The sequence below is a fragment of the Papaver somniferum genome, chromosome 11 (assembly GCF_003573695.1).
Source record: "Papaver somniferum cultivar HN1 chromosome 11, ASM357369v1, whole genome shotgun sequence".
Classification (NCBI taxonomy): domain Eukaryota; kingdom Viridiplantae; phylum Streptophyta; class Magnoliopsida; order Ranunculales; family Papaveraceae; genus Papaver; species Papaver somniferum.
In genome coordinates this window covers 76,336,624-76,408,712 of record NC_039368.1, presented here as the reverse complement: position 1 = coordinate 76,408,712, position 72,089 = coordinate 76,336,624, and the positions used below count along the sequence as shown (strand labels likewise).

Genomic DNA, 72,089 nt, shown 5'->3' with positions numbered 1-72,089 from the left:
GAATTATGGTGGTGTTTGAGATCCAAAGAAGATGATCGAGATGAACAAATAAGAAGAAGAAATGGAAGATGGTAGAGAGAAATGAGTTGTTGCTGTTGATTTCTGAAGAATGGGTTGCAGTCAGATGTGAATTGATGAGATATGGTGGTGGTGTCTGAGCTGAATTGAAGCCGTGTTCAACAAAAACATGGGTTTTGCTTATGTTACTCATCTAGACTCATGGGTTTGGGAAATTGGACTTGAATTTGGAAAGTGAAGATGGAAGATTTGAGAACGACAAGGACTTGGAAAGAAAACTTAGAAAGGGAAAGGGATTCTATTCCTAAGAGGATTGCAAGAAAATTGAAGCCTATAAATAGAGAAGTTATATACTTTTCTATACACTTTTACACTTCTACACCTTTTTACACACACAACACTTGTGTTTTTGCTTGCTTTTTCAAAATTCTTCTTTTAATTATTTGTGTGAACTTCAAAAATTCTCCTTCTAATTATTTGTGTGAATTTCGAAAAAATGAGTAGATAATTTTCTTATTGATTGGGGATGAATTCCTAGTTCTTAACATGTTTTGAGTTTTGTTTTTAAATCTACTTTGAAGTTTTTCACATGATTATCGTTTGTTTTTACTAATAGGAATGTTTATGCGTTCATGGTTGATTGCTAGATTGTTTAGGTGGCCAACTAAATTGATCTAAAGCTAATGAAAGTTAGGGGATAAGTAATCGTTTCTTGACTATTTACACAAGTTCAAACACGAGACCTTGCGGAGGGATTCTGTGGAGCAATTCTGTGTGAAAGCAACATTAGCAAGTAGACCTTGAGCTAAGAGTCTAACTACTAATATCAACCTAATAAATTCATAAATCTTAATGCGTTTAACTAAATTACATCTTGTGAGCTAATACTAGGTGGTTTGGTGAATAGTTACCGGTAGTCTAGAACTTCCGTATTCGGTGATACTAGGGATTTAGGGGTTTAGCACTGAGCTAGCTTCTTTACTACGGTTGGTGATAATCTGTGACTAATAAAAAGTGGAAAAGAACATAATTTGAATCATTGTTTTGCAACGAAAAAGGATTCCTTGATCTAATCTCTCTTATTGATTTCCTTTATCTTTTAATTGCTTTGTTTATTTTCTTTTGCTTTATAAAATCTAAAACCAAAACCCCCATTTTTGTGACATTATAAGAAAACTAAAACCTCTTGCTCCTCATGGGAACGAACTTGACCACGCTATATTACTTGTTAATTATGTAGTAAAATATTAATTAATTTGTTGTGGTTACGACACGCATCACTCATGCATACTGATAATCAGAAGGAGAAGCAGCAAAAATGTTTCCAACAGAGATCTGCCTTCAGATCCTGTTAATGTTACCGATGAAATCAACATTTGTATGTAACTGTGTTTGCAAGACTTGGTTTTTCTTAATTTCTGATCCTAGTTTTGTTAAATCACATCTTAATCTTACTATCCAAACAAACAAATCTAGTCTCATTCTTAGAGGTATCGACGAAAGTAGGAGTAGAAACCGTAGCATAATTTACTCCGTAAACCATAATTCATTATTGTCTACAGATGAAGAATTTGTTCAATATGCAGTAGCAATGGATTACCCAATCAAATCCTTATACCATTCAGTTGAATTAAAGGGTTGTTGTGATGGTTTAGTTTGCCTATGGTTGGGTTGCCATGAATTTAATTATAAGAGTTCTTTTTGTCTTTGGAACCCAACTACCAAAGAGTACAATGAATTACCTCAATCACCAAATGCAAACCCTTATCATAATTATTTCAGCATGATTGGTTTGGGTTATGATTCTAAGAGTGAGGATTACAATCTTGTAACGGGGAATAATAGGGCAGCCGAAGTCTATTCGTTAAAATTTAATTCGTGGAGAAGTATTGAGAATGCGCCTTATGTTTCCCAGAGTCGAGTAGTCGGAATACTTGTTAATGGAGATATTCATTGGTTAGCTCAACCGCAGGATTATTCCCAAGTTTTAGTTTCTTTAGGTATTGGTGACCAGATTTTCAAAGAAATTCAACTACCAAATGAATATTCGGTTAGTAATATTTTTATGATACTGGGGGTGTTGGAAGGGTGCCTTTGTGTTCTTCTTAATGTTATTAATGTTCATTCTGAAGTATGAATAATGCAGGATTATGGAGTTAGAGAATCTTGGATTGAACGCTATATAATTAACGATGAGAGAATTATGTTATCTCATCTAATGTGGTCTTTTAAGAGCGGTGAGTTATTATTTGGAACTTATTCTTCCGATGAAATAGCTATAATATACGATCCTATAAATGAAAGTGTTAAGGAACTAAACATGCCTAGTTTAGTGCAATTTGACCAAGAAGGGCGTTATTACGAAATCTTAGTTTCACTTGGGTCTGGTACTTATGTTGGGGGAGAAGAGGAAGGTAAGAGCGTGAAAGAAAAAGAAAAAGAATAAAATACCTGGTAGAGCATGAGAATTTGTCAGCAGCCCTTGCAATTTACTTTTCTCATGGCGTTTCATATAATTTGAGATTCGTCAGACTTTCTTCACTCTGTTGTAACCCTTGAAGGATTCTTTCATCATCTTCCATCTTTATTCCAGCACAACAATTCCAATTCAAGCGTGGAGCTAATTTAGGTATGATTTTTCTCTTCTTTTTTTGACTGAAGGAGTTCATCTGACCGTGTTTACACATTTACTTTGTCGACGGTATTCAAATGATTCTTCATAATGAAATTCAAGATATGGGTATGAAGCTGAATGCTGCTTTTCAGTGTGAAAAATAATGAAAACGCAATGGAGATCATCCATGGTATGGTGGGAACTCGTTGTAACTTGGAGAACTAAGTTAATCAATGTTTTTTGCAATTTTTTGAACTCTAGCTTGAGCTGATCATACTCTTTGATAATGAATGTTATTTTTGTTAATGTGCACACAGTTTTTAACGGGTGCATATTCTGCACCTTCTCATTAGTTACTCATATAGAAACATGAAAACGTGTACCCGAAGTTTTTAGGTGGTAGAGAATTTGGAATCCATAGACCTTAGTGTATGCGGTTGTGTACATGTTTTAGAAAAATGCCGAGACTTAAAGACTGAAACAGTTTAATTGCAAGTAAGCCTTGACCAGATTTTTTTGGAAGGAGAGGGGTTAAGGAGACCCCAACCAACAAGAAAAAAGGAAAAAAGACAACGAAAAAGGAAAAAACATCAACACAGCTCCGCAAAGGATCTCATAACACTACCAACTGCTTAGCAGTTCCTAGAATAAACTTTGCCTTCGACATCTTCCTTGACAATCTTCTTCAAATCCTCAGAAAAAGAAATATGGATGATCTCAAAAAACTCTCCAGTAGGGTGGTAGCTTGCCAGCAGATTTGCTGCTCTGTGAGCTTCATGAAATGTATGGACTTGTTAATGGTGGTTTTTAGCTTAAGGTTAAAATCGTAAAACCTTAGTCAGACAGTGACGTCACACTTGAGTAATAATTTCGCCACTAGCACATTTATTGAACCATTCAACATGTCTGCGTAAAATTACCGGGGTACCTTTTTTATGTATATGCCATGCTCCACGGCAGAGCCCTCGGTACTGACTGGCATCATCTCTACACATGCCATCCGCGCATCCTAGTCAACCGTGCCAATGTCATGCTATGCCAGCCACGTCTCCGCGCCAAAGGCATGCCAACCATGGCAGCCGCACCACCGTGCCAATGGCATGCTATGCCAGCCACATCTTCGCGCCAAAGGCATGCCAACCATGCCAGCCAAATCTCCGCGCCAAAGACATACCAACCATGTCGGCCGCACCACCGTGCCAATGGCATGCCATGCCAGCCACATCTCCGCGCCAAAGTCATACCAACCATGCCAGCCGCACCACCGTGCCAATGGCATGCCATGCCAGCCACATCTCCGCGCCAAAGCCATGCCGGCCATGCATCCATGCCGCTGGCTGCCAAACGAAGGGTTGCAACAATCAACGACCACCCTTCCTTCTGAGATGCAAATATAAACCGTCCAAGTTCGCCACCAAACGCGTGGAAACTTTTGGCCCAATGCCAAGCCCTAATTTTGGCCGCGCCTAAACTATGCCAAAACCCTAATTTTGGCCACGCCTAAAACAATGCCAAAATCCTAGCTTGGTCGCACCTAAACCATGCCGGCCATGCATCCATGCCGCTGGCTGCCAAACGAAGGGTTACAACAATCAACAGTCGCCCTTCCTTCTGAGATGCAAATCTCAGCCGTCCAAGTGCGCCACCAAACGCGTCGAAACTCTTGACCCAATGCCAAGCCCTAATTTTTGCCGCGCCTGAAACCATGCCAAAATCCTAGCTTGGCCGCGCCTAAACCATGCCAAAGTCATGACGGCCATGCATCCATGCCGCTGGCTGCCAAACGAAGGGTTGCAACAATCAACGGTCACCCTTCTTTCTGAGATGCAAATCTCAGCCGTCCAAGTTCGCCACCAAATGCGTGGCAACTTTTGGCCCAATGCCAAGCCCTAATTTTGGCCGCGCCTAAAACCATGCAAAAATCCTAGCTTGACTGCGCCTAAACCATGAAAAACCATGCCGTCCACACCTCCATGCCGCTGGCTTCCAGACGGAAGGTTGCAACAATCAACGGCTATCCTGCCTCCTGAGATGCAGATTTTAGCCGTACAAACTTGCCACCAAACGACTTGTGAAAATCTCTTGGTTACGGTGCCAACTCTTGGCCACGGTGCCAAAGCCCTAATTTGGGCATGACAATTTCATGTCAGCCACGCCTCCATGCCGCTGGCTACGAAACGGAAGGTTGCGACAATCAACGACTATCCTTCCTCCTGGGATGCAGATCTTAGCCGTACAAACTTGCCACCAAACTACTTGTGGCAATCTCTTGGATATGGTGCCAACTCTTAGCCACGATGCCAAAGCCCTAATCTGGCCACGCCAAAGCCATGCCGTCCATGCCTCCATACCATTGGCTTCCAAACGAAAGGTTGCAACAATCAACGACTATCCTTCCTTCTAAGATGCAAATCTCAGCCGTACAAGCTCGCCACTAAACAAAACGACTTGTGGCAACCTTTGGCTACGCTGCCAAACTCTTTGGCCATGGTGCACACTTATCTACGCCAATTCTATGGGTCACAACACCAAACCCTAATTAGCCATGCCAAGAACATGCGCAACCCATGCCAGCACCGTGGCCACGCCACTGGCTACCAACGGAAGGTAACCACAATCAACGGCTAACCTTCCTCTCAAGATGCAACATCTCGACCGTCGAAGGTCACCACCGAGCCGGTGGTGGACCCGGAGGAGTGTGAAAATTAAGCGCAATAAAAACACGGGTCTACAGTAATACCGCAAGTGCACGGTCGTCAGTTGTAGCTCGTGCAAGTACGGGTCGATCCACAGAGACTGGGTGTGTTTTGGAGTTCTCTAGCTATTTTGGGTTTCTAAATTGCTGTTGGGCTTTGAATGGTCAATGGGTTTTGATAACAATAGGCTTTTGATTAAGCCTTTGCTTTCAAAGTAAAAGTAAGATGGGATTGACCTTTGGGCTTTGGAATGAACTGAGCCTTGGGCTCAGTTGGCTGGATACTGAAATGATCTGGGCTTGGTAGTATTTTGATGTGAACTGGGACTTTGGGCCTTTGAGGGACTGAACTTCAAATGTAGCAGTGAACCGAGCTTGGCTTTTAAATGAGTCCACAGTGAACTGGACTGGGCTCTTAATGATCAATGCACTTAGGCCACAGTGAGCTTTAATGGACAAATGGGGAGCAAAACAGAGAAACTAGAAGAGCAAAAGATAGCAAAAGAAAGAGAATAAAAGAGAACACAGATAGAGATGAGGAACAGGGAAGAATAGGGAACAATAACTAAGAGATTAACAATGGCAGTGCAACAAACTAACAATGATCATGGGAAAGAAGCAAAAAGAAAGACCAAGGCAGTGAAGTAAATGTGAAAATGACAGAACAATGAGACTAAACAAGCAGAGAACAATGAAAGTAAACCAAGGCCTAAGCCAAGGGCAGGGGAGATGGTGAAGGTGAAATGGTGAAGGTGAGCCTAGGCATACTACTAGAGTGGGAAGAGAACTAGTTTGCTCACAGTCACTAGTGAGCACTAGTTTCTCCCCAGTGCTCAATCAACACAATGCTCTAAAGGCTTTAGCCTAACATTCACACAAAACATGTATCACATGACAGGTACATTAACATTACATGGAACACAAACATCAACAGGAACATGCACTAGGAAAATTGAAGAAACTAAACATCACAGTGAACAACAAGATAGACGGCAACAGAACAATACATGAACATTTAAACATTAATAGCACACATTAACAGGAGCAGAGAACAAAATGGAGAAACTCAGAACAGAACTTAATATGAACAGCAAAAAAAAGTGAACATTTAATAGAACTACGTTCTGGACGCCGGCTATTCCAGGCATATTCTCTCACACACACCCTCCAGTTCTATTTATACCCAAAACATCAAATTAGGGTTATCACCCATTTTCCCAAAATCCCAAAATAAAACAGTACAATTAGGTTTACTGTTTTTCTAATGTCATGGGTCTAATTGAGCCCATTTCCCTACTCTAATCCTCTCCTGGTACGGTCCCAACATGAATTAGGGTTTCTAGAGAAACCCCCAAATTACAGAGAAATTAGGGTTAGTGATACTCACCCAAATCGAGGAAATTTCTTCCATGTAGTCTCGACCCATGCTTCCTCTGACCTTCCTGCTCTTCTCGGCTGCTTCAATTTCTGTCTCTAACCTCACCTATTTCATCAACTTCTAAACTAGGGTTTTCGGGTTGAGAAGTTGATGTAATAGATGGCTAGAGAAGAAGGGGACGTGATGGTGGTATTTGCTACGGTCGGGGAAGAAGTGATGGTGGTGGAGAAGGCGAGGTAGTGACAGTTTGCAGAGACAGGGCATGGAGGTGGTGGTGGTTCTGCAACTGATTTTGGGAGAAGGGGAAGAAGCTCGACTATTTTGGGAGAAAGGAAGTGTTTGTTTGGGTATAGGGTATCGGGTTCTACGGTGTGAAGCGCGGACATCAAGTGGTGATGTTTTGTGAGATGGGCCGTGGGATGTGAAAATGATGGATTGATCGGATGGCTCCAAGTGAAGAGACTGGTAGCGACCGTCGGATGCCTATATATAACGAAGTTAACGGCGAAGATCGAGGTTAGGTGCTGTAGTGTTTAGCGGAAGTATCGATATTTGATGCACATGCATAGGAGCGACCGTAGGATTCAAATGCAATCTAATCTGAAGGCTTGGAATTTAAGCACTATGGTGTTTGACAAGAACCTCGGATTTTTATCCACTCTACTGAAGAGACCATTGGATTTCGATGTAATCCCATCTAACGGCTGAGAATGGAGGCGGGTATGGATATAGAAAATGGGTTTGGGTAAGGGTTTTGGGCCTTGGGTATGCCAAGCCCATATCTTCTTTAAGGACAATTCTTCCTTCTTGAGCCCATTCCTAGCTTTTTGGACGTGCGCTCCATTCTTTGCGTCTTCCTTGCGTCATTTCTTCCGGCTTTTCACTACTTTTCTGCTCTTTTCCGCTCTGCTATTCATCCAAACTTTATTTATTACCTAAAAATGCAAAATTAAGTAAGAAAAATATTTATTCTTGAAAACAATGAAAATACAGAATATGGGATAAAATGTAGAATTACTGCACAAAAGATGAGTTAAATGCCAACAAAAAGGATAAATATATACATTATTTGGCACTCATCAAATACCCCCAAACCTGAATTTTACTTGTCCTCAAGTAAAACAAAACTAAGGAAATCCTACCTATACCACTGTCGCTGGTCTCTCGAATGCATTTAGCGTATGCACTAAGACTTTTAAACCACTAAGTGTCCCTAGTGGACGAGTTGAAGTCTCGTGAAGGTTTGCTTAGAACGTACCTACAAAGTTCTAGGTCAAAATATAAGCTCAGATTCCATCAAATGTGACATGTGCAAGTCAGTTAAGCTCACAGCAAAATGGAGATGTCAATCTAGCTATCGAAGGCACAATCCTAGCACTGATAACAAATAAAGACATGTGATAAGAGTGTAAAGTGTATCTACACATGTGTAAAGAAATATCGGATGTTATGACTACTAATCACCAAGAGATAGTTTCTCAGGCTAAGAACCAAGGTCGAAATCTAGCTAGCTGTCCGGACTTTACGAGAATTGTGAATGAGTTGGAGGTATTTCACAATTACTCGCGTTGTACATCAATGGCATGCACCCTTCCTTGCTTATTACAATAAAACACAAAAGATGACTCTTTACATGACTCTTATTTACATTGACTACTCTCTTTTTATTTTTGGAACAAGAGATGATGGAATTGATAAATACTTGATTTTTTTGTATTTTTCTGATATATATATATATATATATATATTTATTTATTTTTTTTTATTTTTATTTTTTTTAAGAAGAACTTGAAATTGATTTTTACATATGGTAGCTCTTTTGATACATAACAAAAAGAAACAAAAAATTACATGACACTTTGCAAGAGGTAGCCCTTTTTGATGCACCCAGTTAAATTCGATGGTTGTTTTTCTTAATGTAACCTCCACCTTCTATCCCAACCAACCAAAGAACAAGCTAGTCAAGTTTCGTTCAGTATTCTAAAGTGATTGGCAATCGTAACTTCCTATCAAACACCTTGAAGATCGAGGCCATACATGTATTGGTAGATCGTGCGCGTGCAAATTTCTTATCACTATGTGAATTGTGCTAGAATCAGGGTGCCTAAATATCTAGACTAAGACTCCTAATAATTACATATTTGCACAAGAGTCAACATTTCAAGGTAAATGAGCTCCATTTTTTTATGATTTTTTAATTTTTTTAATTTTTTATTTTTTTCAAAAAGAAGGAGTTCTTGTTTTCAATTATGGCATATTATCAAAGTATCTACTTTTCACCCCCAAACCTAAACTAAACATTGTCCTCAATGTTTCAAAATATGAACAAAATTATAATACAACATATGAAGAGGATCATGTTGAGTAGAGAAAAAGGAAAGAGAATACCCGATTTCGGCGAAAGCAATATTAGAACTCTGTTATTCAAGGCAAGAATCCAACATATGTCAGCCGATAGCATATTGGATTAGCAAAATATATACAAAAGGAACAAAAGGGTTTTTAAGAAATTTTATCTACCGGATTATATACAAAAATTCACCATACACTAACAATCTAAAGAGTTGAGGATCAACCCAAAAGACAAAGTGTAGAGGTTTCAACAGCTTCACACAATAATAATGTGATAGGCATGCAAGTGAAGCTGTGAAACAAAATGAGCTACCCCCAAACCTGGATTTTACAGAAGATATAATTTTGAAAACAAAATCGCGCAGTTTTGGGGGTTCATCATGTACAAGGTCTAGCTCGAAATGAACTTTGCTAGGGACGGGCAAACATGCTAATTCCAACTGTGGTTCCTCAAATGTATTATACTTAGAAGCGAAATAGTCCAAAAGGACTTGGGAAGCATACAGTTCCAATCCTAGATTAGGAATTTTCAGAAAAATCGGTTTGACAATATGGGTACAAACCAAATCTAGGTTGGGTGGAAGGCCATCAGATTGTGACTTAGGTAGAAGAATAGGCATATCATTATCAATCAAATCAAAATCTCCTAACTCATCTACACATGTCACATCATGCTCACAATCATCAATCAAATTGGCAAGATCACAATCAGAATCATCAACATCATCAACAGATTTATTCTCGTGTATCGGCACATCAGGGGAAACATCACATGGAATACTAGAAGAAATATCATGCATTAAGGTCGGGGCAGAGAAGCCTAATGTATTTGAACCCAAAGGTTCCATAACATTTTCAGTATAGACATGTTCTTCTAACATAACATCATAATCATCATCATCATCATGATAGGGATTTTGCAATCTAGGATAATTTTCAATCCTAAGGTCGGAGCTATTACAAGAATAAAACTCTAATTCATGGGGGTGACTCATATCATGTGGTGTTGTTCCTGTTTCCCTAACGGATTCCCATTGATGGGTTTTCTCTGCAATCTCGGCTAAAAATTCCATGCATCATCCACAGATTTATCAATAAACTCACCATTACACATAGACTCAACCATGGTTCGAGATTTAAAGTCTAGTCCCTCATAGAGGATGACGACAAGTCTCCACTTCTCAAATCCATGGTGCGGACATTCGCTCAACAAATCATTAAAACGTTCAAAATAGTGAAAAACAGTTTCCTCATCCAATTGGACAAAACAATTGATACTTTGACGAATAGCGATGGTCCTATGATGTGGAAAGAATTTTTTGAAAAATAGATCTGTGAGTTGGTCCCAAGTGTTGATTGATTGTGGTCTCAAACCGTAAAACCATGTTTTGGCCCTTTCCTTTAAAGAAAATGTAAACAAACGCAATTTCAGAGAGTCTTCGGACATATGATCAGGTTGCATAGTCCGACAAATTTGTTCGAACTCTCTTACATGAGTATAGGGGTTCTCAGAATCGAACCCTCGAAATATAGGAAGTATTTGTATCATGCTTGCATTTATTTTAAAAGGGTTATTGGTTTGAGGTAAGACAATACATGATGATGGAATTTTTATTGTGGGATACATGTATTCATGGAGAGCATTAGGTTGGCCCATTTTGAAAAGACACAAAGCCCGCTATTTGGTTTTAATGGGTTTTCAAAAATTTGGTTTTTTATGGGAAAATTTTGGTTTTGATGGGATATATTTGAAAAAGAAAATTTGGTTTAAAAATGGGAGCAAAGTAGAAATTTGGTTTTAAAATTGGGAGCAAAAGAAAATTTTGGTTTTTTTTTTTTTTTTAAAATTTTGGGAGCAAGTTTGGTTTTAATGGGATAAAGAGGAAAAAATTTGGTTGTAAAAATGGGAGCAAGTAAAATTTGGTTTTTGAATGGGAGAAAAGTAAATTTTTTTTTTTTTATTTTTAAGAACAATAAAATGAAGAAAATAAAATTTGGTTTTTGAAATGGGAGCACGCCCACTGTTGGTTTTGTGTTTGCTGTGGCTCAGCTGGTTTGAAAACGTTTGGTGAAACTGAGTCCAAAATCTCGGCCTAGAATTTGGGTACTCGGCCCACTAACGAGTTAACCTAGCGTGATCGGTTACAAGCTCAGCTGGGTTTAAACCCAGAATACAAGATACAAGTCCAATTTAAACAAGCCCACAAAAATTAAATACACAAGCCCACAAATTAAACAAACAAGCCCACAAATAAATTATTACAAACCCAACAGAAAATAAGAGAAGCCCAAAAATTGGCTTTAATATTACAAGCCCACAATTAAAAAATTGGAAGCCCACAATTCGGGTTCTCTTAAATGGGTTACCTTTTAAGCACAGCCCAGCTGCTCTGATATTGTTGCAAAAACCCAGTTGGGCTTTGGTTCTTTTCCTTGGTGGCGTCCCAGCAGAGGAAAAACAGGTTCAGAACAGCAGGTCCAACAACAAATGAAGTGAAGCAGATGCAGATGCAAATGCTATGCAGTGAAATGCAAAAATAGCTAATAAAACAACAAGAAAAACACAACACCAATCCCCGGCAGCGGCGCCAAAAACTTGGTGGGCCCGGAGGAGTGTATAAAAATGAAGCGAAGAAACGCGGGCCTACAGTAATACCGCAAGTGCACGGTCGTCGGTTGTAGCTCGTGCAAGTACGGGTCGATCCACAGAGACTGGGTGTGTTTTGTAGTGTTTAGCTATTTTGGGCTCTAAATGGCTATTGTTGGGCTTTGAATGGTCAATGGGCTTTGAGTACTAATGGGTTTTGATAACAATAGGCTTTTGATTAAGCCTTTGCTTTCAAAGTAAAAGTAAGATGGGCTTGACCTTTGGGCTTTGGAATGAACTGAGCCTTGGGCTCAGTTGGCTGGATACTGAAATGATCTGGGCTTGGTAGTATTTTGATGTGAACTGGGCCTTTGAGGGACTGAACTTCAAATGTAGCAGTGAACCGAGCTTGGCTTTTGAATGAGTCCACAGTGAACTGGACTGGGCTCTTAATGATCAATGCACTTAGGCCACAGTGAGCTTTAATGGACAAATGGGGAGCAAAACAGAGAAACTAGAAGAGCAAAAGATAGCAAAAGAAAGAGAATAAAAGAGAACACAGATAGAGATGAGGAACAAGGAAGAATAGGGAACAATAACTAAGAGATTAACAATGGCAGTGCAACAAACTAACAATGATCATGGGAAAGAAGCAAAAAGAAAGACCAAGGCAGTGAAGTAAATGTGACAATGACAGAACAATGAGACTAAACAAGCAGAGAACAATGAAAGTAAACCAAGGCCTAAGCCAAGGGCAGGGGAGATGGTGAAGGTGAAATGGTGAAGGTGAGCCTAGGCATACTACTAGAGTGGGAAGAGAACTAGTTTTCTCACAGTTACTAGTTTCTCCCCAGTGCTCAATCAACACAATGCTCTAAAGTCTCTAGCCTAACATTCACACAAAACATGTATCACATGACAGGTACATTAACATTACATGGAACACAAACATCAACAGGAACATGCACTAGGAAAATTGAAGAAACTAAACATCACAGTGAACAACAAGATAGACGGCAACAGAACAATACATGAACATTTAAACATTAATAGCACACATTAACAGGAGCAGAGAACAAAATGGAGAAACTCAGAACAGAACTTAATATGAACAGCAAAAAAAAGTGAACATTTAACAGAACTACGTTCTGGACGCCGGCTATTCCAGGCATATTCTCTCACACACACCCTCCAGTTCTATTTATACCCAAAACATCAAATTAGGGTTATCACCCATTTTCCCAAAATCCCAAAATAAAACAGTACAATTAGGTTTACTGTTTTTCTAATGTCATGGGTCTAATTGAGCCCATTTCCCTACTCTAATCCTCTCCTGGTACGGTCCCAACATAAATTAGGGTTTCTAGAGAAACCCCCAAATTACAGAGAAATTAGGGTTAGTGATACTCACCCAAATCGAGGAAATTTCTTCCATGTAGTCTCGACCCATGCTTCCTCTGACCTTCCTGCTCTTCTCGGCTGCTTCAATTTCTGTCTCTAACCTCACCTATTTCATCAACTTCTAAACTAGGGTTTTCGGGTTGAGAAGTTGATGTAATAGATGGCTAGAGAAGAAGGGGACGTGATGGTGGTATCTGCTACGGTCGGGGAAGAAGTGATGGTGGTGGAGAAGGCAAGGTAGTGACAGTTTGCAGAGACAGGGCATGGAGGTGGTGGTTTTTCTGCAACTGATTTTGGGAGAAGGGGAAGAAGCTCGACTGTTTTGGGAGAAAGGAAGTGTTTGTTTGGGTATCGGGTTCTACGGTGTGAAGGGGGGACATCAAGTGGTGATGTTTTGTGAGATGGGCCGTGGGATGTGAAAATGATGGATTGATCGGATGGCTCCAAGTGAAGAGACTGGTAGCGACCGTCGGATGCCTTGATATAACGAAGTTAACGGCGAAGATCGAGGTTAGGTGCTGTAGTGTTTAGCGGAAGTATCGATATTTGATGCACATGCATAGGAGCGACCATAGGATTCAAATGCAATCTAATCTGAAGGCTTGGAATTTAAGCACTATGGTGTTTGACAAGAACCTCGGATTTTTATCCACTCTACTGAAGAGACCATTGGATTTCGATGTAATCCCATCTAACGGCTGAGAATGGAGGCGGGTATGGATATAGAAAATGGGTTTGGGTAAGGGTTTTGGGCCTTGGGTATGCCAAGCCCATATCTTCTTTAAGGACAATTCTTCCTTCTTGAGCCCATTCCTAGCTTTTTGGACGTGCGCTCCATTCTTTGCGTCTTCCTTGCGTCATTTCTTCCGGCTTTTCACTACTTTTCTGCTCTTTTCCGCTCTGCTATTCATCCAAACTTTATTTATTACCTAAAAATGCAAAATTAAGTAAGAAAAATATTTATTCTTGAAAACAATGAAAATACAGAATATGGGATAAAATGTAGAATTACTGCACAAAAGATGAGTTAAATGCCAACAAAAAGGATAAATATATACATTATTTGGCACTCATCAGCCGGCAAGCCTCCCAAACTCAACTTGCCAAACAATGGCAACATGCTTCACGTTTTCCACGAAAACACTCGAGACATCAAAACATGTCACAAACTGGGGGATGCTCATCAGGATATTGGTCTGGCGGTTTACAACGTGCGGCGTACACTACGCCCGTTAAAAGAAAGTGTCATAAGAGTGAGGCGGTTAGTAAACACAAGAAGTAATGGTGAAACGTTTTCTTCATTATGGAAACATCAATTCCAGGTTTTACCCTTTACCGCTTTCTTCCATTTACTCAACCGTTTCCAATTCTTACGAGACCAGGGTACGTTTCGTTGCGACTTGTATAAATAGGTCTCACTTATTTCCACCAAATAACAAGTTTTGGTCAGGAGCATACAACACTCAGAAATCACTTATTAGCTTTCCCCTTTGTTAGCTTTTCACTTTCTGATACAAGTCGTCAAACAACTACTCTTCCCGAATCAACTATTCTGGTCTCAACACTCTCTTTGTTTCCCTCCCTAGACCAACCCTCCTCATTCACTTTGTGACCGAAGCAAGTCTTGAATGACAATTTCTTGGTTTATGCCGGATTTGTACAGATTGATCTCTCTAATCAAAGTACTCCCTTGCAGTACATTGTTTAGGGTTTAGGATCGTTTCTCACCTACAACACACGAAATTACCGAAATCAGCAGAAAACGTTTTCACCCTCAAACAGGACTGCACTGCACGTCTGCAGTCGACTACGAAATCTTCTTATAGACTCTCATACGTGATGGCACGTCCAAGGAGGCTTCGAATCATCCTTGGAAAGATAAGATATTACGGTCTTTGAATCAGAACGCAACGAAACTTTAGAGCAACCATTCATAAAAACGAGCTTAAGTCCTGCTTCAACCCCCTGGAATTCATGCAATATAATAGATCCAGGTGTAGCGCTTCCTGTCACTGCACTCGATGGTTCACATGTCTCATACCATATAGTAGCCCCAAACCCTACACCATTGTCATTCAAGGAACCATCAGTATTTACTGCAACCTCCCATGGTCTGGTTTTCTCCACGAAGTAGAAATCTGTTTAGGCAGAATGAATTTAGGACAACACCCCCATTGAGAATCAAGCCTTCTGTTCTCATTATTATCAGTCATGACAATATCAAAAGAAGAAAGCTTGAGCCGCACATCACCAGAGATAATATGGAACAACATCTCAGGTGAGAGAGAGTTATTTGTGAAAATACGACAGTTACTTTCACCCCACAAATGATAGATGCAATCATTAAAATCAAGTTTTCTCATGGTTCTAACAGACTTGTTATCTGAAATGTGAGTCACACACCACTGAATCTGAGCTTCCCAATCAGTGTGACTGGCATGTCTTAGCCCAAGTAAGGGGTGGAGTCTCTCCCAAATGGCATTGGAGAAACTGCACTTGAATAGCAGGTGGTAATCATCCTCAAGCATTAGATTACATAAAACACACTGGATCCACTTTCATCCCCCACGAGAGAAGTTTAAACCTTGTATTCAACCCTCTATGAAGCGCCACCCAAATTATAAAAAATTATCTTGGGATGCAATGAGAAAACCAAACAAGAGCCTGCCACTATTTCTTAGGAACATGACTTATTAGAGCATTATAGGTATCTTTGAGAGTGAATTCACCTGATTGCCCAGCTGTCCACACCACTCTATCCTCAACCAAATGATAAGTTGTGACATTAAAGATATCCATATAATAAGTACCTAAATTATTCATCAGGTTCAGGGATAAATTTCATTCTCCATTGCTCAAGCAGCTATTTACACTAGCATCCAAGTGATGAATAGAGTCATACTTAAAATGAGGAGGGAAGATGGTTAATAAATTACCTTGAGGAATCCATATTTATTTCCACAGCTTGGTGGACTCTCCATTTCCTATTAGGTGCAGAACAAAGAAACAAACCATATCTTTGTGGTCCAAAATGCGCCTCCGGCACCATCAGGAGTCAGCAGGAGGTTTAAGAAGACAGAAGTCCTTCCCCTTGATTAAGTTCTTCTTAACCCAGATAACCCAAATAATAGGCTTATTGGACACAATGTCCCAGATATGTCGAAGATTAGATGCAATTTTCGTTGTTTCAATGCATCTAATACCAATACCTCCTTCATTATAATCTAAACAGGAAGTAGTCCATTTAACAGAGGATTGGTTATAAACTAGAACTATACCTGCCTAAAGGAACTTGCGAAACATAGAATTGATACTATTGACTGTCTTCTTTGGAAGGACAAAGCAAGAAATTCAGAACATTAACATGTTGCTTAAAATGACCTTGATAAGAAGAACCCTACCAGCAAAGGACAAGGTCCTAGTTTCCAATATTTTATTTTACCAATAATATGGTCCACAAGAGGGAGGCACCCAGAGTGTGAAAGTCTAGTTGATAAAATAGGAAGGCCAAGGTACCTGACTGGAAGTGTACCAACTTCAAACCCAAAAATATACTTAATTCTAGTGGCAGAAGAGGAGTCAACAAATGACACAAAAATGTTGGTCTTTGAATTGTTAACTACCAAGCCAGTCATATTTGAGAAGGTTGTGAGAGTGTTAGCCAAGGATCTAGCTGATTGGACATCTCCCTTCATAAATACTAATAAGTCATCTGCAAAACAAACATGGGTGGCAACTGGATCTTTGCATCTAGGATGAAGTGAAAAAAAACTAGCCGTACCTGCCTGAGCATAAGAGAGTTGAACACTTCCATAATGAGCACAAATAAGTAGGGAGACAGGGGAAAACCCTGTGTAATTCCACTCTTCCTCTCAACATAACCATATGCAGATCCATTCACCATTATAGAGAATTTTGGTGTGGTGATGCACATGCTAATTGTCACACCTTCAAACACCTCAGATATTTTCTGCGAAAGTGTAACCCAGCAGTACAGTGATTCTGCGAATGAAACTTCGCCCACCTGCACTTCAGCCTTATAAGTTTGCACCAATGCAAAGATCTAACTCTTCAGTTCACTAGCGGAAGCCTTTACTCTTCCTTCTCTTTACTTAAACTTCTCAAATGTACCCCATAATACATTCAATTCATGCCATACTTTGCTAACAACAATCATCCAACCAAAAACACTTAGAACATGATACAATCATCTCATTTTATTGCATCAAAGGGAAGATAATACAAAACTTTCCCACTTAGGGACTTGCATAGACTTGTTCACCTTGAACCAAGCCTTAACCTTACAAAAACACTCTCAATTCGAGTCTCACACTCTCATGTGCTAGCCTGCCGAATTTCCCCTACCTTAGGAGTATTTATACAACAACTTTACTTGCCACAACCTTGCAAAATTGATGCACACGCCAGGGATAGCCATCTGTCCCATGGAGCAATTGCATAACCGCCAGTAACTGTGCTAACTGGCCAGTTCTTCTCTAACTCGTGCCAATCATCCAACACATGTCTTTTTACAGTTAGAAACCTTCTCCCACGATCATAAACTCCCTTTAAAACCGTTCCCTCTTTGTATCACGTGTTTTGCATGCTTGTGAAGCTCTCAACCAACCCATAACAGTCACTTGAGCTGTATTGCGCCACTTGTTGCGCCATACTGGACTTTGAACTTAAACTGATTCCATCCACCTTGGCAATGCCAAATTCTTTCTCTAAGCTCATGCACGTACCATGCTTATGCTTTCATCACCAATGCCAACTCCTTAAACTCACTCTAGTTACTCTTGGTGTCATATGCTTCACTATGCCAACTTGCATGACAACGGCAATGCCACTCTTGCATTACCAACTTGTTTGCACTTGTCCAAGCTTTTGGCCCTGCTTGGAACTAATGCATAGACTAACTCTTAGTCTATTCCACTTGCTTGCATCGTCCTTGAGTTTAGGCTAACTCAATTCCATGGACATTCCACTTGCCAACATGCCATCTCGCATGTTGCATCTTGCAACTTTGGCATGGTCTTGCCTTTTCCTTAATGAAGCTTCATTGTGTCGGTCAATAACTTCATTCCTTAGCCAAATGTCTTTAAAATGAAGTGTTGTACTTGCACTTCATTGGCCCTGCGAGGTTATGCCATTCTTGGCACTTGACAGTCTATAATGTATACCGCTATTATGGCTGCGTGATGCACCATTACGGCTATACTGACTTGGCCTGCAACTCTGTAACGCTTCATCATTATGCGTCACTTGCATCACCGTAATAGACCTCCCCCACCTAATTCGTTCAACGTCCTCGTTGAACGCGACCCAGTATGAACACCATACTTGTCTTAACTTTGCTTCATCTGATTTCAGAACCTTTTCTGAAAATCGGCAACTACTTTTGGATAAAACCTTTCCAATGGTCCCCTCCGATTTCATCCGCATCACTTAGCTTCACTGCTTTGCCATTGATCCCATCTATTTGAGCCACACATTAGCGTTGTGCACTACGCTTCAGCTGCCACCCAAATCATGCATCAATACCCAAATGCAACCTGAAATTCTTCCTTTGCCAATTCCTCCAAATTTGTCCTGAATTTCGCCTCAAATCATTTACGCCTAAGTGTACGCATAAAATGATTCTTCTCAACTTGATCACTATGATCATTGATATAGCCTTTCGTCTCCCGACTTTGCTTTTTACTCAACATAACAAGGACTTATAAACGACTTGGCTTCATTTTCAATCAGTTTTGCTGAAAATCCTCCTTTGGACTGTTGTCCTACTCGTCTCTTCGTTAAACATGTCACAAAGTGCATAGGGGTTTCTCACGCACAAAATACCCATATCTGCCACTTCATGTCTTTCCCAACTCTGTTCATGCCAACACCATCCAAGAACTCATTTATATGGATTTGGCCACTAAGTATGCACTCTTTATACTTATGCCATGTTGCATATCCGAACTGAACTTGCAAGTTTTACCCTGCTTAACCCACTGAAGCAAAACTATTGAGTTGCACAGCTCATATCCACAATTGTGACTAACTATCTCTTGGACATAACTTAGCTAACCCTTTAGCTGTCCATATGCGTAGCCTCCAAAGCCAATAGGTCTCCAACTATTTCTTTGAATGGCATTTCATGTTGCCTGGAAAGTGTGTGCATCTTTCTCAAGGCCATGATTTCTATCCAACCCATGCTTGCTGATGAAATGATTTCTAACTTGTTGCATTGCTTGCACTGTCGTCGCTTATATGCCATCGTGCCATAATGCAATCCACAAAAATCAATATCATTTTCGCATCAACTAGGACCCTTGTCCTATGCTTTGCTTATTAGCTTTCAACTTATCTTGTCATTGCATTCGTTAGGCTATGTATGTTACTCGCAGTATCTTCCCATGAACTAGTTTTACTTCGTAAATAAAGAGGAAAGACTTTATAAACGAAAACACCCTCATTCATTACTTCTCATACATGACAAGATTACATGATTGATCCACCGATCACTTTTGGAAAGCTAAAACTTCATTAACAAAGCAACTTGCTTACACCAAAGCAAAGTATATACAAACTTGAAGACTCAAATAAAAGTCTGTACAACCAAACTATACACACAGAGTTTGCAACAACCAACAAACTAAATCTATGCCAAACAAGATCAGAAAATGCCTTATTTTCTGCACTAGGTGTTGCCAAAGGAGACAGCAACACACCTTCTTATTCTTAGCTTAGTTTCTACCTTTGTCGAAGTGTGCAAAAACTTCGCTGCATGGTCTCTTCCTTGAAACTTCACTTCGGCCTTCACGAGTCTTGCTAGAATGACTCCTATAGTCATCCCCAACTGATGCATTGAGTTGCGCCTTGAGTGGACAGTTTCTTTCGAAATGTAAACCTTTGCAAATGAAACATCCCCTATACTTGCGGGCTGAAGGGAATAATTCATCTTCCTTCGGTTCATGCTTACGCTTGCTGCCAACAGATTTTTGCTTTCCTTTGGCCTTACCTTCAGAACTTTGAACATCTTCAATCGTTGTGCAACTGGAAATATCTCTTGCCGCCTGAATAGCCATCTGGATATTCTGAATTTTGCGCCTCTTGAGTTCAGCAATGAGCACCGAACTCGCGCCACTCAGAAATTGGAACATCTGATCATCTTAACTCATGCCACGTACTTCTTGCACCAATGCAAGGAAGTTTTCATCATAGACCTGTGGTGTACCCGTCATTTTTAGCCTACGTAAACTTTATCTTGCATACCAAGCACCATTTCTTGGCCAGAACTGACATCTCAGTCCATCTTTCATGTCATTCCATGACATAAGATTAGCATAACCAGCAGCTTCATCTTCTTGCAGCATAGTTCTCCACCAAACCTTTGCATCACCACCAAGGTAATTTCCTGTGAGAGTTACTTTTTGTCCTTCCCCAGTTCCATTCGCCTCAAAGTATGCCTCAACGTCATACAAGAAATTCTTAATTTCTCCGTCATTTCTGGAACAAGCGTAAATTCTTGGTTCGGAGATAAGATTAGCGCTTTCTCCATGCACCTTTTCCCCTACAAACATGCCATCACTGATTAACTTGCGAATATCTGCCATCTCATCTGATATCTGCATCGCATGACTTGTTATTATGGTCTTTATGTTACTGAATTGCCTCTTCAATTCGGTCACTTCAGCATTGGTATCCCAATTCAATAGGGTTGCATCAGACACCTTGTCCTCGACTGCACCAACCCTCTCGTCGAATTCTTTTAACCAATCTGACGTTCTTCTTTCAAGTAAATCCAACCTACCATTATCTTCAGAAACAATAGGAATATTAAGGAATTCTGCACCAATGTCAATGGTCATGTTGACAAGATCACCATACTCCTCTATTGATCAAACGAAATCGGTAGTTCGCATCAATCACCATGCCATTAAAACCCATTTATAATGCAAACTCTTTGAATATAATGCAACAACTTACTTGCTCACAGGAAAATAGCTTAAGAGAGAAAGAAATATCAACGTATTATCCAACAAATACGCTTGAACTGTGTACCAAACACAGCTCTGATACCCGTACTATCACACCTTCAAACACCCCAGATATTTTCTGCGAAAGTGTAACCCGACAGTACAGTGGTTCTGCGGATGAAACTTCGCCCACCTGCACTTCAGCCTTATAAGTTTGCACCAATGCAAACAACCAACTCTTCAGTTCACTATCATAAGCCTTTACTCTTATGTCTGTTTACTTAAACTTCTCAAATGTACCTCATAATACATTCAATTCATGTCATACTTTGATAACAACAATCAGCCAACCAAAAAAACTTAGAACATGATACAATCATCTCATATTATTGCATCAAAGGGAAGATATACAAAACTTTCCCACTTAGGGACTTGCACAGACTTCACCTTGAACCAAGCCTTAACCTTACAAAAACACTCTCAATTCGAGTCTCACACTCTCATGTGCTAGCCTGCCGAATTTCCCCTGCCTTAGGAGTATTTATACAACATCTTTACTTGCCAAAACCGTGCACAACTGATGCACACGCCAGGGACAGCCATCTGTCCCATGGAGCAGTTGCATAATCGCCAATAACTGTGCTACCTGGCCAGTTCTTCTCTAACTCGCGCCAATCATCCAACACTTGTCTTTTTCCAGTTGACAACCTTCTCCCACGATCATAAACTCCCTTTACAACCGTTCCCTCTTTCTCTCACGTGTTTGGCATGCTTGTGAAGCTCTCAACCAACCCATAATCGTCATTTGAGCTGTATTGTGCCACTTGTTGCGCCATACTGGATTTTGACCTTAAACTGCTGCCAACCACCTTGGCACTGCCAAATTCTTGCTCTAAGCTCATGCACGTACCATCCTTATGCTTTCATCACCAATGACAACTCCTTAAACTCACTCTAGTTACACTTGGTGTCATATGCTTCACCATGCCAACTTGCATGACAATGGCAACGCCACTCTTGCGTTACTAACTTGTTTTCACTTGTCCAAGCTTTTGGCCCTACTTGGAACTAATGCATATACTAACTCTTAGTCTATTCCACTTAATTGCATCGTCCTTGAGTTTGGGATAACTCAATTCCATGGACATGCCAACATGCCACTTTCCAACATGCCAACATGCCAACTCGCATGTTACATATCGTATCTTGCAACTTTGGCCTGGTCTTGCCTTTGCCTTAATGAAGATCCATTGTGTCGGTCAATAACTTCATTCCTTAGCCAAATTTCTTTACAATAAAGTGTTGTACTTGAACTTCATTGTCCCTGCGAGGTTATGCTATTCTTCGCACTTGACAGTCTATACCGTATACCGCTATTATGGCTCCGTAATGCGCCATTACGGCTATACTGACTTGGCCTGCAACTCTGTAACGCGTCATCATTATGCGTCACTTGCATCGCCGTAATACTAATTCACTTAATAAATTTCTGAGGAATGCCAAACTTCTGGAGAATAATAATTAATGCATCCCACCTGATGCAGTCATAAGCTTTCCTCAAGTCAATCTTGAGAGCACACTTAAGGCGTCCATTATTTCTGTGATAGTTTCTAAGCAGTTCATGGACTAACATGAAATTATCTTGAATGGATATCCCTGAATTGAAGGACGATTGGCATGGGCTAACAAGATTCTTCACCATATTTTTAAGCCTAATAGTCCGGATCTTGGTTATACACTTGTACATAACGTTACAACAAGCTATAAGTCTGTAATCATTCAAGGTGGAAGCATTCGTAACTTTAGGGATCAAAGAAATTAAAGTGGCGTTTACCTCTTCAAATAGTTTTGCACTTGAGAAACAACTCTTGACAGCCTTGATAAAATCAGGTCCATTAATTCTCCAACTCTGTTTGAAGAAGTGAGAAGAAAATCCATCCGGACCAGGGGCTTTTTCCGAGTCAATAGTAGACAATGCAAAGACAATCTGATCAGAAGTAACTGGCCTAAAAATTAAATCAGCCTCCTCTAAATAAACATGATGACATAACTCAATTTGGTCTCAAGACGAAGCATTGAAAGGGGTTACTGAATGTTGGCCAAATAGCTCAGTGTAATAAGCAACGCACTCCTTAGCTATGTCTTCGTCAGAAGTAAGTTTAGTTCCTACAGAGTTATATAAGACAAGAATTATGTTCCTTGCTCTTCTTTCCACAATGGACTTATGAAAAAAAGAAGGAGTATTGCTATCACCCAAGTTCAGTCATTGAACCCTTGACTGTTGCTTCTTCATAGACTCCTCATATCTCACTTTCTTGGCATAGTCTTGGACTGCCGCTCTCTCAACATAAATATTAACAGGAAAAGAGGGAAGCCTCTGAAGATCTTTTTGGACATTCTCAAGGTGGGTTTTTCCAGCTCCAACTTGGGCGCTGAAGTTTTTGAACCTGCTCTTCCTCCAAGCAATGATAAACTTCTTGACATTCTTCAATTTGGACACAAATCTGTACATAGGAGTACCTTGCACGTCCATATTCCAAGCTTCTTCCACAACAGCTAGGAAGTCAGCTGATAGACGCATTTATGGGTTTATTTTGATCTCGATTTTCTATTTTGTTAGTACCCATTTTTGTACTTATTTTGGTATTTTATGTTTTTGTAGGTGTTTTTGGAGAAATAAGCTTTTGCGGGAAAATTGGCTCGAAAAGTGGTATTTGCGCTCGTGGGAGAAAATTACCATTCAGACTCACAGTTTGGATAAGGGGCACTTCAATTACTAAGGGGCACTTACTGATAAGGGGGATCCTCTTTACTATTTCCTGCCGCATGCTATTTACACCCCATCAGAGGATAAGGGGAGGTCATCTTCAAGAATTCAAATTCAAGTTCTGGCAGGAATTAATTTTACAGCGGAGCATATTTTAGGGTTTGATTTTGGAACGATTATGGAGAGATTCAACCGCTAAATTCTCTTGGGTTAGGCTTCAGTGGACTAAACAGGGCGTGTATGGGTGTTTTATTTGATGAACTTGGGCCGGATTTTTAGTATGAAGCAAAACAGGAAAGTGATATAATCTCGGGTTTTTCGCTGTTGAAAAGTTACGTGGATTATGCTGGATATTTTCCTGGATATGACTCGAATTAGCCCGTTGCTACAAAACAGGGGTGGTAGTAGAGTTTGAATCGAACCAGGAGAAGTTGTGATGTGGTTCTCGTGAAAACAGGGAAACAAAGAAATTATGGGAAGTTGATTTATTTTTAGTAAATACGTACAGAAAGAGAAGAGAATATCACCTGTTGGATTTGATTCTATCCTAAGAAGAGGGTTGACGACGGAAACCAGAGAAGAAAAGGGAAAGAATCTGTAACTTTCTGCGAAGAAAAGTCTGTGACTTGCAGAGAAAAGAACAGGAAGATAATTGAAATCTTTCTCGAAATATCGTCACCTGTAGAGTATATATAAGTTGTTTCGAGTCTCATATAGGGGGTACGAAACCTTAGGAGAAGTTTAGAACACCATAGAGCTCCAGAGATCGAGTTGCAGGAAAATACAATATTCTGTTGTTGCTGCTGAAGAGGAAGAACACGAAGAACATTGACGCTCAAGTATCTGTCGCAGAACACTATCGCTATTTAACAGGAGAACCCATCTATCGTTTATCAACAGTAATTACATTAGGTCTTTAGATACTGTTTCCTCTTTGTAACAGATATTCTGCAACACCTTCACAGTGTTGCGAATCGGCTGTGTTATCACTTTTTCACCTCCTTGTACACTTTTGAGCTATAAAAACATATTTTGAGAATATGGTTAATATGAGGAGCTAAACCCCATTTCTGAGGCGCTAGAGGAAGCTATTTTCCAACAAGAAGTGGTATATTCTCTTTTATCTATTTATTGCAATTTTATTATGATTATTTTCCTGGAACTAATATCGAATATGATTTTTATTTGAGTAATTGTGATCTATTTTGATGGAGTATGCTTAGTTTAAGACTTTTGATGCTTCATACTTGGTATTTACAATTATTGCGTTTGAAAATCTACTTGTTGCAATAGTAAGAATCAAATTGAACGAGAAAATTGCATGAATACAAAGATTGGATTAAATCACTTAAACTTGGAAAATAGTGGAATCTTAGCCTCAGTGTTCTTTTAATATTGATACCAACTTTTTCGGTGTTTGTTATAATTATTAGCGAGTTTTCTATTTAGTTTTGAATTTACGTCTAAAGTTATCCTTCACAAGTTCGAGAATCGAATCACTTTTTACCACTATCTACAAATCACATCAATTTTTGGCGCCCGACGCGGACTTGTTTTTAGGGTTTTAGATTTATTTTATTTTATTTTTATTTTTTATTTTTTTGTTCTTTTTTATGTTTTGGGTATTTATCTTGTGTCTACAGGTTCTGGATCATAAAGAAAATTGAGCCAAAGAGTTTGGTGATTTCATAAAGACTTGGAGCTAAAGATTAAAGCAAAAAGAACAGAAAAGAAGACAATTTTATTTTAGGGTTTGTTTATTTTCTTTTAAAAAAAAAACTGTATTAGGGTTTATTATTTTTGTAATTTTTCTTTTCTTTTTGGACTTTTGGACTTTGGACTTGGACATTATTTTTTATTACCCTACGGAAGGGTACTTTAAATATAAACTGTTTGCAGAGAAGGAGGACAATTACGATATTGTCTCTGCACCTTGGGTTCGTACACTTGACATCGGAGTCAGTGGCCCGAGTCGACTACAACCGATTCATCCCCCGTCTGGAACGGGAGGTAAGATTCTAAACACTCGCGAATCCCCTGTCAGCGAGTTACTGGACTCCTTCGTATGCATATATGTTGAGGACTGAATACGGACATTTATTTTTCTAGTAAAGGGCAAGGCCTGGCCATACAAGATAAGGGTTCGGATTTCATCACCGTTCTCTTCTTGCCCGCTTTAGGAACACGTAACCTACGCGAACCTAAGCCTAAAATTTTGACTAGAACGAGACCGATAGGGTAACGAGCTTAACAGGAAAGTCATTCGAAAAATATTGGTTACTCTTTTAAGCATACTTCGAAGTTCTTGACGGTTTCTGTAAGTTGAATGTGTGACTGCGCCGCCTTGTAATACCGGTGAGGCCTTGGGTATCAAAGCTCCACCGAGCTTCCCTCGCCTCTATTCAACTTACTTTAACTCGGATTGATTCCAGAGGGGTTTGCTTAAATTGTAACGAATTCCCGTTCGAAGGATTAGAAGCTGGTCTAGAAACAATCTAAGTGGAGCCATCATGCTTTTTGTTTGCTAGAAATCAATAGGTTTGATTTGGTTGAGTCGGCCTTGATCTGTGTTTGCTTACCCTTCCAATTTAGAAAATTCTATTGTATGCCTGAACGTAAAAGAGACGCACTAGGTAGATTTGTTAAAGAGAAACCTAGTAGTTCGAAGCGTCTCGATTACCTTAATCTAGAGAGTCTGACTTTTGAAGAGTCTGTTTTTGAACGTCCTTTGACTGAGGAGAGAATCCCTGTTGCTCCGATAGCGCCAGAAATGGCAACTTTGAAAGCTTTGTTGAATCCAACTAGGACTACTCGTCCCTCATGTATCAGGTTAGCTGAGACGGAAGCAACTTATGAACTTAAACCTGGGACCTTACAGCTGCTCCCAATATTTTTAGGGAAAGAAAATGAAAACCCCTATTTCCATGTTAGGGACTTTGAGGAAATTTGTAGTACCCTCAGGATTAGAAACCTAGATGATGCTTTGAAACTTAGGTTATTCCCTTTTCCCTGAAAGATAAAGCTAAATCGTGGCTATATAGTTTGGCTTCCGGGTCAATCGAAACGTATGAACAACTTACATCTGCCTTTTTGAACAAGTTTTTCCCTAGGCACAAAACATCGTCTATTAGGACGCAAATCTGCACGTTTTCTCAACAGGAGGGAGAAACTTTGTATAGGTATTTGGAAAGGTTCAATGATTTATTAGCCCAATGTCCTCATCATGGTTTAGAGAAGGTTAGGTTAGTTCAGATCCTTTATGAGGGTTTAGATTATCCCACCACAACCACAGTAGAATCTATGTGTACTGGTGGATTTGAGAACCAAACAGTTGATGACGCGATGACATATTTGCATGAAGTCAAAGAAAACCCAACAATGGGAAAGTAGTAGGGGACCCCAGAAAACAATTCTTCTCGGCAGAGGAAACGTTAATAGGGTAGAAGGAGGCTATGAATCAGATGCCAAAATTGCTGCTATAGCGAAAAGGTTAGAAGCTTTAGAAGTGGGTAACACTAGTGGTAGATTGGAGCCTTTTTGGGAAGGCCAGAATAATGAAGAGCAAGCCAATGCTCTATATAATAACACTAGGTTTGATAATCGTCAGAAGTTTGACCCATATTCAGAAACCTATAATCCTGGTTGGAAACCATCCGAACTTTTCATGGTCTAAGGGCCAGAGTCAGGGTCAGTCTAATAATTCTAATGCTCCCCCAGGTTTTGGCTACACTAGGAATACATCAGGCCCAGAAAATAAAACGACTAGCTTAGAGGAATCTATTAAGATGTTAGCAAAAACTCAGGAAATGTTAGCACAGAGCCATGTTAGTTTTCAACAGGAAACCAAGCAGAATTTTCAAACTAATGCTCAGAGCCTTGCTAAGTTAGAACTTCAAGTCGGCCAAATAGCTAAGACCTTAAGTGAGAGAGATAATGGTAGGTTCCCTAGTCAGACTAATCCCAATCCTAGAGGAGTTCATGAAGTAGGTACAAAACCATCGAATCAATTGAATGCTATTAGAACCCTTAGGAGTGGTAGAATAGTAGACAATCAGGTAACCATGCCCGATAGTGAACATACTGTAGTTCACCCCTCAGGACCACTAGCTAAGGAAACTGATAAAATTTCTGATGATGCCAACTCAGTTCCTGAGAGGTCTGATTCTGTGCCTAGAGCCCCATTTCCTCAGCTATTAGTACCAACAAAGAAGGAATCGAACTTTAATGACATATTGGAGGTTTTTAAGCAAGTTACCATAAACCTTCCTTTATTAGATGCAATTAGGAAAATTCCTGCTTATGCCAAGTTCCTTAAGGATATGTGTACGCGAAAGCGAAAACTTAGCGTCCATAAGAAAGCCTTTTTAGCTAGTCACGTAAGTTCAATTATTCAAAACACTACAACTCCAAAGTACAAAGACCCAGGTTCCCTACCATTGTACAATAGGTAAACCGGGTAGAAGAAAACTTTACTTGACTTAGGAGCCAGTGTGAACCTACTTCCGTACCATGTGTACTTACAGCTAGGACTTGGTGAAATGAAACCTACTCAGATAACACTGCAGTTAGCTGATAGGTCTGTTAAAATTCCTCGAGGTGTTATTGAGGATGTCCTTATTGAGGTCGACAAGTTTATCTATCCAGTGGATTTCGTGGTCCTAGATACTCAACCTGTCCCTGACCCAGAGAACCAGATACCTGTGATTTTAGGTCGCCCGTTTTTAGCTACGTCGAATGCGATCATTAACTGTCGAAATGGTGTGATGAATTTATCTTTTGGTAATATGACTATAGAGATGAACATTTTTAATGTCAGTAAGCTACCTTATGAGCTAGATGACACATGTGTTGAAGAGGTGAACATGATAGAAGCCTTAGTTCAGAAGTCATTACCAAACATTTTATTTGAAGACCCATTAGAAAGTTGTCTATCCCATTTTGGTTTAGATTTTGATGACGATAGCACTATTGAACAAGTGAATGCTCTATTAGATTCTACCCCTGTGTTAGACACTGATAGATGGAAAGCTAGGTTCGAACCGTTACCAGTTTCTGAGACTACCCTAATTCCTTCTTTAGAAGAGCCCCCAAAGTTGGACCTTAAACCACTACCCGATACTCTACAGTATGTGTTTTTAGGCCCATCTGAGACTTTACCTGTGATTGTAGCTTCCGATTTGGATAGTGATCAGGAAAGTAGGCTAGTAAAAGTACTTCAAGACAATAAGGAAGCTTTAGGGTGGACTATAGCAGACATTAAGGGTATAAGTCCTACTGTGTATGTATGCATCAGATTCATTTAGAGGAAGACTCCAAACCTTCTAGGGAGATGCAACGTCGACTGAACCCTAACATGAAAGAGGTAGTTCGAAAAGAGGTGCTTAAGTTGTTAGATGCGGGTATTATTTACCCAATTTCAGACAGTAAGTGGGTCAGCCCTGTTCAGGTTGTCCCCAAGAAATCAGGTATCACTGTAGTCCAGAATGATAATAATGAATTAATCCCAACCCGAGTGACCACGGGATGGCGTGTGTGTATTGACTATAGGAAATTGAACAAGGTCACAAGGAAGGATCACTTTCCCCTTCCTTTTATCGACCAAATGCTAGAGCGATTAGCTGGACATAGTCACTATTGCTTCTTAGATGGCTACTCCGGTTATAATCAGATCGTTATTGCCCCAGAAGACCAAGAGAAAACCACTTTTACCTGTCCCTTTGGTACCTTTGCGTATAGACGCATGCCTTTCGGGTTATGTAATGCCCCTGCGACTTTTCAGCGTTGTATGATGAGCATATTTTCTGATATGGTAGAACGGTTTTTAGAGGTCTTTATGGATGATTTTTCAGTGTTTGGTTCATCTTTTGATGAGTGCTTGCATCATTTGACATTAGTGTTGACTAGGTGTAAGGAAAAGAATTTAGTGCTTAATTGGGAAAAATGCCATTTCATGGTTGAATCAGGAATTGTTAGGGCACATCGTTTCTTCAAAGGGTATAGAGGTAGACAAAGCCAAAATTGACCTTATTAAGACTCTACAGGTCCCAAAAACCGTAAAAGATATTAGGTCATTCTTAGGGCATGCAGGTTTTTACCGTCGATTCATTAAGGATTTTAGCTTGATTTCTAGACCTCTTTGCAATTTGCTTGCAAAAGATGTTAAGTTTGTCTTTGATGATGCTTGCTTAAAGGCTTTTGATAAGCTTAAAACTTTACTCACTACTGCCCCGATAGTCCAGGCACCTAACTGGAACCTACCCTTTGAAATTATGTGTGATGCTTCAGATTATGCTATAGGCGTTGTGCTAGGTCAGCGAGAAAACAAATTACTCCATGTGATTTACTATGCTAGCAAAACTCTGAATGATGCCCAAATGAACTACAACTACCGAGAAGGAATTGCTAGCCATCGTGTTTGCCTTGGATAAGTTTAGATCCTATTTATTAGGTTCTAAGATCGTAATCTATACTGATCATGCTGCTTTGAAATACCTTTTGTCTAAGAAGGATACCAAACCTAGATTGATTAGATGGATCCTTTTGTTACAAGAATTTTGTCCAGACATTAGAGACAAAAAGGGTGCAGAGAATGTAGTAGCAGACCACTTGTCTAGGCTAGTTGTTAGTTCCCCTAATAATTCCCTTCCTATAAGGGATAGTTTTCCTGATGAACAATTGTTCTCTGTTTCCCAATCACCTTGGTATGCAAATATAGTGAATTATCTTGTTACTGGTCGAATGCCTCAACATTGGGGTAAGCAAGATCGTTCTAGGTTTTTAGCCGAGGTTAAGCATTTCTTTTGGGACGATCCTTATCTGTTTAAGTATTGTCCGGACCAGATTATTAGGAGATGTGTATCTGAGAGTGACCAGTCTAGTATTATCTCCTTTTGTCATGAACATGCATGTGGGGGTCATTTTAGTGCTAAGAAGACTGCTGCTAAGATTTTGCAGTGTGGATTTTACTGGCCTTCGTTGTTTAAAGATTCCCATAGTCATTGTGTTTCTTGTGAGCGTTGCCAGAAGTTAGGAACCATTTCCCGTAGAAATATGATGCCTTTGAACCCTATTTTAGTGATTGAGGTCTTTGATGTGTGGGGCATTGATTTTATGGGTCCATTTCCTATTTCGTTTGGTTATCTTTACATACTTGTCGCTGTAGACTATGTGTCTAAGTGGGTTGAGGCGGTTCCGTGTAAAACGAATGACCACAGGGTCGTAGTCCAGTTTTTGAAAGAGAATATACTTACACGTTTTGGTACGCCGCGAGCTATAATTAGTGATGGAGGTTCACACTTTTGTAATAGACCGTTTGCTCTTTTAATGAAACAATACGGTATTACCCATAAAGTAGCAACCCCATATCACCCTCAGACTAGTGGTCAGGTAGAGGTTTCCAATAGGGAAATTAAACGTATTCTAGAGAAAACAGTTAATCCAAATAGGAAAGACTGGTCGTCGAGGCTTACTGATGCCTTATGGGCTTACCGTACTGCGTTTAAGACACCCATTGGAATGTCACCTTATCGTTTAGTGTTTGGAAGGCATGTCACCTGCCTGTTGAGTTAGAGCATCGAGCCTATTGGGCTATTAAGAACTTAAACTTTTCACTTGACAAGGCAGGAGCTCAAAGAAAGCTCCAGCTCAATGAGTTGGACGAGATTCGTAGAGATGCATACGATAGTGCTAAGGAGTATAAGAACAAAATGAAACTTGTGCATGATAGGAATATTTTACGAAAGTCATTTTCTCCAGGTCAAAAAGTTCTTCTATGACACTCGTTGCATCTATTCCCCGGGAAGTTGCGCTCTCGGTGGACCGGTCCTTTTGTGGTCCGTACTGTTTTTCCTCATGGCGCTGTTGAGATTGAGACACCAGATGGTAGTAGTTCTTCGAAGGTTAACGGTCAGCGATTGAAGCCCTTTTTAGAGCCTTTTCCTACAGGTGATGTTGAGGAGGTCCCTCTGGAGGACCCTGTTTACCTTGATTGACCATCGAGGCGATTTTGTATGTTGTATATATTTTTGTAGGTTTTTGGTTACACTTCACCCAGGTACTATCTTTCCGACTTCTCTCTTTACTATTTCCTCATGTTACTTATATTTTTGGTACTGTTCTTTAATTAGAAACATTGAGGACAATGTTAGATTTAAGTTTGGGGGTGGGTAGAACTTTTTGTTACCTTTTCGTTGCAATAAAAACTCCAGAGCCTAGAAATTTATCCTATTAAGGATGGCACTAACCAATCTAAGTGGATGGAAGCATTTTGGTTGTAGGAGTTGAGGAACCAATCTGACTAGATGGCAACATCTAAAGAGTCTATTCATAAAAGCACAGAGCTCAGGTGTTAGAAATAACATGATAGTTTCACCATATCTCGTTGAGTCCTTTTCACTTCTGTTTTTATTTTGTTTTGTTTTTAAACTATGTTTCTCTAAGTGATTAGGTGGGGCTCACGATTCAAGTTGTTACCAATGCTAGGGTGCATTAGAGTGATTGAGATACAAAAAAAAAAAAGAGAAATTGAGACCAGACCATCAGACCAACTGGAATAAATTCAATAAAGTCGACCACTGGACCCTTGTATTTCCCAGTTGTGTTGACCTAGAGTTAGGATTATCGACCACTGGTACCCTTGTATATGCCAGTGTGTTGATATTAGTCAGACTAGTATCTCAATCCATTAGGATAGGTTCATTTTGGAAGAGGCCTTCATACAGATATGAGAAACACCGCTCACCTAGTAAACATCAAAACCATCTATGTTTTTCTCTATATCCATCTTCTTGATCTATCCATGTGATTAGTTTTGACTCCGGATATTGATGTCCATAGTGCGACTATCTGAGTAGAGCTCTGTCACTTTATATGAATTTTAGTATGCTTGAGTGAGAACTCGTGTACAAAAATTGGAATTTCGCATCAAGGTACTTCCTCCTGTAGTCAATAAGTATGCCAACCAGGGAGATTCTTTAGTGCCTTCCAAGGTTCTGTGTAGATAGCTAGGGTCTGGAGTATAAAGATTTTGTGGGTATACCTCTGGTAAGCCCTCCGGAGACAACACTCCGCCACTAGGGACACCTAGGGGTTTAAAGGCTTATTGCATACGCTAAATGCAATCGACGATGCCTGCGATAGTGAGTTAGGATTTTATTTTATTTTTTGCTCGAGGACTAGCAAATAATAGGTTTGGGGGTATTTGATAGACGCATTTATGTGTATATTTTGTCCTCGATTTTCTATTTTGTTAGTACCCATTTTTGTACTTATTTTGGTATTTTATGTTTTTGTAGGTGTTTTTGGAGAAATAAGCTTTTGCGGGAAAATTGGCTCGAAAAGTGGTATTTGCGCTCGTGGGAGAAAATTACTATTCAGACTTTCAGTTTGGATAAGGGGCACTTACTGATAAGGGGTATCCTCTTTACTATTTGTTGTCGCATGATATATACACCCCATCAGAGGATGAGGGGAGGTCATCTTCAAGAATTCAAATTCAAGTTCTGGCAGGAATTATTTTTACAGTGGAGCATATTTTAGGGTTTGATTTTGGAACGATTTTGGAGAGATTCAACCGTTGAATTCTCTTGGGTTAGGCTTCAGTGGACTAAACAGGGTGTGTATGGGTGTTTTATTTGATGAACTTGGGATGGATTTTTAGTATGAAGCAAAACAGGAAAGTGATATAATCTCGGGTTTTTTGCTATTGAAAAGTTACGTGGATTATGCTGGATATTTTCCTGGATATGACTCGAATTAGCCCGTTGCTACAAAATAGGGGTGGTAGTAGAGTTTGAATCGAACCAGGAGAAGTTGTGATGTGGTTCTCGTGAAAACAGGGCAAGAGAGAAATTATGGGAAGTTGATTTATTTTTAGTAAATACGTACAGAAAGGGAAGAGAATATCACCTGTTGGATTTGATTCTATCCTAAGAAGAGGATTGACGACGGAAACCATAGAAGAAAAGGGAAAGAATACGTAACTTTCTGTGAAGAAAAGTCCGTGACTTGCAGAGAAAAGAACGAGAAGATAATTGAAATCTTTCTCGAAATATCGTCACCTGTAGAGTATATATAAGTTGTTTCGAGTCTCATATAGGGGGTACGAAACCTTAGGAGAAGTTTAGAACACCATAGAGCTCCAGAGATCGAGTTGCAGGAAAATACAATATTCTGTTGTTGCTGCTGAAGAGGAAGAACACGAAGAACATTGACGCTCAAGTATCTGTCGCAGAACACTATCGCTATTTAACAGGAGAACCCATCTATCGTTTATCAACAGTAATTACATTAGGTCTTTAGATACTGTTTCCTCTTTGTAACAGATATTCTGCAACACCTTCACAGTGTTGCGAATCGGCTGTGTTATCACTTTTTCACCTCCTGGTACACTTTTGAGCTATAAAAACATATTTTGAGAATATGGTTAATATGAGGAGCTAAACCCCATTTCTGAGGCGCTAGAGGAAGCTATTTTCCAACAAGAAGTGGTATATTCTCTTTTATCTATTTATTGCAATTTTATTATGATTATTTTCCTGGAACTAATATCGAATATGATTTTTATTTGAGTAATTGTGATCTATTTTGATGAAGTATGCTTAGTTTAAGACTTTTGATGCTTCAGACTTGGTATTTACAATTATTGCGTTTCAAAATCTACTTGTTGCAATAGTAAGAATCAAATTGAACGAGAAAATTGCATGCATACAAAGATTGGATTCAATCACTTTAAACTTGGAAAATAGTGAAATCTTAGCCGCAATGTTCTTTTAATATTGATACCAACTTTGTCGGTGGTTGTTATAATTATTAGCGAGTTTTCTATTTAGTTTTGAATTTAAGTCTAAAGTTATCCTTCACAAGTTCGAGAATTCAATCACTTTTTACTACTATCTACAAATCACATCATCAGCTTCCCCAGCTCAAGTATTGAAATATCTAAACGCCTTAAACCCATTACCTCTACCATGAAAAATACTAAATATCATAGGGGAATGGTCGGAGACTCCACTAGTTAGAAATTCTGTGATAGAATCAGGGTATAAATCCAACCAATGTATATTAATGTGGATGGGGAAAAACAGTTTGCTGGTTTTTTAGGGAAGTGAAGAGACAGTCGTGTTGTCGGGACTCCTCAACCGAGCAAACTGCTTAACCTCACACAGATGCACTGCAAAGGGAGTTCTTAGATTCGAGAGATCAATCTGTAGGACTCTGGACTAAACCAAGTAAATGTCTGTTCCAGATTCAATTCGGTCGCAAAGAGGGAGATGGGTTGATTTGTAGGAGGAAAGCTGAGAATTGTGTGGGATCAGTGATGATCAAGGATTGTGGATGTATTGAAGATTTCTGCAAATTTTGGTGAACTGATGAGTTCGAATAGGTTCTGATAGATTGATGAATTATTGAGAGTAGTTACTCGAGAAATTCTGTGTAGACAATTTCTGATTGCTGGTGATCATTCGTTGTCCTCAATCATGGATTCATAGACTTATTTATATTGCCAGAGTAGTGAACACATTGATCCCTGTAAGTGTGACGGTTTCCTGAATGAAAGAGTGGGAAAGTGGGAGATCGTGGTGAAACCAGTTTCAGGTCGTGCGGATACTTGGTTAACCGTCCACCCACTACTTTGCTAATTCCTTCAACCGTTGCACCACTTACTCACATTCTCATCGTGGATAAATCCACGTGCCGTAGGCCGCCAGACCAAAACCCTAATTGATATCCCCCATGTGACGTGATTGATGTCTCACGAATCGTGGAGTCTACATGATAGACGTGGATTAATTAGTCAGTTGTTGACTGATTAGACAATGAGTCTAGGTTTTGTTGAATCGAGCATGAGTGATGAATGCTCAGCGATTCATGGATTGAACATGTCTGTTAAGACTAGTTTGAATGATATTGACATTGCACGTACTAGAAATATTGTAAATTCAGTGATGAATTACTGATCAATATTTGAGCGACTGAGCAAGTATTGCTCAATTTGACGAATTACTGAATATTGATAGCTGGATCAATATTCGAGCAATTGAGCAAGTATTGCGAATTACTGAATATTGATAGTTGGGCAATTGAGCAAGTATTTCTCAATTCGACGAATTACTGAATATTGATAGTTGGATCAATATTTGAGCGACTGAGCAAGTATTGCTCAATTCGACGAATTATTTATTGGTGCGTGACCCAATAAAATATTAATTAAAATATTGGTAGACTACCGAATATTATATAATTAATCCAGATATTGATTGATGGATCAACATAAATTTATTAGTGTTTTTAACTTGCTCAGAATGATGATTTGTTGAGCGTTTGTTCGAAACCCTAATTTTTGATCAATTGTTCATTAATTGATGAATTGCTGAAAATAGGTCACTGAGTGAGAGGGGACCGACCACATGGAATTATGGACGTCCATGTGATGCCCAATTACTCGAGTGAGCGTACATCAGGGTCCTGAGTTGACCAGTTGATGAAAGAATGACGATTGAATGTCGGTTTCGTAAATAGTGCTCGATTGAGCATTAGGTGATAAAACCTAATTATGGAAAAGTGAGGGATCGACCAAGATGGCGTGAGACCGGCCCTTGGTGGTCGTGGTACAACTGACCGGCATTTGCACAAACCCCGAGTTGGTCGTGAAGAGTTTGGACCCAATATGAGCGATTGCGCAAATTAGGTCAAAAGTGTGAAAACGTGTGGGACTGGCTCATTGCAAGCCTTAGAGCCGCCCTTGGTCGGTCAAGGGAGCATGATCGTGTCACCATAATACCCGTGTCTCAGTCCTGAGAATTTCGGCATTTTTTGATGTGCGTTTGAGCAATATCTTGGATTTTCAGAAGAGTTCGATCTTTGATTGAAATTCTCGATTTTGCTCGAATGAGCAAGTATGCCCGTTTGATCAATATTCGTGAATATTAAAATAATAATATTTTAATATATTTTCGTGAGTAGCCTAACCGGTCATGTGACCATATTGACTTTGGGCCTTTTTGTGGTTTGCGCAATATTTGAGAAAATATGGAGAAACCATTATTTTTGCTGAAAAAGGGAAGTTTCATGAGATGAGAGAAATAAAAATTTAAGAAAGACTAGGCCACGGCTAAGGCATGGCCGACCGTCCGTCCGGTGGGCCTGGCCCATGGGCGCTTCTCCATTATTTTAATGTTATTATTTTCTCTCTCCTATTTTGTGTAGGATTCCTCATTTGTCCATATTTTGGATGCTCGTTCGCGCATTTGGGTGCTCGTTCGTGCATCATTGTCGAGTACACCAGCACCATTTTATGGCGCTTACTCAGTGGTAGTCCAGATGCCCGATTGTCGAGTATTTATTACTAATTTATGAAATTCAGTGGAGAATGATTCATGAAACTGAGTAATAAAAGTGAGTAGTTTTTTATTATCAATCCATAGGATCAGCCGTGGATTCGACCATGAATTTAGAATAATAAAACGATTATTACCATTCCATGGGATCGTGGATTCGACCATAGAATCGGAGTAATGAAAGTAGTTATTACCATCCCATGAGATCAGCCGTGGATTCGATCATGAAATCTGAGTAATGAGATTATCTATTACCATTCCATGAGATCAGCCGTGGATTTGATCATCAAATCGGAGTAATGAGATAAAATAGATTATCTTCTAGGAATTCAGTGGTGAATGTGATGGTAGAATTAATATATTGCAAAAGGGATATTATCCAGTTAAAGCGTCATACCCGTTCTGAGGTGCATAGTCAGGAAACAACTAGTGTTGCCGAAGTCATGAAGGAGTTATTGCTCTCAATCTTACGGAGAACTGTCTGGGTATATACACGGTATCTCTACATAGTCAGGGAACAACGAGTGTCACCGACGTCCTGAAGGCGTTATTGCTCTCAATATTAAGGAGAACCGTCCAATCATTCTTCTATGTAGAGGGGGGTCTCTCTCATGTAGTCAGGAAACAGTGAGTGTCACCGACGTCCTGAAGGCGTTAATGCTCTCAATCTTACGGAGTACCGCCCAATTATATTATTCTACATAGAGGGCATAATGAAATGCGAGGTATCGAACACTCAGCTGGTGGAGGACTTTCGAAAACAAATTCACCATGGATCGTAAAATATGAATCATCACATGCCTGAAAGCCGTGTCAGAAACATGCAGTATCATGATTTTACTATTTTGTCCTTTGTTGAAACTCCACCATCTACATTACGTCCCCTGCTTAGTGAGGGACAGTCATGTTCCGCAGTAAGCATTAAATGGTGATTTTCATTTGCCGAGATCAGTGTTGAGCTCAGTTGTACAAAGGTATTTTCAGAATCCTCGATTTGGTCCAATGGTGTCATGTACAAGCAAATGTTCAGGTAAGGACCCTGAATGATAGAGTGTCATATTGTGAGATGAGGAACTGCTTATTTGGACGGTCAGGCATCCTGTTTTGGTCGGTTTAATGTTTGCGGGCCCGAGCCCAAAAGGAATCTTTGTTTTAAGAACAGACGTTCGTTCGTTCGTTAGTTAACATACAAACAAAATATAATGATAAAAATTTTGTCTATGCGCTTTCACAAAAGCAAAAATTTTATTTTTAAATATGTGAGATTTCACAAAAGGGAATAAACTCTCATTTCAAAAGTGGATGCTCGTGAGAACGAGCAAAAATATATACATATATTTTCAAGTTACGTGAGTTTTCACGTTAAAAAATATATTTTTTGTAAAATCAATGTTTTGATTTTGAACAATTGTTGAAAGTAGACAATTATTCACGGTGAAAAAATGTCTGTATGTGAGTTTTCATAATTGTAGAATGGACGTCTTTCAATTTTTGAAAAATCAGTGAATGTTCACAAAGTGAAAATTTATATGAAATCAAGTTTTGATTTTCAGCAATTGCTAGAAGTAAACTATTTTTGGTAAAATATTGTTTATATGGATTTTGTGATCTGATAGTGTATGCACAAAACCAATGAGTGTTCACTCGGTGGGAGAAGCTCACACGGTGAAAATAATGTGAATGGTTCACATGACGGAAGTTGCGTGAATTGTTCACAGTTTTATGAAAATCACGTTATGGTTTTGAATAACGAATTTTGATCGTCTTTGCAGGTTTGAAGGAGCGAATCAATTCTCGAGATTGTAATCACTACAACTAGTGAAATTGTAAATATGTAAGAGTTGGATGGTTACCATTTTTGTAGACGCTGTTGTGAGTACTTTTACTCCATGATTCATTGTTTTGTTGAATCCTGCGCTTTGTATGAACGATGTGCTGAAGTAGCCACTTTGCAAGAATGACTGCCTCCCGTGATGATACTTCCAAAGATGGTGTTTCCATAGATGACATCTCTACGGATGCAACTTTCAGAAATGGTATTTCAGGGACCTCTGAGTGATGGTGAGAGATCCTTCATACTGAGTTGTACTCCTGGTTATTTCATTATATTTACCACAGGATGATCGTATAGTGAGATACCGAATCAATGTAGGCTCCACGGAAATGGAAAAAAGTCTACGAGAGCAGAGAAACCAAAAGTAAGCACTACAGGATGTTAGCAAATGACGTGCAATCCCCAGGCGTTTCTTTGGTGAGTTATTAGCGCTTCTTGTGTCATAACTTTGCCCGTGCAATTAGGGTCACAATACCAAAGTTTGTTATTTATTTTCATACTTTTGCTCCATCGATTGACGATCTTCAACTTGTTCCCGGACAAACAATTCAGGAATCCAGTACTGATGAAGAAGTCAATGTAAGTATCTCTTTCATGCAGGTGATCGTGGCATCTCCTTGAATGAAATAATAATAATTATTATTGATGAATCCAAGAAGAAATTATCGTGGATGAACAAGGTGCTGCTCATTCATACTTGGACCATGGTGAGAGAGAATTCCCAAAACCCGAAATAGAAAATTCAGAACTCCGTCTTTTAGTAAAAACGCCATAAAATCTTCATCTGATGTCGGATTTTCGCGATCTACCCATGTATCCTAATGCCCAGAAAATTTCCAAGCTTTTTCAAAGAAGCTTTTTGAGATTTAAACATGGTTAGAGGTTGAAATCGATGAAACAATAAACTTTCATGAAGTTTTCAGAAAAATTTCAGCTGGTGCGTAATCCAAAATTTTGGCCACATTGTTTCGCTCGTTTCTCAAATTGCTGTGAATTTCAGATATGTTGTAGAGAATATCAATACGAAGAGAATGGTATGTGACCCATCCCTATATTCTTCACCAATTTCTCCCAGTTCGTCGTCTTATACATGGAAGCGTAAAATTATCTCAGACGGGCTTGTTGTAAAACACTCCTGCTGTGTCTTTAGACCATTCGATTGTGTCTTGAACGGTCGATGAAGGATTTTGATGTTATTGATTCATTTGAGATAAGGACCCTTTGATTGATACATGAGCATGGTGCTTGCAGTGCCATCTTGTTTCTGTCAGTCGTAGAAACATCACTTCTGAAACCCTGATCACGGGACCATCACTGAGGTTGGTCTCAAGAGGGGCGTGATGTAATGACCATGATTGCATGTCCGGGTGGCAGCATTCATTTTATGATGAATGATCAGCGCATGAGAGTCTGGTGTCACGAGTCTTGGACTTCGAAACTGATCGCCATGATTAGTGGACCGTCAGTCCCAGTATTTTGTTAAATCTCTCTTTTCGTTTTCCTTTCTTCTGGCAAGACCTAGATAGAGGACCCAGGTAGAAAAATTTATGTAAAGACCTAGGTGGACGAAGTTGGAGGTACCTTGATGAAGGACTTAGCATAATGACTTGGTGGACACCGATCGACTGTGGAAGTTATGAATCCCGTCTAAGAATTGCTGCTTGCATGTTGTATGCTCTGGAAGCTGTAGGAACCTCATACGACGTCGAAATTCGATGCTTGACTCCAACTTTTGAAGCTAATAGACTGAGTTATCGCATGAGAAAAGAATCACTCAATTTGGAGTTGTAGAGGGAAGCCAACGAAGCGTGCACATTTGTAATTTGTAATCCCGTACAAAATTTTCAGATTTCGTAGACCTGACGGTAAAGGCCATATCTTTCAGCTCGTATGTCCGATTGATGCGCCCTTTTGGTATGTTGTAGAAGTGACACATACGAACATCTTTTGTTGTAGAAGAGACACATACGAACATCTTTCGGCATTTTTTGATGTGCGTTTGAGCAATATCTTGGATTTTCAGAAGAGTTCGATCTTTGACTAAAATTCTCGATTTTGCTCGAATGAGCAAGTATGCCCGTTTGATCAATATTCGTGAATATTAAAATAATAATATTTTAATATATTTTCGTGAGTATCCTAGTCGGTCATGTGACCATGTTGACTTTGGGCCTTTTTGTGGTTTCCGCAATATTTGAGAAAATATGGAGAAACCATGATTTTTGTTGAAACAGGGAAGTTTCATGAGATGAGAAAAATAACAATTTATGAAAGATTAGGGATTGCAAGGTGTAGGACCGGCCACTACTAGGGTATGGCCAGCCGGCTAAGTTACCCGGTCCCGCGACACCTTTCCCTATTTTATATTATTATTTTTCATAAAACCACGAAAATATGGAGAAACCATGAGTTTTGCTCAAACAAGGAAAAATAGTGGAGGAAGCATGGGACCGGCCACGACTAAGGCATGGCCGGCCGCCCGGAGCCCGGCCCATGGGCGCTTCTCCATTATTTTAATGTTATTATTTTCTCTCTCCTATTTTGTGTAGAATTCCTCATTTGTCCATAATTTGGATGCTCGTTCTCGCATTTGGGTGCTCGTTCGTGCATCATTGTCGAGTACACCAGCACCACTTTATGGGGCTTACTCAGTGGTAGTCCAGATGCCCGATTGTCGAGTATTTATTACTAATTCATGAAATTCAGTGGAGAATGATTCATGAAACTGAGTAATAAAAGTGAGTAGTTTTTTATTATCAATTCATAGGATCAGCCGTGGATTCGACCATGAATTCGGAATAATAAAACGAGTATTACCATTCCATGGGATCGTGGATTCGACCATAGAATCAGAGTAATGAAAGTAGTTATTACCATCCCATGCGATCAGCCGTGGATTCGATCATGAAATCGGAGTAATGAGATTATCTATTACCATTCCATGAGATCATCTGTGGATTCGATCATGAAATCGGAGTAATGAGATAAAATAGATTATCTTCTAGAAATTCAGTGGTGAATATCGCGGTACAATTAATCTATTGGAGAAGGGACATTAGCCAGTTAAAGCGTCATACCCGTTCTGAGGTGCATGGTCAGGAAACAGCGAGTGTTTCCGAAGTCCTGAAGGCGTTATTGCTATCAATCTTAAGGAGAACCGCCTGGGTCTATACATGGTCTCTCTACATAGTCAGGGAACAACGAGTGTTACCGACGTCCTGAAGGCGTTATTGCTCTCAATCTTACGGAGAACCACCCTATCGTTTTTCTATGTAGAGTGGGGTCTCTCTCATGTAATTAGAGAACAGTGAGTGTCACCGACGTCCTGAAGGCGTTAATGCTCTCAATATTACGGATAACCGCCCAATTATGTTATTCTACATAGAGGGCATGATGAATTGCGAGTTATCGAACGTTCAGCTGGTGGAGGCCTTTCGAAAAAAAATTCACCATGGATCGTAAAATATGAATCATCACATGCATGAAAATTGTGTCAAAAACATGCGGTGTCATCACATCCACCATCTACAATTAATACGAACCCTATCTAACTTGCAAGAAATTCTAGTAGAAACATCTTGCTTATTGAACCAGGTATAAAAACACCCCATATAAGGCAATCAAATAGCTGAGCATCTTGTAAGTAGCCTTGGAATTTGCTGAGAGACGTAGACGTCAGAGTAACACCCCTATCCTTTTCATGAGCATATAGAAATGCATTAAAATCTCCAAGAATACACCATGGAAGGTTGTAAGTTGAAGCAAATCTAGTTATAGTGGTCCACATATCATCTCTCATATCCTCGGTATTATGACCATATATATAACAGAGAGAATGAACCAAGGTTCATTTTGGATAGACACTCGAAAACATATTGATCTGTGCTAAACAGAAAATGAACTCTGGCCCAAATGGGATCCCACATGAGACAAATACGACCAAGATGATGATTTTCATAATTATCTAAATAACACCAAGTAGGTTGAATAAAATTCCTAATTTTATCTTTATTAATAGCTTGGACCCGAGTTTCGACTAAGCCACAAATCTTAACATTATTCAGTCTAATCAAATTCCTTACCTCCAACTGCTTCAGAGGGTCATTAAAACCGCTAGTATTCCAACGTCCAAGATTAATCATGGTGAGCAAGTCAGGTAGACATTTGTCTAAACCGACCCGATTTATTTAGGTCAGTACCTATGACACCCATAGAAGTAACACTCACATACTTACTAGAAGAACCTTTTCATTTATTCTTGAAGACCTCACTTGATTGTTCAATACCAGACACATCCCCCGTGGCATCTCCACTCCCATGAGTATTAGTTATTTCCCTCATAACTTGGTCACCAGTCACTACGAATTCCTCTTCCTCAACAATAACATCATCTAGTAATGGAGAAAAAGATTTTTGAGAAGTATTCAACTGACCCGAGTCTGCAAGAATCCTGTCTGGTTCAAACCCAGGAGGATAAATAGGAGATGTGATATTTACTTCAGATATATTCTCCCTAGCACCCTCATCACCTCAAACTTCATATCTTTCCTTTTATGTATAACTGGAAACCATTATCTTTCAAAATTAGACATCCCAACATCCTGCCGCAACTATCTAGTGGAGGGGTGTTGGAACAAAGGAGAATATTTGGTTTCTCTATTTATGATTGGCTTACACTGCAAGAAAATATTCTCTAGATATGTTGCTATCTATACGAATATGTGGCATGTATAGGATATATATATACACTTCTTGTAAAACCTCCATTGATAATAAGAAACCCTAATCATTCTTCTCCCGTGGACGTAGGCTATAGCCGAACCACGTTAAACTGTGTTTCTTCTTTAATATGTTTTAGTTAACTGCATAACATCTTATGCATAACCAATATTGACTGCATAACATCTTATGCATACCAACATGGTATCAGGGGATCGTTAACGATCCTGGCCGTTTCTCTGTAATCAAGTTTTTGTTTCTCTGTGTATTTACTATGGCACAATCAGATCATAATACTAGTTTGCGTTTAACCTCTGTCTTGCTGAATGATGTCAATTATGTAAGCTGGTCTAGGGATGCTTCTCTTGCTCTTGGGGGTAAAAGAAAATATGGGTATATTGGTGAGAATAGTACCTGTCCAGATGCTAAGGATCCAAAGTATGAAGATTGGATTGTTGATGATCAACTTGTTCGCACGTGGCTTCTTCAGTCGATGGAACCACATATTTCGGAAATCTTCTCGTTCTCAGAATATGCAAAGGATTTGTGGAAGTCTGTTGCTAGTCTGTATGGCTTACGGAATAATGTTGCTCGGGTGTTTGAGCTGAAACGTGAGATTGCTGAGGCTGAACAAGGTACGAAAAGTTTTACTGAGCATTTTGGTTATTTAAAAAAGAAGTGGGATGAACTGGATACATATCGTCCTCATACAACTGATGCCAAAATTCTCTTGAAGAGGGTTGAGGAGGATAAAATCTTTGATGTGCTCAGTAGCCTCAAACCAGAGTATGAATCTCTTAGAAGCACTATTCTCATGAGTGCTAAACTGCCAAGTCTGTCTAATGTTTGTGCGACTGTGCAGCGTGAAGAGACGCGTAAGAAAGTTATGAATCCTAATTCTAAAAGCATTGTAGACCTGGATGCAGCTGAATCAAGTGCTCTTATGAGCTCCAAAGATGATAAACGACGAGCCATGCCATTTGATAAGGACAAGGAGTTTGATGGAGAGGCTCCTTGTGCTAACATCTTAGGAACGTACTTTACAGAAGGTACATGTGGTACAATTCTCTTAGAGCACTTGCTTTCATTATGACAAAAGGTCGAACAATTAGAGCACTGGGGGGGCTTCCAGACATAATCAACATTAACTGTACATTCCTTCCCATTATCAAAAACAACTGGAATTATCTTCTTCAATTCAGACTTGGGGTTAATCTCGACGCAGACATGGGCATAAGCCATTCTAGTGCGTGCAGCAGTAGGTCTATCCAGCAACAGGGGATCCCAACAACACTGGCTATGATACTCAAGGCATGGAGAGGCACACCTCTAATGGTCATCCATACTAGAATTGGTCGGATATTCTCTAATTCATCCTCAATGAATGGTTCCCAAGCTCTAACAATAAAGGGGCTACCATAAATAAACACAGGACCATGTTCCAATGAAGTAATTCGATCTTCATCAAGAGGGAACTTAATAATGAAGGCTATCTCTCCATGAAGAGCTATATATAGATTATCTTTAATTCTCCATGCTTTCTCAATTGAGCTTTTGACATACTTGAAAGGAAATCTACGCCCAAAAAATCCACCCACCACCAGCTTATCATACCCTTCCATGTGACTAATAATATCACAATCCTTGATCGAAGATTTAGTAACTCCATTCATCACTGTAGGAGGACGATAACTCAAACCAACTGAGGAACTCGGCAAAAAATATTTGGGCTGATTAGCAACGCCACTCCAGTTAGGTTTAGAAGATTCAATAGGAATTGAATTCTAGACAAGATTACTAGAAGTTTGTGGATTAAAATGAGGAAGAGGGGGAAAGTTTTCATCTCCAGGCACGATACCTGGATCTAGGGGAGAAAAATCCATGGCTGCTACGGTAAAACCCTAACTCTTTGATACTCAGTCAAAATCGCACGGCCAGGGTCAATAATGTAAATAATATTTGTCCTTGACCAGTATTCCTTTAACAAGTATAATGCAATTGGTTTGGAAATATTTCTTTCGAACCGCCTATCACATAATCCTTTGTCAGTTAGGAAAACTCCTTTAACAAGTCTGACTGTTGATTTGAAAAATGGGGCTAAGTGATTCATGTCGGTCATAACCTACCCCATTCCACATCTTTAAAAGAGCTTCAAAAGAGAAGAACGATTTTTAGGGCACCACTGTGTTTTTGGGGGTCCATGATTTGATTAAGCCATCTTTTCTATAATTATAAGGAGTTTCCTAAAAGGTGGAGATGGATAGTTTATCCTTTAACCTAATTAAAATTATAACTAATCTACAACTTCTTCTTCTTCTATTCTATAATTTTTCTTCTGCTCTTCTTCATCAATTATGATCATGTAAACCTAATCATATCCAAATCTAATCAAAATCATCAAATTTTCATCATCGCCTTCATTGAATTTTCTTCGTTGACTAATCAATCTTTTGTAAACAAACCCGTCCATATTTTCCCACAAACCCATTACTTCTAATTCATTTTTGATTGAAATTTTGAGTAGTAGTCATCAAAATAGGTTGAATATGGAGGTCATAGTGGTAAGTTCGGTTAGGATAATTTTGAAAAAAAACCCTAGTTTTACAACCGAACTTTTAAAGATGAAGAACATGAAAAACACTTCGGCTAAGAATTGTTTTTTGTTCCTAACCGAACGTCTGAGTTCGGTTGAGTCGCAAAATAAATTTCAAAACCGAACTCTTCTCTGTATAGAAAAATGTTGAGTTTGGTAAATCCCAAAAATAAATTCCTAACCAAACTTTTCTCTGAATACCTATATAATGAATTCGGTGAATTGGAAATTTTTTCTGCTAACCGAACGAAGAGTTCGGCAATGTTTTATAAATATTGCGATCATGCTGAACCTATAGATTTTAAGTGCATGGAAAAACTAAGGGTTCGGCTGAATGACTGGTTCGTAGAGATTTTGCGAACCTACTGAACTCTGTTGTTTAAAGTTCGGTTACAACGTGGTCGAGTCAACTGAACCGAACAAAACTCTGTAAACTCAATCATAGTAGTTCGGTTACATTTTATTTTTCGTCAGCTAGCCGAACAAACAAAAACTCCATTAAAGCTCTGGTTCGGTTACCTGTGTATTTTGGATTTAGTAACCGAACTGCATTTGCAGAAAGTTCGGTTACATGTTCTTCATATGATATAAACGAACTATGTTGACCTAGTTGAAATTTTTTGTTACAATTTTCATTTTGAAGATATTTTAGGCCATTTATAGCAACATTAACTAAGTTACAAGCATACCTCGGTAGTCAAAGGGTGTTTCATCTCCATATTCACCCATCTCAAAATAATTTTTTTTTCTATCTCTTCTTCTTCTACTACTATAGTCACTCAATGATTCTACTTCTTTAAAAAAAAATCATTTATTAATTTAACCTTAATCAATGATTAATTACACTAACTAATCACTACACAAAAATAATCATGAGAGCAGTTTTGGTATAAAAGTAAATATATGGATAAGGGGTCAGATTACTTCAAATAACTTACCAAAAATAAAATGATGGTCCCCTCAAAAAAAAAAAAAAAAAAAAAAGAGTGGTGCCCAAAAAAATCGTTGAAAGAGAAATGCAGATGACAAAACAATGGGCCATCAAGACTTGAAGCCCAATCGCCGTAGGCACATTTGTGCATTTTTCACATTGGTAGAAATTGTACCGTGTTGCGCCAAGACTTTCAAAAGGTTTTAGCTTTCAACTCGATATTTTCAACACCACATAATCAACGATCATAGTACACAAAAGCATACATCAACGAGAAACAAAAGAAAGGGAATATTCATCTAAAAAATCTCATCCACCAAAAAATAACATAAGAATAACATAAGATTGTGCCATTGAAAATGACCCTTGGGGTTGGGGGGTGCGAGTTTATGCACATTTCTGCATTTCCATACTATCCAAGTGGTACAAATAATTAGTACTCCATGTTGCGTCAAGACTGCAAAATGATCTAATCTAAACCTTTAAGTACAGAAACATACATCAACCAGATAAAAAGAAAAGAAAAGCTTCATTTTTCTACAATTCAATACAACAATGATGGAAGCATTGTAATGTTCACTCTTCCAAGATTAAACAAATGAAGAATGGCCCCTCCACCATAACCAACCCTATATAAATTGTCGAAATAAAAGTAGAAGAAATATAAGAAAAAATGGATTGCCACAAAACTCCCATACATGTATCGGTCACCATTAATATGGTCGGTTTTCGATAGATATATCTCTGTGTACCTCCCACTCCCTATTCCCAACCACTAATAACTCAAGAAAAGGGGTCGACTTTTGTTGGTGTACTACCCAAAATCTTTTTTAAGCCTACTAGTACCACGCAAAAGTAAACAAGTTGTTAGCACATCCTTATTTGAGCATCCTAATATCACTAATAGCCCAACCAAGGTTTGGCTTCCCCTAATTCTCTGGCCCCTTAAAAGTCCAGAAAACGCTTTTTCACCCCGCGTAGTCTGCTAATTACCTTAGGGTAGGAGATCCGTCAGATAGTCTTATATTAGGATCAGGAAAATAAGTGATTGAAAACACGTTGGGTCGCCACGAAACCATTTTATTTTTCCGAAAAAACTTTTTTTAAACATTTTGTACAGGTTTGATTTTGTTTTAATAGATTTTTGAAAAAAAAAGATTCTAAAAAATGTTCTGCATTACAAAAGTTGCATATAAAAAATGGAGTCATATCACTCCATTTTCTAAGAAAAAGAAATCCATAGGTTGAGTGGGGATGGGGAAGAAGAACAGACTCAGGGTGCGAGCTAAAGGCCATGGAGGAAGAAACGATTACTCACTGAACAAACTTATTCGTGTGTTGAGCCAGGTGGATGATCAAATTAGGTTTTCCATTATGGTAAAGCAGTGGACGTTAGATCAATAGGCGTGTGATCCAGGTAAAAATGCTATCGTTCGTAGATTCAACGCTGGCGTTGGAAGGGAAAACGGTGGCGTCGGAAGAACCAACGCAGCGTCTTAAGATAAAACGCCGGCGTTTTTTCTACAAAAGCCAGCGGGTAGTTTTCTAATATTCGAAATTCACTTTTTACCTCTATAAATTACCACCATCTTCAAACAATTCACTCACACCAGAATTCGCTTGAATTTTCTCTTCTAAAATGGCTGAAAAGGCGATCACACTTTTTTGCGATGCAAAACTTGAAGTTGTTGTTTCTAAGATATGTGGGAGTTTTAAAAAGATTGAAAATTGTAAAAGGGAAGTGCAAGTTTTAGAAGTTGCTCCAAGAAAATGTTCCGCTAAAAGGCAAAGAAGAGCTCCAGTTTTGTAAGTTAACAACAAAAAATTCAAAAACAAAGGTGAAACTGTCAAAGAGCACGTTGAATGGCAAACACGTCAAATGAAGATAAACAGGAGGCCAAAACTTGTACTTGATTTTTATTGATGTTTTTATTATTGTCTAAGTTTATATCTTGTAAAAGAATTGGAAGTAATATCAATGAATGAAAATGTTTATATTTTAAAATAGATTTCTACTTCAGATTAAATGAAATTTATTACAATTTAAACTTGCAAATAACATCAAACAACATTTAAATAAACCACAATAAAAACATCAAACTACATCAAATCCAAGGACATTCTCTCTGTAAAGTTCATAGCATTAAAAATGCCTAAACTCTCTTCCGCTTTCTTCGGTAAACTTGGTTTGAGCGATGGTTTTCTGTAAAACAGATAAATAACAAGTTCATATATTTTTATGATGCAGTTGAGCCCATGAGGACAAAGGTAAGATACTCACCAGTTCTTCATTGGATAATCCAGAATTGCTACGATGAACCATCCACAATACTTCTATATAATGTCTGACTTCCTTAGTGATGAATGCAATTCTTAGTTCTAGGCTCGTACTGTTTCTTATGGTTTCGTTCCGCGATGCTACAAAATGTCCTAATACTCTTTCCCAGAAATTGTTATTGTCCATTGGTCTCATCATACGATGTAACCAACATCGAATAAGAGCAACATCTTCTTTCATTGTAAAGACCGGCAGCGACATTCGAGTGCAGTAAGGATGTGCTTGAGATGGACCATCTTTTAGAATTCTGAAACACGTTTCGTAACGAAAAGGTTTACTATGAGCTTCCTCCCAATTATCAAGAGCTGTTTGGATTACTTCATCTTCAGTTACACCGACGAACTTTTCTCCCAATTATCAAGAGATTTTTGGATTACTTCATCTTCAGTTACACCGACGAATTTTTCTCGATCAATTTCCATTACCAAATCAAGAAATGGCAAGCCTAATAGAATGAAAACGAGCATGCAATCGACGAGCATCTGGTTCCCTGGGTTTCCCGTCAGTGAGACGAACATTGAAAAAACGTTCTCCCAAAAAGAACTGTCATGAGAAATAACAACACCAGTGATTACCCTATGAAAGAAATATGCGTTGCATAGAGTTATGTCCTTTTCTTGAGTAAACTTGGGACCACGATTTCTAACAGACATTTCTGTCAAAGAGGGAGAGAGATTTAACAAAAAAGAAGAAGAAGAAGAAGATGTGATTTTGGAGATGGGAGGAATGAAATTTATAGGTCGAGAAAGAAAAGGGATCCATTGGAAATTTTTTCTTTGGCGTTTGAAGTAAAATCGCTGGAGGCTTTCCTTTAAGTGCCTATTTGAATTACATAGAAGTTGGTGCTTGTAGTAAAACCGCGCGACTTTACTAAAATCGCCCGTTTGAATTACCAAGGCCTATTTTCTATTATAAATACATCACTAGGTTTTATTCTAAACCAACCAATTTCTTTCTCAATATCCACCATGTTTTCTAAAGGAAAAGCGAAGAAAATATTATGTGTCGGAGCAAAAGAGGTTTGTCCATTATGTTTCATGGATAACCACAGTCTTATGCAATGTCCTTAGATGTATTCAAAGTATCCGCGGGAAGGTTGTTCACGTATCAGAATGGTGATTGAATCACAACCGGAAAAGCTTAGGTATTTGCAATGTTAAGATCCCAATTTTCCAGAGGAACCACATATGCTAGATGATGCTATGAAGATCAAAAAAGAAGAAGAAGAAAAGATTGCAACACTCTGCAAAAACTTCAAACTTAAAGCAAAATTGAAGAAGAAGCTATTACACTGCAAGCATTGTGGATATGGAGATCACGAATACAAACATTGTCCACAGAGAATTAGTGCATGCTCAAAGCCCGGTTTCAAGACTCTTATGCATTTGCGTACTTCTTATGAAGAAGACACATATGGAAGGCATTTCTGGGAATGTCCCAGGTGTTTTTTGGTGGAGTGGGCTGATTGAAGTTGTATGACAAATCGATTCACTATGGTATTATGTTATTACGATTAATCTTCACATTTGCACGTCAGTAATTTAAATTTTTCCTGGATTAAAAATTGCACCATCAATATTAACATCATAAATAAAAATGTACTGCATTGAACAACCACCACATCATACATGAAAATAAAAGAAATACATTAGATTAAAACAACTACTACATAGGCGTCAATTCTCGGCGGATGGTGGAATTCCTAGAGTAGGGGATTGTATCTATTGAGCACCCTAAGAATGTTGGAACAAGCATGGAAGTCGAAAGGACGACCGCGATGAGTTACTGGCCACATCGCTAGAGTTCTGGGTTCCACTTCATGTGCAGGTTCACCGTTGAGCTTATTTTTGTGATACTCCATTAGTAAAGCCATGAACTCCAATACATTCATACTAATTACACTAAAACGATGCTGCAATTCATGAGAATCACGCCCATGGATGTTCCCAGTTTCAGCGGTGAACATTCTGTAAACTTTCTCCCAGAAAGTCAACGTCGAATCGGTAACATTACGCATGACAGCATCTTGTGTGTGAAAAACGAAGGCTCTACAAATAGCCAAATCCTCTTGTTTAGTGAATCTAACAGCACGAACTCTGGGAGGCATTTTTGTAGATGATTTAAGAGTGAAGAATGTGTAAAATGTGTGAGTTTGGAGTTGAAATGAGGAGTATTTATAGAATTCAAAAAATGTAGCCGTTGGATCACAAGATTTTTCAGCCGTTCAGATTGAGTCGTTGGTGCCCTAGGGTCAGGTGCTGGCGTTTCTAATACGGACGCTGGCGCTTTACGTCATGTCGCGCGTTCGATGTTCAAACACTGGCGTTTTTTCTTCACATGCCAGCGTTCATAGCAAGGTCGCCCGTCGTTACCATAGGCGCGGGTTGTGTTGTCCATCTCGATGTTCAAATCAGCAAATATATTGATTTGAACATCCATTTTTCAAGTTTATTCATTCCATAGTGATAGTAAAATGAACAAACTCCAAATTCGTTCATTCCATAGAAACTGCTCTTAAAACAAGACAGCAGACGGGGAGTAGTGGGGCTGTGCGAATTTTGTATACACAAAGAATAAACCGGACCCATTTCTAAACAAATTGCCAATCTTTTGGAAGGAAATATCTGATTTCATACTAAAAAATCTCTCGAAACAAACAAAACACTCCACTCAATATATCTTCTTCACTCTTCCTCTGTCTCACTCTTCAGTATTATTTTTTTTAGTGAAGAGTGGAGGGGACATAAACATAATCTAATTTCATACTGCACTGAGCCTCCTTTTTTAGGTGGACAAGGAATCTCATCAACTTACATAAATCATCTCAAGAAGATTTTGTTTTTTTACAATTAGTTCTTGATTATATAAACACTTTAAGTTGCTTTATATCTATTGCTCTCACTCCATCCTTCAATCTTCCTGTAAAGCAAAAGCAGATGTTTTACCAACCCCGTAATTTTCCCTTATTTTCTCCCCTCCTGCATTCTGAAACAAGCAATACAATCATTAAGTACAGTAATAAAAACACAAAATAAGATAAGTGCATCTGTCTGGTTTCAAAATTCTTCAGCATCCTAGTTTCTATTATTCAGTAAAAAAAAATACAAACAGTAAAAAAATAACATGGGTAACTTTCTTTTACTGTGGATTGAATAGATTTGTTTTTACTTTCTCTTCTTTTGTCAAATGAGGAAATAGAACTTTGTTGGGAGTATACTAGTTAAAAGTCACATTCCCTCCACAGTAAGTAGATTAAATCATTTTGGTAAAAAGAAAAAGAACCTAACAAATGGGAAGATTGTGGAAGCAAAGAAACAAAGAAGAAGAGGAAGGACTAGTAGATGTGATAATGGAGGGGAGTGACTTTTATGTTGTACTGTGACCAAAGTTGGATTTGACATCATAAATTGGGCAATAATATTCCATTACTGATAGTAAAATCCAATTGCCAGTAGATTAACTATGTAGTTTTAACGAATATTTAATATTTTTCATGAGTTAAGAGTTAGAGATACTCGAAGGATAATTAACTTACTTCTTTAAGCTCTAGGAGGGGTAGCTTGCTTGCGACCGTTGGAGCTATTCGGGAACTTCTCCTTTGGTGTTCCAGTATCAGTTCTCCAGCAAACCAGTCCAATTTCTCGAAATTGGTCTGTTGTGCAATCCTCTTTCCTCCAAGTCCGACAAGCATCTTCGAGTTTCTAGAACTCGGATCAGAATCCAAACTTATCCCTGAACTGCGTGAATTCGACCCATCCGCCTGAAGTTAAGAACAACACGATGCATGGTCAAAACAAATCACATGAAACAGCCAATTATTTATTTATTTTTTTGTTTTGGTACAAAGAAAAAAAAAATTACCTTGCAGTGATATGACTTCATTCATAACTCGAATAGACGTAGTTTGAATTGGTACAACAAGAAGATGACGCAGAAATCATTTTTTATGATTTGGCCCGCAGGGATGACTCAGCCGGGGGCCATGACGAGATGAAGAAAGATACCTCAGGTGTGGGACGCACGTTAGCTAACTTTGTGACTTTAATCCGTAACAAAAACAAAAACAATTGAAAGAAAAGTCTGTCCGTCTTTAACACAATTGATGAGCCGTATAGTATTCTCAAATTTCTCGGAAAAAGAAGGAGCAGCGGCAGCAGCAAACATGTTTCCAGCAGAGATCTACCTTGAGATCCTATTAAGGTTACCGGTGAGATCAACATTTGTATGTAAGTGTGTTTGCAAGACTTGGTTTTCCTTTATTTCTGATCCTAGTTTTATTAAATCGCATCTTAATCTCAGTATCCAGACAAACAAACCCAGTCTCATTCTTAAAGGTTACGATAGGACTAGGAGTCGGAGCAACTCTAACGTAATCTACTCAATAAGTCATAATTCATTACAATCATTTTTGTCTAGAGATGAAGAATTTCTTGAATATGCAGTAGAATTGGATTACCCATTCAAATCATCGTATCAAACAGTTTTATTAATGGGTTGTTGCGATGGATTAGTTTGCCTATGGTTCGGTTTTAGTGATGCTTATAGTAATTTCCTTTGTCTTTGGAACCCAGCTACCAAACGGTACAGGGGATTACCTGGATCATTATATGGGGACAAGTTTGGAGATTATAATATGGTAGGTCTGGGTTATGATTGTAAGACTCAGGATTATAAACTTGTAACACGGCGTAGTAGTGCAGACTGTGCAGTCGAAATCTATTCTTTAAGATCATATTCGTGGACAAGTATCGAAAACGTGCCCTATGAGTTTCATAGTGCTCAAATAGTCGGGGTGCTTTTAAATAGAGATCTTCATTGGTTAGCTAAAGCACAAGATTGTTCGGAAGTTGTAGTTTGTTTAGATATGGGCGACCAGATATTCAAAGCAATTCCACTACCAAATGAAACTTTGGTGAATAAGAATCATATCCGTAAGTTTATGACAGTGGGGGTGCTGGAAGGGTGCCTTTGTGTTGTTGCTAGTGTTACTAATCTTCATTCTGAAGTATGGGTAATGCAGGATTATGGTGTTCGAGAATCTTGGACTAAACGCTATATGATTAACGATGAGAGAATTGTTTATGACGATTCACCTCATCTTATGTGGTCATTTAAGAGTGGTGAATTACTATTTGGGAATTGTTCGGCTGATTATCTAGTTATATATGACCCTAAAGATGGAAGTGTTAGAAAACCAAACATCCCCAATTTAACGCATTTGCACCAAGAAGGGTGCTATTATGAAAGCTTAATAATTTAAATTTCTCGTGGCATTTCCTTATAATTCGAAATTTGTTAGACTTTCTTCAGTCTACTGCAACCCTAGAAGGATTCTTTCATCTTTATTCCAACACAACAATTGCATTAGTGTTCAACATTTGAGTAAAGGACGTGTAGCATTCACTGAAGAGATAATTTAGGTGTGAGCTTTCTTTTCGTTTCTTTTATTTTGATTGAAGGAGTTTATCCAACTGTGGTTACGCTTATACATCTGCTGATGATATTCAAGTGATTATTCACTTGACTTTTATATAGAAATTCCAGATATGGGTTTGAAGCTGAATGGTGTTACATTGCTTTGCAATATGAAGAACGGTTTCCATGCATGGTATGGTGTTGTGGTAAGAACTCATTGTAACATTAAATTGTTGGGCACTTTAAATTATTGTCTGACCCAAGTTTGTAATGTGAACATTAAATTGTTGTTTGAAACATGTGAAGCTTGATTACTTGGTTTATCTTATTATGTTCAAGTAGTGTCAGGTTGCTACTCCTCTGAGCTGGAAACTATTTATACCGTTTCTATGTTTACCCCTCGTCTCTTAGCTATCAAGTTTCTCTGTTGGCCTTGGATAACCTTAAGGTCTGGTATCAGAGGGATTCAAACTTGTGTTGTGATTCAGTAAGAGGCAAAAGATATCTAAAGATCCAATGCTAACTTGTGTTTTCAATGGTAGGAAATAAAAATATGATTTTGGATCCTTAGTCGATGCCAAATGTTAATTAATTATCATCTTAAAACAATGCTGAGATTATGTTGTTGAGATTTAGTACTGCCATTAGGACTAAGACAATGGGCCAGCAACTTAGTCCCTTGATCGGTTTAACAGCAAGTAGGCTTTGGCCAATATTCCCAATTCGCATAGCTCTTTGTCAATTGGGAAAATTCTGTGGACAAATCTCACCCATTAATTTATGCACATATCTCATTGTTCTGGGGCTAAGTGATCCATGTCTGTCATAATCTAGAGATTCTAGACCAACCCATGTCTTTAGAAGAGTTTCACGAGAGAAATGCTGGATTTTCCCTACCGTGTGTGTAAAATGATTTTTCAAATTATTGAGGAGCACTTGAAAATGTTGTGTTTCTAGTTTCCTTAATCGGAAAATTAAACTAAGATGCAGATGAGGAGAGAATTATTTTAGCACCCTACCAGTCAAGCATCTAATGAAGCACAAAATGATTGCGATTGGCCCATTAGGACTAAACAATGGTCAAGCAACATTTGAAGCCTCATCTGTTCCTGCTCGGACACTCTGAGCGTTTGATATTTTTTCTTGCCGTTTGGTATTTAAATGACCCAGTGGCCAGTGCCGTTTTTTACCTCATTCACACAGTGATCCAGTGCAGTTTTTATAAAAGAAAAAAGATACTGGTGCAATCGAAAATGACCGTTGGGGAACATACTACATCTTTACAGTATCACAATGGTACAAAATGCACCATGTCGCGCCTAGACGTTCAAAATGCTATCAAGTCCAAATTGCAGTTTTGGATTCAATGAAAATCTTCTATTTCGACAGCCATTTGTTTTTAGTTAAAGCACATGTAAACACGTCTTAACTAACAGTTTTAACACAGTTGACTAATTGAGTCTTCTGGAGTTTCCAAATCTCTCAGATTGATCAGAAGAAGGAGAAGCAGCAACGAAAATGTTTCTAGCAGAGATCTTCCTTGAAATCCTATTAAAGTTACCGGTGAAATCAACATTCGTTTGTAAGTGTGTTTGCAAGGCTTGGTTTTCCTTGATTTCTGATCCTAGTTTTGTTAAATCGCATCTTAATCTTACTATCCAAAGAAAAAAATCTAATCTCATTCTTAGAGGTATCGACCAAAGTAGGAGTTATGACTGTAGCGTAATCTACTCCGTAAGCCATAATTCGTTACAATCATTATTGTCTGCAGATAAAGAATTTCTTGAATATGCAGTAGAAATGGATTACCCATTCAAATCCTTGTACATTTCAGTTAAATTAATGGGTTGTTGTGATGGTTTAGTTTGCCTTTGGTTCGCTTGTGATGAATTTGAATATAAGAGTTCCCTTTGTCTTCGGAACCCTACAAGGAATTACCACAATCATCAAATATAAAGTATTATTATATTTTCAGCATGATTGGTTTCGGTTATGATTCTAAGAGTGAGGATTACAAGGTTGTAACCGGGAATAACAGTGTAGTCGAAGTCTATTCGTTAAAATTGAATTCGTGGAGAATTATCGAAAATGCATCTTATATTTTCCCGAATCGAGTAGTTGGGATATTTATTAATGGAGATCTTCATTGGTTAGCTCAGACACAAGACTGCTCCCCAGTTGTAGTTTCTTTAGATATTGGTGACCAGATATTCAAAGAAATTCAACTACCAAACGAGCATTCGATGAATAAGAACGATGATGATAGGCATATCTCTATGACACTGGGGATGTTGGAACGGTGCTTTTGTATTCTTTTTAATGTTACTAATGCTCATTCTGAAGTATGGGTAATGCGGGATTATGGAGTTGGGGGATCTTGGACTAAACGATATAGTATTAACAACGAAAGAATTATGAATTACTATTTAGCTCATCTTATGTGGTCTTTTAGCGGTGAGTTACTATTTGGGATTTATTCTTCTGATGAAATAGCTATAATATACGATCTTATAAATGGAAGTGTTAGGAAACTAAACATGCCTAGTTTAACACAGTTTGACCAAGAAGGGTGTTATTACGAAAGCTTAGTTTCACTTGGGTCTGGTACTTATGTTGGGGAAGAAGAAGAGGCCACTAGGTAGAGCGTGAGAACTTGTCAGCAGTCATTATAACTTATTTTTCTCATGGAATTTCCATATGATTCGAAATTGGTTGCACTTTCTTCACTCTGCTGCAACACGATTCTTAATTCGATATGAGTTTGAAGCTGAACGATGTTACACATTATTTTGCAATGTGAACAAATATGAAAATGCAATGGAGATTTTCTTGCTATGTGTAAGGATTCAGAATGTTAGAATGTCTGAATCCATCTTAGTGACTATGTCTGAGTGAGAGAGTCTGTTTGTAAGTGTGTAAATCACGCGTTTTCTTTTGTTTCTGTTTTGTAAAACATAATAAAGTTTTTATATTTCTCATCTCTAAAATCTTTCATGGTATCAGTCTTCTAAGGAAAATCTTGATTCTTTCATCTTTTGGTCCTCAATACTTAAAACCAATTCCGCGGCAACAACTACAATTTTTTAAAAATTATACCATCAATGTCTACGATTTCTTAAAATTTCTATCATCTTAGTCTTCAATTTCCCTAATATATCTAGATCTATTTTCTTTTCAAGATTGAGGTCTCATTTTTCTGTTCCTGATTTCAATTCTTGAATTTTGTTCAAATTCCTTCAATTAACTCAATGGATGGGAATTCTTCTGCTTTACCTTTTCAAAACATCACGAACTTCGTCTCTGTGAAACTACAAGAAGATGGATCGAATTATCTCATAGCAGCATCCACAAACCAGATAAAACAATTGATCTTGATGGTGATATATTACCAAATCCTTCATACTTTCATTGGCGTAAGATGAATATGTTTATCATGTCATGTTTAAATGCAACGTTGGATGATATGATTTCTCGTGGAATAATTGGATTTTCATTTGCAAGAGAGATTTGGGTCTACTTAGAGAGGAAATTTATTCAGAAGTTTTCAGCGAAGAAATCTCTTCTTCGTAGCCAACACCATTCAATCAATAGAGGTAATAAAAGTATTTTTTTTTTTCATATTTTGATGAATTAAAGGTTATTACTGATTCTCTTGTTGCCATAGGAGAAAGAGTAGATGAATCTGATATTTTAATGTATATTTTAATGGGACTAGGAAAGGAATACAGACAATTTGTTATATCTGCTCACAATAGAGACACTTAATTCTCTTTTCATGATGTCATGTCAAGGTTGTTGCATCATGAACAGTGGCTTAAAGCAGAAGATGTTGAGCCTGTTTCAATTCTTGAAACACAAAGTTCGGCATATTATACTAAGAGTAATAATTCTCATAATACATCTACTTCTAAATCTAACTTTAAGAGTAAAAACAAGAATATTGTGCATGATTTTAGTCAAGTGGAATGCCGGATTTGTAAAAAGACAGGACACACTGCAAATAAGTGTCATTTTAGGTACATTTCGAATAAAGATCCAAATGGTAATGGAAGTAATAATACAAGTAAGGATAAATCAGAGAGTAGTGGTGCTTGAAACACTCTTCAACAAGCATTAGCTTCAATACAAGTAAATTATGATTAAGTGTCTACCTCAGACCCCAATATTGCTTCAGTCTGGTTACCTGACTCAGGTGCCACTAGTCATCTAACTAAAGATATTCATCTTTTAGAGAATACAAAGATCTATGATGGGACAGATAAGCTTATGGCTGGAGATGGTACAATGATTGAGAAAACAGGTAATATTGTTCTTGAAACTAACACAAGTTAGTTTTATCTAGATGATGTCTTGTATGTACCTATAATCAAACAGAATCTATTATCAATTGCTAAGTTTACAAAAGATAATCAAGTTTCAGTAGAATTCTTTGATTGGGGTTATGAAATTAAGTGTGTGAAGACTATAAGAGTGTGTTGGCTGAAGGAAAGATTAAGAAAAACTTATATCCCATGGAGGGTATTACTTCATCTGCATTATTAGCTACTACATCCAAATCTAATTCTTCTTTATGGCACAACAGATTAGGTCATGCTTATGACTTAATTCTTAAGAAGATTGCAAGTACTTCATCTATTCAAGTAATTCAACAGATACTTGTTTATGTGAAGCCCGTCAAAAAGGAAAAAATCATAAACTTCTATTCTATGATTCAAAGAGGATTACACAACTTCACCACTACATCTAGTACACTGTGACATCCGGGCCCAGCTCCAATTGTTTCATCTCCAGGCTTCAAGTACTATATATTGTTCATAGATGATTTTTCTAGGTATCACTGGATTTATCCTCTAAAGAGTAGAGATGATAGTTTGTCCTGCTTTCAACACATTTTAAAGCTACTTCAGAAAATATCTTATCTTCTTCTATCAAAAATTTTCAATGTGACAATGATCTTGAGTTGATTAAGGGACATCTCAAAGAATATCTGGATCAGTGTGGGATAGTTTTGAAAGTTTCTTGTCCTCACTTGCACCAACATAATGGATTGGCTGAAAGGAAGCATATGCATATAACAGAAATGGGCCACACTCTATCTTTTCAAGCTTCATTACCAAAAACTTTCTGGTATGATTCTTTCTTAAGTGCAACATATATCATAAACAAACTTCCTACTAAAGCTCTACATTTCCAGTCTCCATATGAAATATTATTCAACATATTACCAAATTATTCATTCTTTAGAATGTTCGTATGTTGTTGTTATCCTAATCGGAACCTTATAGAGAAAATAAATTGAGTGCTAAGTCTACCAAGTGTGTATTCTTAGGGTATAGTCCAATTCATAAGTGTTTTGACTTAACAAGTAGCAATGAAGAATGAAAATACAACCTTAATGGAAAATGGTACATGGGATTTAGTACCCAGTGATCCTAGCTATAATGTGTCAGGAAATAAATAGGTTTGTAAGATAAAACTGAATGCTGATGGGTCTGTAAAAAGGTTTAAAGCCAGACTTGAGGCCAAAGGTTACAACCAAATGGATGGCGTTGATTACTTTGAGACTTTTAGTCTTGTAGTGAAGGAAACAACTGTAAGAGTTGTTCTCACAATTGCAATCTCTAGAAAATTGGTCCATAAAGCAGTTAGACATTAGTCATGCCTTTTTACATGGTTTTCTCTAGGTCCATTTATGACCATTCCATGTTTGTCTATCAATGTGTTGATACAATGGATATGCTTCTCTTGTATGTGGATGACATTATTCATAGCTTGTTCTTCCACTGATTTCAGAGACAAGATTATATCATATCCTATGCAAAGCTATCCGGTTAAGGATTTGGGTGTTCTGCATTACTTCTTGGGAATATAAGCTAAATTTCAGAACAATTCTCAACAACTTTTGTTAACACAGCAAGAGTACATTGGAAGTGTTACAAAATTATGATATGCGGCAACTGCAAACCATCTAAAACACATGTTATAAAGAGTCCATAATTATTTGTCTCTACTAGTGTTCCATTGACAGATGTTACTGAGTATAGGACTATGATGGATGGTCTTCAGTATCTCACTATGAAAATACTTGACATTTGTTTTAGTGTGAGTCATGTTGCACAATTCATGCAATCACCTACAGATGAGCATCTATTATTGGTTGAGGATACTCAGATACTTAAAAGGAACTCTTGGATCTGGAATATTACTTTTTACAGGTGATATCACTTCAATTTCTGCTTATTCAGACTCAAACTGGCAGGATGACCTGATACAAGAAGAACTACTTCAGGCATGTATGTATTCTTAGAATCTTCTTTAGTGTCATGGTCTTCAAATAAGCGTCCTACAATTTCAAAATCATAAGTTGAAGCAGAATATAAGTCCTTGGTGATGGTTTGAACTCTAGATCGACCTGATTTTACTCTTTGATAATCAATGTTTTTTTTTTGTTTGTTTGTTAATATGCACATTTAGTTTTGATGGGAGATGCCCCACATTTCATTTGTTATTCATTTGGAAACATGGAAAATGCGTACCCCAGATTTTATTTGGTGGAAAATTTGGAATCCTTGGACCTTAATCGATGCCAATGTTTATAATCTTACCACAATTCTGAGACTTAAGACTGAAAATTCCGGTGACAAATCTCACTGTTTGAAAAATGGGGGTCCAAGTGCACGGGGACTCTAAGCCTTCGACATATTTTCTAACCCATGATGGGGGGGTTTGACTTGGCCACATTTCTGCATATCCATACAATCACATTGATACAAAAGATGTACCATGTTCCGCCAAGACTTTCAAAAGGTTTAGCTTTTAACTTCATAGTATTTTCAACGAAACAATCAAAGATCTTAGTACAAAAAACTTACATCAACTCAAAAACAAAAGAAAGGGGTATATTCATCCACGAAACAATGACACAAGATTGTGCCATTGAAAATGACCATTGGGGTTGGGGGTGCGAGTTTATGCACATTTATTTCTGCATTTCCATACTATCCAAGTGGTACAAATAATCAGTACTCCATGTTGCCCCAAGACCACAAAATGATCTAAGCTTCTACTCTATATATTTTCAACACAACAATTAAAGATTACAAGTACAAAGACATACATCAACCAGATAAAAAGAAGAGAAAAGCTTTCATTTTACTATAATTCAATACAACAATGATGGAAGCATTGTAATGTTCACTCTTCCAAGATTAAACAAATGAAGAATGGCCCCTCCACCATAACCAACCCTATATAAATTGTCGAAATAAAAGTAGAAGAAATATAAGAAAAAATGGATTGCCACAAAACTCCAATACATTTATATGTCACCGTAAGATATGGTCGGTTTTCCGATAGATATATCTCCTTGTGTACCTCCCACTCTCTATTCCCAAGTCCCAACCACCAATAACTCAAGAAAAGGGGTCGACTTTTGTTGGTGTACTACCCAAAATCCTTTCTATGCCTCAACAAGTGGTAAAACGGTGCACGTCCCTTGGTGTTCATCGTAACAAATCAGGATCTGGTTTTTTCCCGACTCCAACCCTCTCAAAAGCCTAAAAAAACATCTTCACCTAGCTTCGTCTTTGCTAACCGTTCTTTGTAGGAGATCTGTCGGACAGTCTCATATTGGGAGAATAAGTGATTGAAAACACGTTGCGTCGCCACCGGCTATCGTTACATTTTTGTGAAGAATCTTTGTTTAGACATTTTGTACATGTTTGATTTTTTTTTAATAGATTATTCACAAAATTTTCTAGAAAAATGTTCTGCATCACAAAAATTGCATATAAAAAATAGAGTCATATCACTCCATTTTCTAAGAAAAAGAAATCCGGAGGTTGAGTGGGGATGGGGAAGAAGAATTGATTCAGGGTGCGAGCTAAAGGCCATGGAGGAAGAAATGATTACTTAAAACAAAACACCAAAGTGAAGGAGTGGGGCTCTGCAAATTTGGTATAGACATAGAAGAAACAGGACCGATTTCTAGCCAATCTTTTGGAAGGCAATATCTGATTTCATACTAAAAAGCTCTCAAAACAAACAGAACACGCCACTCAATATATCTTCTTTCATTCTTCCCCTATCTCACTCTTCACTATTTCTTTAGTGAAAGAGTGGAGGGGACATAAACATAATCTAATTTCATACTGCACTGAGCCTTCTTTTTTAGGTGGACAAGGAATCTCATCAACTTACATAAATCATCTCAACAAGATTTTGTTTGTTTACAATTAGTTCTTGATGATTATATAAACACTTTAAGTTGCTTTTTTATCTATTGCTCTCACTCACTCCATCAATCTTCCTGAAGCAAAAGCAGATGTTTTACTAACCCCCCCTGACCCTTCCTTCTTTTCTCCCCTCCTGCGTTTTGAAGCAAACAACACAATCATTAAGTACAATAAAAAAAAGTCCATCCGTCTTGTTTCAAAATTCTTCAGCATTTAGTTTCTACTGTTCAGTAAAAAAATATAAACAGTAAAAAGATAACTTTTGTAACTTTGTTTTATGACGGAGTGAATAATATTGTCTTTGCTTTCTCTTCTTTTGTCAAATCAGGAAATACAACTTTGTTGCACTAGTTAAAGGTCACATTCCCTCCACAGTAAGTAGATTAAATCATTTTGGTAAAAAGAAAAAGAACCTAACAAATGGGAAGATTGTGGAAGCAAAGAAACAAAGAAGAAGAGGAAGGACTAGTAGATGTGATAATGGAGGGGAGTAATAACTTTTACATCGGACAAGGATTGATGTTATTTTCTGGAATGACCTGCACAGTCCGGGTAGTGAAAGTAAAAGAGTGAAAAAAAAAAAAGAAGAAGTGGGATTTGGAAAAGCAAGTCTTTGAGTGACGATGATGAACAGAGGTGGGTGGGGGCAAATCATGATAAGTCCCTCTCTGTTGCAACCCTGAGGAGAGAACCCTTGTTGTCCATAATGTGGGTTCTGTGCTAAGCTTTTTTGTGTTGTCCAACAAGGGTAAGGTCATGGTTTAGAGATACTGGAAGGATAATTAACTTACTTCCTTTATGCTCTAGGAGGGGTAGCTTGCTTGAATGCGACAGTTGGAGCTATCCGGGAACTTCTTCTTTGGTGTTCCAGTATCAGTTCTCCAGCAAACCAGTCCAATTTCTCGAAATTGGTCTGTTGTGCAATCCTCTTTCCTCCGAAGAGCACGGACTCAACGTTCTTCTGTTTTAACATGTCCTCTGCAAGTCCGACAAGCATCTTCGAGTTTCTGGAACCCGGATCGGAATCCAAACTTATCCCTGAACTGCGTGAATTCGACCCATCCGCCTGAAGTTCATAATAAAACACAATGGTCAAAACAAACACCCTATACGTCATATGAAAAGCCAATTTTACCTTACGATGACTTCATTAACTCAAATGCACGTAGTTTGAATTGGTACAACAAGAAAATGGCGAGGATGATGATGCAGAAATCTATCTTTTAGGATTTGGTCTGTGGCCATGACTCAGCCGGTAGGGGCCATGAGAGTAAATGTAAAGATATGAATTGTGAATTATTATTCATGACCAACTGAAGAATACATAATCCAAATTTTGCAAAATCCATTACAACTGGATGAATTTCATGTGGGCACAACTTTTGTGTACAGTAATAGCAAAACAAGAGCACATATTTTTGTACCCTGTTTTTAAAACTACTGCTTCTCTTCTCCCTATATTCTCCGTAACACCTTGTTTGTGCCAAGGTAAACACTCCCTTTCAATGTACTACTACTACTACCACCTATCGCTTCGTCAACCCCTAAACCCACACTAAACCCTTAATTGCATTATGAATAGGATCAAACAAACCAAGATATGACCTAAGAAAAAACGTACGCAATTTATGATTTTTTTCTTTTTTTTTATGCGAACGAATTTTATACTCATGTCACCGTTATCATCATCCGATAATAATAGAATGAACATGAAATGCGCATAATCCGTGTATAAATCTAGTATTTTAGTTTGTTTATACCTGAATGCGGACGTAATTAGTGCTTCGGCTTTGGCCAAATGCCATTGCAACAGCTTGATCAACTAAATCACCAACACCATCACCAGCAATTCTAGCCATAGGTCTAGCCCATTCTTTAGCTTTCCACCCTTTAACCTGTTCATAGTCATAATTCCCATCAAGGAGCTGACCGCTCCCTAATGACAAAACCAGCAAATCCTCAACGCCTCTAACAAACGGAAACTCCTGTTTATTATGCAACACGTGCGTAATCGCCGCCGCGGTCGGATTATTCATCGTTAAACCGCCATCCACCGCTACACATCTCGTCTGCCCGTCGACGGAACGCAGCGACACGGGATCAAAAACCGACGGCTTTGCCGATGTTGCCCGACAAACTTCCCACAATCTAAAATCAAAACTTTCATTTTCTAGAGCGTCTGCTCTTGAGAAGAGAAATGGTGATGAACTTGGTAAATCATAACAAGGGATTAAAACTGGTTTTAATGTATCTTTTAAGGTTAAATTTCTTCCTCCATTGTCTTTAAATGCTTCTTTCAATACTTTCTCTAACTTAATCGTTGAAGTTCCTTCATCACCACCACCACTGCTACACCCTTTAAACCGCCGCAACAACCTTCCTCCGGTACTCGAAGAACTCGACGACGACGATTTAAAAATAACTTTTCCTTGTTCCATCAGAAACTTCCATGTATCAGCCGCTTCAAAAATCGGCACATTCTTCTTCTTCTTCGTATCATCATCACCACCACCGCTGCCGCCGCCTTTGGTGGCAAACAACATTGCAGTAAAAATCCCACCAATACCTGTACCGGCACCAACATCAAAATAATCGGCAAGTCTAGCTTCGGAATTACCTGATTTCTTCTTTAAACAAGATTCTAAATAAGTTAACGCTTTTCCTGATAAAATCCCTTGCATTTCACCACCATCAATCGAAAGTATACAAATTTTTCCTCTTGATTGACCATTCTTATCATATTTCCTTTCGATTACTTCTGTTACGGGTTTCGGCAACCAGAATTTATCTCCATGATGATCATCATCGTATCCGAATAAGAATTTGCTTTCGAGAATGGAGAATATCTCGTAGCTGAGTTTATCTGTATCAAAACTTGGGTCTCTAGATTCTGATGATACAACATGATGATTCTTCACTACCATCGACTCCATTGTTGAAGAAGAGAAACAGATAAAAAAACAGAGGTGTCAATTTTCTTGATTGTTTCTTCTTCTCACATTATACATTACTTTTCATCATTTTCGAGAATCTAAATTACTAAAACAATAAATAAGTTTAATTGGATATTTACTCGGAATCATCATTCATCATTTCTCAATGAATAAGAAATTAAATCTCTTTGATCATTGATTACTCTCTGCAACTTCTTCTCTTCCTGAAAAATAAACCTTGATACGCTTTTTTGGAACTTATAAGAGGAGAGGAAGAATAAATTTATTTATGACGATTTCATCCTTGTTGTCTGAGATTCTTGGATATCTAAGAATTTAATGATACGGAGAAGTAGAGAGACAAACAACATTTTTGAAGATGAAGAAGATGGAGGAGCTTTGGAACAGAGACATTTAATGATGTGGGGCCAACATGTAGTGGTCCCCAGCCAGGCCCCACCCTAGAGAAATGAAATACCTATTGTTAACTGTTTTTTATGAATCTGCAGGGTGGGTATATCATTTGTAGAGAGGAGAGGACCATCATTACAGGGTGAGAGGGTGGGATTTGGTTGAATCAATAGGCTTGCATTGCTTTGCATTGCTATTCTAGGGCTGTCTTAGTCATTCCTAGTCATAATCATCAAGAATTTTTGTCTATTTTGGATTTGGTTCATGCAGATGCTGCTGCTGGTGATAGGCTGGTCAGTGGTGTACTGCCTGTGGGAGTTTTCTTTTGTTACAAAGATTTTCTAGGATTCTTATCAATGATGATGAATATAGCCTAGAAATCCTAAATAAATGAGTAGTAGTTTAAATACTATTGTTCTACTTAATCAAAAAAATAAAATAAAAATGGTGATAAATAGGTATGAAACATTTGTGTTACGGTTATTACGAAAACAATAGTCAGAAATGCTGGGATCCTAACCAATCCAAACCAGACCATTTAACCTAGTCATGTTACTTAGGAATCGATACGAGATGGTTAGAAATCTACTTCAAGTTATGATTTGTAAATCTTTTGATGGGCATGAAAATATACGTCTTCTGGTGAGTCTGTGTTATCTAGTTGAACTGTTATTTCTAATGGAAATAATTGGTTCAATCTTATAACCTGTCCGATTTTAAATCGGTTTATTATCAATATAAAAATAGGAGGTTAGTCCCTTTTTTGGAAAAAATAAATAGGTACGAGTGTATTACCAAACACTGACACATATATCATGTGTTAGAATTAGTCTTACAATGCTTAATGTTCGGTATTCAGAAGCTTATAAGTTTTATGTGCTATTTTTTTTTTCTATAACTCAACTAATTCGTTTTGATCTGACTGATATAAATTTAGCTCACCGCATCTGAATTGGCAGGAATTTCAGTTTGACCCATATGAGGTTTATAATCAAATGGTAGATTTTCACGAGTGGCCCACATATATCTTAACTACCAAAAATAAATAGAATTTTTTCTCGGCTGGTCAGAATTATGTGCAATTGTCTTATAGTATAACATATAAGGAAAGCTAGATGTAACCTAGATTTTCAGAACATAATCCTAAATGCAGAAAAATATTGTTTAGGAGATTATAAGCTTTATAAATAATCAGAAAGCAGTCAGAGACAAAAGTAAAAACAATCTACCCATGTGGATTACACAAAAGATGAAGGCAGAAAACCAAACTATTGAATTTGGAATGAATTGGAAAGATCGGATGCTTTTCACAATGAAAATCAATGTAGTAATCATGCTAAGTAATACAACCAAAAACTTTGGCATGGGACTTCTATGACCATACAGATAAATGCAGAGGAGCAAGGGGATCAAACATTGGCCAAGGGCTCTATGACGAAATGAAGCAAAGAGCAGCAACTGAAGTTTACAACTAGTCAGCAGAGTTAGGTAGTAGAATGGAATTCGAGTCAAATTGTTGCCACATAATAAAGTTGATCATAAGTTTGCATGCTAAGAAGATTGGACCGAGATTTAGCGTGACAAGTTTTTGAGATTGGTACGCAGAGTACAATCAGTGAAAGACATAACTTTGTAACTGTTAATCTAGCTATGATTAGTACAGACAATGAGTTTAATAGGTCTTGGGATCACAATACCGCTAATAATTTATTTTTTATTAGCTCCGACAATTTCAATTTTAACCGCAAGTAGTATTCAGGATAGTAGTAGGGAAAGTCTGTTGTCAAAAACAAAAAAACTTGCCAAGTTTTTCGGTTTTGGAAATTCCTTGGTATCCAAACTTCCTTGGTCTATAAATATAAAAGTTTGCATTTTGAGCAAATGGTAGGCTTATAAAGATGTGAAAATAAGACAATAAATGGATGCCTACAGTGATACCTACAAGTGCACAGGGTCAGTTGTAGCTTGTGTGCAAGAACAGGGTCATTCCACAGGGACTTGGGAGTGTGCAATGAAGTTACACTATGCTGATAATTGATGCAAAACTAAATGCAAGGTCACAAGGCTGCAGTGACAGTGAAACAGAGATGGTAAAATATCTAACCAAGGCTATGAGCCAAGGGAAGGGAAGGCAGTGCACTGATTTCAGTGCACAGCAAGATGTGAAGTGCAAAAGCTAAATAAAACAGCAAGGAAAACTCAACTGAGCAATAAGAATAACAGAATTGGAGTTGCAAGTGACTGTAAAAACAAATTGTGGGCTAAGCTACGGCTTTGAATCCACCCTTGTGACCGAGCCAAATAATGTAGTTCTAGGTTGAATCCCTAATGGAACTAAGTGACAGTTAAGGCCAACTTAAGATCCTAAGCATACAAAAAGGGAATAACAAGATAATCAGCTTTCTCAACTGATGTGCTCCTAGTATTGACTGTCTTTTGACAGTACAATCAATCACAAGCACTAGTGAGCACTGATTTCTCCCATTGCTCAATCAATTCAGTGAACTAAGGCTTCTAACCTAACATTCCACTACCTAACAGTCCACTAAAGCTTCATCTGAGCCTCAGCTAGTGAGACTTATCTCATGACTAACATGCTAACACAAACATACGTCATACAAGATAATTGAAACATGAATTCAAATATTGAACATAAACAGAGCATTGAACTACAACCCTTGAGACACTGGCTATTCCAGTGCTCTTGGGTGACACACTGGCTAGTCCAGGCATACCCCCAATCAAACACCCGTAGTCCCTATTTATACTTACAATCCTCTAACCCAAAAATCCCCAAATCAGAAATTAGTGTTTCACAAAATTATAAAATTAAACTCACCTAATCTCTGCTAGACACTCAATGGCGCTCACCCATGCTGCTACATCCTCAATTGTTTCTACCCATGCCTCCAACTCGTCTCTAGCTTCAATCTATTTCATCAATTTCTAATCCTAGGGTTTCAGTTGAACTAGGGTTGAGAAATCGATGAAATAGGTGGAAAGAGAGTTGGTGAACGTGGTGGTGATGATGGGTTTTGATTGATTTGGTGGAGAGAGTTGTTGGTGGCGTTTGGTGGAGATGGCAGGGGAGAAGGTGGTGGTGATGGCGTACGGGTTCTGCAGACGGAGAGGGGAAGAAGATGGAGAAGTCGATGGAAAATTTGGGTAAGGTGTGTTTGGTTCGGGTATAGGGAATTTGGTGTTTGGGTGTTGATCGGGTACAACAAGTTTGATGATTTGCGATGCTCAGCCGTTGGATGTGGAATTGATAGATCAATCTGACGGCGAGATACAAGGGAGCTTGTAGCGACCGTTGGATGCGGAAGGATAACGAAACTGACGGCTCAAAATGGAGTTAGGTGCTATAGTGTTTTTCAGGAGCTTCAGATTTTGATGCACTATGATGAAGCGACCGTAGGATGCTGAGATGATCCAATCTGACGGCTGAATATGAAGGCGGGTATGGATATTGGAAATGGGTTTGGGTGAGGGTTTTGGGCCTTGGGTATGCCAAGCCCGTGTCTTCTTTAAGAACAATTCTTCCTCTTCAAGCCCACTTCTAGCCTTTTGGTCTTGTGCACAACATTCTTCGCGGCTTCCTTGCGTGATTCCTATCGGCTTCCACCACTTTTCTGCTCTTTTATGCTCCGCTATTCATCCAAACTTTATTTATTACCTAAAAATGCAAAATTAATTAATAAAAATATTTATTCTTGAAAAGAAAGAAAATACAGAATATGGGATAAAATGTAGAATTAATGCACAAAAGATGAGTTAAATGCCAAAAAAAATATATAGAAATATGCACTTTTTAGCACTCATCAAATACCCCCAAACCTGAATTTTACTTGTCCTCAAGTAAAACAAAACTAAGGGAATCCTACCTATACCACTGTCGCTGGTCTCTCGAATGCATTTAGCATATGCACTAAGCCTTTTAAACCACTAAGTGTCCCTAGTGGACGAGTGAAGTCTCGTGAAGGTTTGCTTAGAACGTACCTACAAAGTTCTAGGTCAAAATATAAGCTCAGATTCCATCAAATGTGACATGTGCAATTCAGTTTAAGCTCACAGCAAAATGGAGATGTCAATCTAGCTATCAAAGGCACAATCCTAGCACTTATAACAAATAAAGACAAGTGATAAGAGTGTAAAGTGTATCTACACATGTGTCTAGAATGACCTGAAGTTATGACTACTAATCTCCAAGAGATAGTTTTTAGGCTAAGAACCGAATTCTAATCCAAGCTAGATGTCCGGCTTTACGAGAATTGTGAATGTTCACCCAATGAGTTGGTGATATTTTAGTTTACCCGCGTTATACATCGATGGATGCACCCTCCTTGCTTATTACAAGACTATTTACAACAAAAAAGATGACTTTTTACATGACTCTTATTTACATTGATTACTCTCTTTTATTTTTGGAACAAGAGAGAAATATTGTCTTTAACATGACAAAACATGGAATAAATAAATACTTGAAATTTTTTTTTTTTTTTGAAGAAATAACTTTGAACTTTACAACATAGTGACACTTTTGATACATGAACAAAAAGAAAAACAAAATTACATGACTCTTAGCAAGAGGTGGCCCTTATCGAATGTATCCGGTCAAATTCTATGGTTGCTTTTCTTAACGTATCCTCCAACTTCTATCCCAGCCAACCAAAGAACAAGCTAGTCAAGTCTCATTCAGTATTCTAAAGTGATTGGCAATCTAACTTCCTATCAAACACCTTGAAGATCGAGGCTATACATGTATTGGTAGATCGTGCGCGTGCAAGTTTCTTATCACTATGTGAATTGTGCTAGAATCAGGTTGCCTAAATATCTAGACTAAGACTCCTAATAATTACATATTTGCACAAGAGTCAACATTTCAAGGTAAATGAGCTCCATTTTTATGTTTTTATCATTTTTCTAATTTTTTTTTTTTTTGATTTTTTTGATTTTTTCAAAAAGGAAGAGTTCTATTTTTCGATTATAGCATGTTATCAAAGTATCTACTTTTCACCCCCAAACCTAAACTAAACATTGTCCTCAATGTTTCAAAATATGAACAAAATTATAATACAACATATGAAGAGGATCATGTTGAGTAGAGAAAAAGGAAAGAGAATACCCGATTTCGGCGAAAGCAATATTAGAACTCCGTTATTCAAGGCAAGAATCCAACATATGTCAGCCGAGATCATATTGGATTAGCAAAATATATACAAAAGGAACAAAAGGGTTTTAAGAAATTTTATCTACTGGATTATATACAAAAAATTCACCATACACTAACAATCTAAAGAGTTGAGGATCAACCCAAAAGACAAAGTGTAGAGGTTTCAACAGCTTCACACAAAATAATAGGATACGCAAGTGAACTGTGAAACAAAATGAGCTACCCCCAAACCTGGATTTTTCAACAGATAAAATTTTGGATACAAAATCTCGCAGTTTTTGGGGTTCATCATGCACAAGGTCTAATTCGAAATGAACTTTGCTAGGGACGGGTACACATAATTCCAACTGTGGTTCCTAAATATTATACTTAGATGCAAAATAGTCCAAAGG

General features: G+C 38.3%; 5 protein-coding genes and 1 pseudogene across 5 annotated transcripts; 3 read left to right on the top strand and 3 right to left on the bottom strand.

Annotated features, from left to right (window-relative positions):
* The first annotated feature begins 1,609 nt into the window (after positions 1–1,609).
* LOC113324591 (F-box/kelch-repeat protein At3g06240-like) lies at positions 1,610–2,464 on the top strand. Its single transcript, XM_026572900.1, has 2 exons — positions 1,610–2,068; positions 2,165–2,464. The coding sequence occupies exons 1-2, from the start codon at positions 1,610–1,612 to the stop codon at positions 2,462–2,464; spliced, it is 759 nt and encodes a 252-aa protein (XP_026428685.1).
* A 24,445-nt stretch (positions 2,465–26,909) lies between these two features.
* On the bottom strand, positions 26,910–27,009 carry LOC113325475 (annotated as a pseudogene).
* Positions 27,010–52,194: 25,185 nt separating this feature from the next.
* LOC113321683 (patatin-like protein 7) lies at positions 52,195–53,431 on the bottom strand. Its single transcript, XM_026569591.1, has 3 exons — positions 53,393–53,431; positions 53,067–53,291; positions 52,195–52,516 (listed from the first exon to the last, which is right to left on the bottom strand). Exons 1-3 carry the CDS (start codon positions 53,411–53,413, stop codon positions 52,442–52,444), a joined length of 321 nt encoding a protein of 106 aa, XP_026425376.1. The 5' UTR covers positions 53,414–53,431; the 3' UTR covers positions 52,195–52,441.
* Positions 53,432–53,618: 187 nt separating this feature from the next.
* LOC113323746 (F-box/kelch-repeat protein At3g06240-like) lies at positions 53,619–55,260 on the top strand. Its single transcript, XM_026572085.1, has 2 exons — positions 53,619–53,757; positions 54,103–55,260. The coding sequence occupies exons 1-2, from the start codon at positions 53,634–53,636 to the stop codon at positions 54,789–54,791; spliced, it is 813 nt and encodes a 270-aa protein (XP_026427870.1). The 5' UTR covers positions 53,619–53,633; the 3' UTR covers positions 54,792–55,260.
* Positions 55,261–56,464: 1,204 nt separating this feature from the next.
* LOC113324590 (F-box/kelch-repeat protein At3g23880-like) lies at positions 56,465–57,588 on the top strand. Its single transcript, XM_026572899.1, has 2 exons — positions 56,465–56,820; positions 56,922–57,588. The coding sequence occupies exons 1-2, from the start codon at positions 56,465–56,467 to the stop codon at positions 57,586–57,588; spliced, it is 1,023 nt and encodes a 340-aa protein (XP_026428684.1).
* Positions 57,589–62,931: 5,343 nt separating this feature from the next.
* LOC113320237 (patatin-like protein 7) lies at positions 62,932–66,582 on the bottom strand. The gene is made up of 3 exons (XM_026568166.1): positions 64,941–66,582; positions 63,972–64,246; positions 62,932–63,313 (listed from the first exon to the last, which is right to left on the bottom strand). Exons 1-2 carry the CDS (start codon positions 66,111–66,113, stop codon positions 63,977–63,979), a joined length of 1,443 nt encoding a protein of 480 aa, XP_026423951.1. The 5' UTR covers positions 66,114–66,582; the 3' UTR covers positions 62,932–63,313; positions 63,972–63,976.
* Between the last annotated feature and the right edge of the window lie 5,507 nt (positions 66,583–72,089).

What these genes read in the sequence shown, in the direction of transcription:
- LOC113320237 (XM_026568166.1), bottom strand. Translation starts at nt 66,113, where the DNA reads ATGGAGTCGATGGTAGTGAAGAATCATCATGTTGTATCATCAGAATCT. An exon ending in CTAATTACGTCCGCATTCAG is followed by an intron (nt 64,247 to 64,940) that starts GTATAAACAAAC and finishes TATGAACTTCAG; the next exon opens with GCGGATGGGTCGAATTCACG.
- LOC113324590 (XM_026572899.1), top strand. Translation starts at nt 56,465, where the DNA reads ATGTTTCTAGCAGAGATCTTCCTTGAAATCCTATTAAAGTTACCGGTG. An exon ending in GATGGTTTAGTTTGCCTTTG is followed by an intron (nt 56,821 to 56,921) that starts GTTCGCTTGTGA and finishes TTATATTTTCAG; the next exon opens with CATGATTGGTTTCGGTTATG.
- LOC113323746 (XM_026572085.1), top strand. Translation starts at nt 53,634, where the DNA reads ATGAGCCGTATAGTATTCTCAAATTTCTCGGAAAAAGAAGGAGCAGCG. An exon ending in GGTGAGATCAACATTTGTAT is followed by an intron (nt 53,758 to 54,102) that starts GTAAGTGTGTTT and finishes TTTGGAACCCAG; the next exon opens with CTACCAAACGGTACAGGGGA.
- LOC113321683 (XM_026569591.1), bottom strand. Translation starts at nt 53,413, where the DNA reads ATGAAGTCATATCACTGCAAG. An exon ending in TGAAGTCATATCACTGCAAG is followed by an intron (nt 53,292 to 53,392) that starts GTAATTTTTTTT and finishes TCTTAACTTCAG; the next exon opens with GCGGATGGGTCGAATTCACG. An exon ending in CCCTCCTAGAGCTTAAAGAA is followed by an intron (nt 52,517 to 53,066) that starts GTAAGTTAATTA and finishes TGCTTGTTTCAG; the next exon opens with AATGCAGGAGGGGAGAAAAT.
- LOC113324591 (XM_026572900.1), top strand. Translation starts at nt 1,610, where the DNA reads ATGGATTACCCAATCAAATCCTTATACCATTCAGTTGAATTAAAGGGT. An exon ending in AACTACCAAATGAATATTCG is followed by an intron (nt 2,069 to 2,164) that starts GTTAGTAATATT and finishes TGAATAATGCAG; the next exon opens with GATTATGGAGTTAGAGAATC.